Raw genomic sequence first — 72,089 nt, 5'->3', positions numbered from 1 at the left:
GTTTGTTTGCTTGTTTGTTTGTTTGTTTTCTATTTGTGTGTAAAAATGCTTTTTTTTTCATTTTATTTGTTCTGCATGCAGGAAACTGCTAGAGGAAGAGTTCGGATTGGCGTAAGGGTTGGACTGATTAAATTTATGCGTGATGAGAAACTTTCCAACATTTTATTAAAAGTAGTCTGCTTCGACTTTTATTGGCAAAAAGTGTTTGTTATTGTTTTTTCATTGGTTGACCAACTTTATCAGCGCTCGACATTATCCGGCAGACACGTCAGCTGTCGGTTGAACCCGAGACAAAATTTACTGAAATCTCGTGGGTTAAATGCTGAACTCTCTTATAGTTATGAAACCCAACACCATAATCATCTTAGAAAAATTGTGGATTTTACTTTTGTTTTCTTTGTTTATTTCATCCAGTTGTGAATCGCATTTTTCAGAATTAATGGTTTTACTTGGTTTTCATAGAATTCTTATCCAGCCAACCAGACGCAAAGAATAACATTAATGACTTATGTTTCTGGTAGCTAAATGATACTGATCTGGATTACGAGAGGATAATCTCACAACCATGATTGTAAATGCTGTATTGCGACAATAAACGTTTTCATTCACTCCAATCATCTGACACTGAAAACATCGAAAAACGATTTGTGTAGCAAAGTTTCGTGTGTAAAATTTTCTGTTGATTCTGTGATTGTACGATTTTGATGCTCAGAATTTCCGAATTATGCCTCTAGAAAGATGGATATATGTGTTGCATTATTGAATGTATATACATATATATATATATATATATATATATATATATATATAGTAGAAATGGTAATTAATAAAAACCTGAAGAAAGTGCTCAATACTGTTGTAGAGCAAATATATCTCCCTCCCTCCTCCATGTATCCCTATACCCTCAGCCACATCAGAGATAAACTTCCCAGATCCCCACAACCACCTAATGTCCTTAAACTCCAAAACTAAAACATTGCCGACATACCAAGCACCCCCTTCCCACCGCTGACCCTTGTTCCCTTCCTCTTCTTCCGCTTTTCTCCCGCACCCCTACCCTGACACCACTCACCCTTTCATTCCACCATAAACGAACATTTCTGTAAAAGTCTGAGGAAGCTACATGACGGCCAAAAACAAAAAAATAATGTAACTTAACAGAAAAATACGGTAATGAAAAATGAAACGCATATTTGCTCTACAACAGTATTGAGCACTTTCTTCAGTTTTTATGAATTACCATCTCCACTAAATATATGTTTTTAGTGAAATTATATACCTAGACAATTCTTTTGTCGTTGTTCTCAAAATCAACACAAATGAATGTTGGTAACATAAAAGTGAATTTAAAACTCACAAAAAAACAAAAAAGACAGATGTACCGTAATACACATTTACACATGGGACCTACACATTGTATGTAGTTTACGTCGCAAGGAATTTAGAACGAGTAATAACTCTTTTTTTTTGGGGGGGGGCAACGACGTTTATTTCCCCATTTGCCCGCAACGTGTAACTTCTCGTTATGCCTTTGTCGTCTCTCACCTGATCGTCTTCTCGAACGTACTCTCAAAGGTGATCTTGAACGTGGTCTCCTCATTTTTAGTCTTCTATTTCCTTACCGTCACTTCATTTCTCTCACGTCTCGGTATTTGCATAAAGAGGCCCCAGTTATGTTGCACAGTGAGAAAAACTGAATTTGATTGACAGGGAGAAATTGAACCAAGAAAGGACGAATACAAAATGTAAGATAATAAGATTAAAAAAGGAAAGAAGCTAAGAAATATAAAAATATAAACATGGAAAAATGTAAAAAACGATTTAAAACCCAAGGATTCAAACTGACTCATGCAAATGATGACGTATTTCATCGACATTTTAACTTTAATCAAATCAATCGGAATATCAATAATTTCGCTTTTCTTATAATTTTCGTTATCTTTGTTGTTTTGATTCTCTCATTTCCCAAGCCATGAGGCCACGCCCACTCTCATCAAAAGAAATCCCATAAAATTTGCCATTTGTTCTCCAAGACCCTTAATAACTATCTTAATCACGTGAATTAAATGCATCGTTAATCGTTCCCCGCCTTTTGTCCGCCCAAGAAACTGATTATCTCTTATAAAAGTGATTCAAAGAAATTTGTAGTAAAGAAACGGCCATTTTATCGGATCTGATTTCCCCGGAATTTTTCAGTTTCTGATAATGTATTGGTCGTCGTCATCTTGTTGTTTGTGTTGCTGTTGTCGTCGGAACTCCAGCTTTTAATTGCTTTTTCTCATTTGAATGTCAGCGTAAATAGCATCCAGTGCCTTTCTTAGATATCGTAGAGTCTACTGTGTCGGAATTAGACAATTAATTGGTAGTAAGTGGCATTTTGACGCCGATCACGCTAATCATATAGAGACATTTATTTCAACGAGTGCACGCATAGGCATACACTAACATTATATGCATTACACACACATGTAAATATATGAAAAAAAAACAAAGAGGGGAAATAAAGACAGGGACAAAGGAGGTGGACGGAGAGGTTAAGGCTATTGTTTTATATGTAGGCTGTTCATTTATATTTAATTATGAGACAAGTTCTGGTTTCCAAGTTTAATTTTCAATTTAAATAAATAAAAAGAAAAAAGAATCAAATACTTGCATTTTAAGTCGCGCGCAAGCGACTCTATCAGTCACTCCGTCCGTCGGTCGGTCGGTCGGTCTGTCGGTCTGTCCGTAACACTTTTGTGCTTGGCCTTTTTGGTTAAGATTAAAGGTCTGTTGTTCATAGATGCTGTTCTTAGCCATTTAAGCTTTCCTCGGCCTTTTGGCCAAGATCAGAGTGTAGTATCTGTTCGGCAGATACTGCAAGCAAAGACCATATGTGTGGGCAACCTCACATATAAGACCTTGGTCAATGTAGGAGCAACCCTTCATACCAATTGTCACTATCCAGCTCCCCTACTCCCCGGGGAGTTGGTCCCCATTTCCCCTTCACTCCTCACATTAAAAATCGGCCTTGTGCCTAATTTGCTCGGTGGGGGAGCAAATAAATACCATCTGTTCGGCAGATACTGCAAGCAAAGACCATATGTGGGGGCAACTCCACATATAAGACCTTGGTCAATGTAGGAGCAACCCTTCATACCAATTGTCACTATCCAGCTCCCCTACTCCCCGGGGAGTTGGTCCCCATTTCCCCTTCACTCCTCACATTAAAAATCGGCCTTGTGCCTAATTTGCTCGGTGGGGGAGCAAATAAATACCATCTGTTCGGCAGATACTGCAAGCAAAGACCATATGTGGGGGCAACTCCACATATAAGACCTTGGTCAATGTAGGAGCAACCCTTCATACCAATTGTCACTATCCAGCTCCCCTACTCCCCGGGGAGTTGGTCCCCATTTCCCCTTCACTCCTCACATTAAAAATCGGCCTTGTGCCTAATTTGCTCGGTGGGGGAGCAAATAAATACCATCTGTTCGGCAGATACTGCAAGCAAAGACCATATGTGGGGGCAACTCCACATATAAGACCTTGGTCAATGTAGGAGCAACCCTTCATACCAATTGTCACTATCCAGCTCCCCTACTCCCCGGGGAGTTGGTCCCCATTTCCCCTTCACTCCTCACATTAAAAATCGGCCTTGTGCCTAATTTGCTCGGTGGGGGAGCAAATAAATACCATCTGTTCGGCAGATACTGCAAGCAAAGACCATATGTGGGGGCAACTCCACATATAAGACCTTGGTCAATGTAGGAGCAACCCTTCATACCAATTGTCACTATCCAGCTCCCCTACTCCCCGGGGAGTTGGTCCCCATTTCCCCTTCACTCCTCACATTAAAAATCGGCCTTGTGCCTAATTTGCTCGGTGGGGGAGCAAATAAATACCATCTGTTCGGCAGATACTGCAAGCAAAGACCATATGTGGGGGCAACTCCACATATAAGACCTTGGTCAATGTAGGAGCAACCCTTCATACCAATTGTCACTATCCAGCTCCCCTACTCCCCGGGGAGTTGGTCCCCATTTCCCCTTCACTCCTCACATTAAAAATCGGCCTTGTGCCTAATTTGCTCGGTGGGGGAGCAAATAAATACCATCTGTTCGGCAGATACTGCAAGCAAAGACCATATGTGGGGGCAACTCCACATATAAGACCTTGGTCAATGTAGGAGCAACCCTTCATACCAATTGTCACTATCCAGCTCCCCTACTCCCCGGGGAGTTGGTCCCCATTTCCCCTTCACTCCTCACATTAAAAATCGGCCTTGTGCCTAATTTGCTCGGTGGGGGAGCAAATAAATACCATCTGTTCGGCAGATACTGCAAGCAAAGACCATATGTGGGGGCAACTCCACATATAAGACCTTGGTCAATGTAGGAGCAACCCTTCATACCAATTGTCACTATCCAGCTCCCCTACTCCCCGGGGAGTTGGTCCCCATTTCCCCTTCACTCCTCACATTAAAAATCGGCCTTGTGCCTAATTTGCTCGGTGGGGGAGCAAATAAATACCATCTGTTCGGCAGATACTGCAAGCAAAGACCATATGTGGGGGCAACTCCACATATAAGACCTTGGTCAATGTAGGAGCAACCCTTCATACCAATTGTCACTATCCAGCTCCCCTACTCCCCGGGGAGTTGGTCCCCATTTCCCCTTCACTCCTCACATTAAAAATCGGCCTTGTGCCTAATTTGCTCGGTGGGGGAGCAAATAAATACCATCTGTTCGGCAGATACTGCAAGCAAAGACCATATGTGGGGGCAACTCCACATATAAGACCTTGGTCAATGTAGGAGCAACCCTTCATACCAATTGTCACTATCCAGCTCCCCTACTCCCCGGGGAGTTGGTCCCCATTTCCCCTTCACTCCTCACATTAAAAATCGGCCTTGTGCCTAATTTGCTCGGTGGGGGAGCAAATAAATACCATCTGTTCGGCAGATACTGCAAGCAAAGACCATATGTGGGGGCAACTCCACATATAAGACCTTGGTCAATGTAGGAGCAACCCTTCATACCAATTGTCACTATCCAGCTCCCCTACTCCCCGGGGAGTTGGTCCCCATTTCCCCTTCACTCCTCACATTAAAAATCGGCCTTGTGCCTAATTTGCTCGGTGGGGGAGCAAATAAATACCATCTGTTCGGCAGATACTGCAAGCAAAGACCATATGTGGGGGCAACTCCACATATAAGACCTTGGTCAATGTAGGAGCAACCCTTCATACCAACCGTCACTATCCAGCTCCCCTACTCCCCGGGGAGTTGGTCCCCATTTCCCCTTCACTCCTCACATTAAAAATCGGCCTTGTGCCTAATTTGCTCGGTGGGGGAGCAAATAAATACCATCTGTTCGGCAGATACTGCAAGCAAAGACCATATGTGGGGGCAACTCCACATATAAGACCTTGGTCAATGTAGGAGCAACCCTTCATACCAATTGTCACTATCCAGCTCCCCTACTCCCCGGGGAGTTGGTCCCCATTTCCCCTTCACTCCTCACATTAAAAATCGGCCTTGTGCCTAATTTGCTCGGTGGGGGAGCAAATAAATACCATCTGTTCGGCAGATACTGCAAGCAAAGACCATATGTGGGGGCAACTCCACATATAAGACCTTGGTCAATGTAGGAGCAACCCTTCATACCAATTGTCACTATCCAGCTCCCCTACTCCCCGGGGAGTTGGTCCCCATTTCCCCTTCACTCCTCACATTAAAAATCGGCCTTGTGCCTAATTTGCTCGGTGGGGGAGCAAATAAATACCATCTGTTCGGCAGATACTGCAAGCAAAGACCATATGTGGGGGCAACTCCACATATAAGACCTTGGTCAATGTAGGAGCAACCCTTCATACCAACCGTCACTATCCAGCTCCCCTACTCCCCGGGGAGTTGGTCCCCATTTCCCCTTCACTCCTCACATTAAAAATCGGCCTTGTGCCTAATTTGCTCGGTGGGGGAGCAAATAAATACCATCTGTTCGGCAGATACTGCAAGCAAAGACCATATGTGGGGGCAACTCCACATATAAGACCTTGGTCAATGTAGGAGCAACCCTTCATACCAATTGTCACTATCCAGCTCCCCTACTCCCCGGGGAGTTGGTCCCCATTTCCCCTTCACTCCTCACATTAAAAATCGGCCTTGTGCCTAATTTGCTCGGTGGGGGAGCAAATAAATACCATCTGTTCGGCAGATACTGCAAGCAAAGACCATATGTGGGGGCAACTCCACATATAAGACCTTGGTCAATGTAGGAGCAACCCTTCATACCAATTGTCACTATCCAGCTCCCCTACTCCCCGGGGAGTTGGTCCCCATTTCCCCTTCACTCCTCACATTAAAAATCGGCCTTGTGCCTAATTTGCTCGGTGGGGGAGCAAATAAATACCATCTGTTCGGCAGATACTGCAAGCAAAGACCATATGTGGGGGCAACTCCACATATAAGACCTTGGTCAATGTAGGAGCAACCCTTCATACCAATTGTCACTATCCAGCTCCCCTACTCCCCGGGGAGTTGGTCCCCATTTCCCCTTCACTCCTCACATTAAAAATCGGCCTTGTGCCTAATTTGCTCGGTGGGGGAGCAAATAAATACCATCTGTTCGGCAGATACTGCAAGCAAAGACCATATGTGGGGGCAACTCCACATATAAGACCTTGGTCAATGTAGGAGCAACCCTTCATACCAATTGTCACTATCCAGCTCCCCTACTCCCCGGGGAGTTGGTCCCCATTTCCCCTTCACTCCTCACATTAAAAATCGGCCTTGTGCCTAATTTGCTCGGTGGGGGAGCAAATAAATACCATCTGTTCGGCAGATACTGCAAGCAAAGACCATATGTGGGGGCAACTCCACATATAAGACCTTGGTCAATGTAGGGGCAACCCTTCATACCAATTGTCACTATCCAGCTCCCCTACTCCCCGGGGAGTTGGTCCCCATTTCCCTTTCACTCCTCACATTAAAAATCGGCCTTGTGCCTAATTTGCTCGGTGGGGGAGCAAATAAATACCATCTGTTCGGCAGATACTGCAAGCAAAGACCATATGTGGGGGCAACTCCACATATAAGACCTTGGTCAATGTAGGGGCAACCCTTCATACCAATTGTCACTATCCAGCTCCCCTACTCCCCGGGGAGTTGGTCCCCATTTCCCCTTCACTCCTCACATTAAAAATCGGCCTTGTGCCTAATTTGCTCGGTGGGGGAGCAAATAAATACCATCTGTTCGGCAGATACTGCAAGCAAAGACCATATGTGGGGGCAACTCCACATATAAGACCTTGGTCAATGTAGGAGCAACCCTTCATACCAATTGTCACTATCCAGCTCCCCTACTCCCCGGGGAGTTGGTCCCCATTTCCCCTTCACTCCTCACATTAAAAATCGGCCTTGTGCCTAATTTGCTCGGTGGGGGAGCAAATAAATACCATCTGTTCGGCAGATACTGCAAGCAAAGACCATATGTGGGGGCAACTCCACATATAAGACCTTGGTCAATGTAGGAGCAACCCTTCATACCAATTGTCACTATCCAGCTCCCCTACTCCCCGGGGAGTTGGTCCCCATTTCCCCTTCACTCCTCACATTAAAAATCGGCCTTGTGCCTAATTTGCTCGGTGGGGGAGCAAATAAATACCATCTGTTCGGCAGATACTGCAAGCAAAGACCATATGTGGGGGCAACTCCACATATAAGACCTTGGTCAATGTAGGGGCAACCCTTCATACCAATTGTCACTATCCAGCTCCCCTACTCCCCGGGGAGTTGGTCCCCATTTCCCCTTCACTCCTCACATTAAAAATCGGCCTTGTGCCTAATTTGCTCGGTGGGGGAGCAAATAAATACCATCTGTTCGGCAGATACTGCAAGCAAAGACCATATGTGGGGGCAACTCCACATATAAGACCTTGGTCAATGTAGGAGCAACCCTTCATACCAATTGTCACTATCCAGCTCCCCTACTCCCCGGGGAGTTGGTCCCCATTTCCCCTTCACTCCTCACATTAAAAATCGGCCTTGTGCCTAATTTGCTCGGTGGGGGAGCAAATAAATACCATCTGTTCGGCAGATACTGCAAGCAAAGACCATATGTGGGGGCAACTCCACATATAAGACCTTGGTCAATGTAGGAGCAACCCTTCATACCAACCGTCACTATCCAGCTCCCCTACTCCCCGGGGAGTTGGTCCCCATTTCCCCTTCACTCCTCACATTAAAAATCGGCCTTGTGCCTAATTTGCTCGGTGGGGGAGCAAATAAATACCATCTGTTCGGCAGATACTGCAAGCAAAGACCATATGTGGGGGCAACTCCACATATAAGACCTTGGTCAATGTAGGAGCAACCCTTCATACCAATTGTCACTATCCAGCTCCCCTACTCCCCGGGGAGTTGGTCCCCATTTCCCCTTCACTCCTCACATTAAAAATCGGCCTTGTGCCTAATTTGCTCGGTGGGGGAGCAAATAAATACCATCTGTTCGGCAGATACTGCAAGCAAAGACCATATGTGGGGGCAACTCCACATATAAGACCTTGGTCAATGTAGGAGCAACCCTTCATACCAATTGTCACTATCCAGCTCCCCTACTCCCCGGGGAGTTGGTCCCCATTTCCCCTTCACTCCTCACATTAAAAATCGGCCTTGTGCCTAATTTGCTCGGTGGGGGAGCAAATAAATACCATCTGTTCGGCAGATACTGCAAGCAAAGACCATATGTGGGGGCAACTCCACATATAAGACCTTGGTCAATGTAGGGGCAACCCTTCATACCAATTGTCACTATCCAGCTCCCCTACTCCCCGGGGAGTTGGTCCCCATTTCCCCTTCACTCCTCACATTAAAAATCGGCCTTGTGCCTAATTTGCTCGGTGGGGGAGCAAATAAATACCATCTGTTCGGCAGATACTGCAAGCAAAGACCATATGTGGGGGCAACTCCACATATAAGACCTTGGTCAATGTAGGAGCAACCCTTCATACCAATTGTCACTATCCAGCTCCCCTACTCCCCGGGGAGTTGGTCCCCATTTCCCCTTCACTCCTCACATTAAAAATCGGCCTTGTGCCTAATTTGCTCGGTGGGGGAGCAAATAAATACCATCTGTTCGGCAGATACTGCAAGCAAAGACCATATGTGGGGGCAACTCCACATATAAGACCTTGGTCAATGTAGGAGCAACCCTTCATACCAATTGTCACTATCCAGCTCCCCTACTCCCCGGGGAGTTGGTCCCCATTTCCCCTTCACTCCTCACATTAAAAATCGGCCTTGTGCCTAATTTGCTCGGTGGGGGAGCAAATAAATACCATCTGTTCGGCAGATACTGCAAGCAAAGACCATATGTGGGGGCAACTCCACATATAAGACCTTGGTCAATGTAGGAGCAACCCTTCATACCAATTGTCACTATCCAGCTCCCCTACTCCCCGGGGAGTTGGTCCCCATTTCCCCTTCACTCCTCACATTAAAAATCGGCCTTGTGCCTAATTTGCTCGGTGGGGGAGCAAATAAATACCATCTGTTCGGCAGATACTGCAAGCAAAGACCATATGTGGGGGCAACTCCACATATAAGACCTTGGTCAATGTAGGAGCAACCCTTCATACCAATTGTCACTATCCAGCTCCCCTACTCCCCGGGGAGTTGGTCCCCATTTCCCCTTCACTCCTCACATTAAAAATCGGCCTTGTGCCTAATTTGCTCGGTGGGGGAGCAAATAAATACCATCTGTTCGGCAGATACTGCAAGCAAAGACCATATGTGGGGGCAACTCCACATATAAGACCTTGGTCAATGTAGGAGCAACCCTTCATACCAATTGTCACTATCCAGCTCCCCTACTCCCCGGGGAGTTGGTCCCCATTTCCCCTTCACTCCTCACATTAAAAATCGGCCTTGTGCCTAATTTGCTCGGTGGGGGAGCAAATAAATACCATCTGTTCGGCAGATACTGCAAGCAAAGACCATATGTGGGGGCAACTCCACATATAAGACCTTGGTCAATGTAGGAGCAACCCTTCATACCAATTGTCACTATCCAGCTCCCCTACTCCCCGGGGAGTTGGTCCCCATTTCCCCTTCACTCCTCACATTAAAAATCGGCCTTGTGCCTAATTTGCTCGGTGGGGGAGCAAATAAATACCATCTGTTCGGCAGATACTGCAAGCAAAGACCATATGTGGGGGCAACTCCACATATAAGACCTTGGTCAATGTAGGAGCAACCCTTCATACCAACCTGTCACTATCCAGCTCCCCTACTCCCCGGGGAGTTGGTCCCCATTTCCCCTTCACTCCTCACATTAAAAATCGGCCTTGTGCCTAATTTGCTCGGTGGGGGAGCAAATAAATACCATCTGTTCGGCAGATACTGCAAGCAAAGACCATATGTGGGGGCAACTCCACATATAAGACCTTGGTCAATGTAGGAGCAACCCTTCATACCAATTGTCACTATCCAGCTCCCCTACTCCCCGGGGAGTTGGTCCCCATTTCCCCTTCACTCCTCACATTAAAAATCGGCCTTGTGCCTAATTTGCTCGGTGGGGGAGCAAATAAATACCATCTGTTCGGCAGATACTGCAAGCAAAGACCATATGTGGGGGCAACTCCACATATAAGACCTTGGTCAATGTAGGAGCAACCCTTCATACCAACCTGTCACTATCCAGCTCCCCTACTCCCCGGGGAGTTGGTCCCCATTTCCCCTTCACTCCTCACATTAAAAATCGGCCTTGTGCCTAATTTGCTCGGTGGGGGAGCAAATAAATACCATCTGTTCGGCAGATACTGCAAGCAAAGACCATATGTGGGGGCAACTCCACATATAAGACCTTGGTCAATGTAGGAGCAACCCTTCATACCAATTGTCACTATCCAGCTCCCCTACTCCCCGGGGAGTTGGTCCCCATTTCCCCTTCACTCCTCACATTAAAAATCGGCCTTGTGCCTAATTTGCTCGGTGGGGGAGCAAATAAATACCATCTGTTCGGCAGATACTGCAAGCAAAGACCATATGTGGGGGCAACTCCACATATAAGACCTTGGTCAATGTAGGAGCAACCCTTCATACCAATTGTCACTATCCAGCTCCCCTACTCCCCGGGGAGTTGGTCCCCATTTCCCCTTCACTCCTCACATTAAAAATCGGCCTTGTGCCTAATTTGCTCGGTGGGGGAGCAAATAAATACCATCTGTTCGGCAGATACTGCAAGCAAAGACCATATGTGGGGGCAACTCCACATATAAGACCTTGGTCAATGTAGGAGCAACCCTTCATACCAATTGTCACTATCCAGCTCCCCTACTCCCCGGGGAGTTGGTCCCCATTTCCCCTTCACTCCTCACATTAAAAATCGGCCTTGTGCCTAATTTGCTCGGTGGGGGAGCAAATAAATACCATCTGTTCGGCAGATACTGCAAGCAAAGACCATATGTGGGGGCAACTCCACATATAAGACCTTGGTCAATGTAGGAGCAACCCTTCATACCAATTGTCACTATCCAGCTCCCCTACTCCCCGGGGAGTTGGTCCCCATTTCCCCTTCACTCCTCACATTAAAAATCGGCCTTGTGCCTAATTTGCTCGGTGGGGGAGCAAATAAATACCATCTGTTCGGCAGATACTGCAAGCAAAGACCATATGTGGGGGCAACTCCACATATAAGACCTTGGTCAATGTAGGAGCAACCCTTCATACCAACTGTCACTATCCAGCTCCCCTACTCCCCGGGGAGTTGGTCCCCATTTCCCCTTCACTCCTCACATTAAAAATCGGCCTTGTGCCTAATTTGCTCGGTGGGGGAGCAAATAAATACCATCTGTTCGGCAGATACTGCAAGCAAAGACCATATGTGGGGGCAACTCCACATATAAGACCTTGGTCAATGTAGGAGCAACCCTTCATACCAATTGTCACTATCCAGCTCCCCTACTCCCCGGGGAGTTGGTCCCCATTTCCCCTTCACTCCTCACATTAAAAATCGGCCTTGTGCCTAATTTGCTCGGTGGGGGAGCAAATAAATACCATCTGTTCGGCAGATACTGCAAGCAAAGACCATATGTGGGGGCAACTCCACATATAAGACCTTGGTCAATGTAGGAGCAACCCTTCATACCAATTGTCACTATCCAGCTCCCCTACTCCCCGGGGAGTTGGTCCCCATTTCCCCTTCACTCCTCACATTAAAAATCGGCCTTGTGCCTAATTTGCTCGGTGGGGGAGCAAATAAATACCATCTGTTCGGCAGATACTGCAAGCAAAGACCATATGTGGGGGCAACTCCACATATAAGACCTTGGTCAATGTAGGAGCAACCCTTCATACCAATTGTCACTATCCAGCTCCCCTACTCCCCGGGGAGTTGGTCCCCATTTCCCCTTCACTCCTCACATTAAAAATCGGCCTTGTGCCTAATTTGCTCGGTGGGGGAGCAAATAAATACCATCTGTTCGGCAGATACTGCAAGCAAAGACCATATGTGGGGGCAACTCCACATATAAGACCTTGGTCAATGTAGGAGCAACCCTTCATACCAATTGTCACTATCCAGCTCCCCTACTCCCCGGGGAGTTGGTCCCCATTTCCCCTTCACTCCTCACATTAAAAATCGGCCTTGTGCCTAATTTGCTCGGTGGGGGAGCAAATAAATACCATCTGTTCGGCAGATACTGCAAGCAAAGACCATATGTGGGGGCAACTCCACATATAAGACCTTGGTCAATGTAGGAGCAACCCTTCATACCAATTGTCACTATCCAGCTCCCCTACTCCCCGGGGAGTTGGTCCCCATTTCCCCTTCACTCCTCACATTAAAAATCGGCCTTGTGCCTAATTTGCTCGGTGGGGGAGCAAATAAATACCATCTGTTCGGCAGATACTGCAAGCAAAGACCATATGTGGGGGCAACTCCACATATAAGACCTTGGTCAATGTAGGAGCAACCCTTCATACCAATTGTCACTATCCAGCTCCCCTACTCCCCGGGGAGTTGGTCCCCATTTCCCCTTCACTCCTCACATTAAAAATCGGCCTTGTGCCTAATTTGCTCGGTGGGGGAGCAAATAAATACCATCTGTTCGGCAGATACTGCAAGCAAAGACCATATGTGGGGGCAACTCCACATATAAGACCTTGGTCAATGTAGGAGCAACCCTTCATACCAATTGTCACTATCCAGCTCCCCTACTCCCCGGGGAGTTGGTCCCCATTTCCCCTTCACTCCTCACATTAAAAATCGGCCTTGTGCCTAATTTGCTCGGTGGGGGAGCAAATAAATACCATCTGTTCGGCAGATACTGCAAGCAAAGACCATATGTGGGGGCAACTCCACATATAAGACCTTGGTCAATGTAGGAGCAACCCTTCATACCAATTGTCACTATCCAGCTCCCCTACTCCCCGGGGAGTTGGTCCCCATTTCCCCTTCACTCCTCACATTAAAAATCGGCCTTGTGCCTAATTTGCTCGGTGGGGGAGCAAATAAATACCATCTGTTCGGCAGATACTGCAAGCAAAGACCATATGTGGGGGCAACTCCACATATAAGACCTTGGTCAATGTAGGAGCAACCCTTCATACCAATTGTCACTATCCAGCTCCCCTACTCCCCGGGGAGTTGGTCCCCATTTCCCCTTCACTCCTCACATTAAAAATCGGCCTTGTGCCTAATTTGCTCGGTGGGGGAGCAAATAAATACCATCTGTTCGGCAGATACTGCAAGCAAAGACCATATGTGGGGGCAACTCCACATATAAGACCTTGGTCAATGTAGGAGCAACCCTTCATACCAATTGTCACTATCCAGCTCCCCTACTCCCCGGGGAGTTGGTCCCCATTTCCCCTTCACTCCTCACATTAAAAATCGGCCTTGTGCCTAATTTGCTCGGTGGGGGAGCAAATAAATACCATCTGTTCGGCAGATACTGCAAGCAAAGACCATATGTGGGGGCAACTCCACATATAAGACCTTGGTCAATGTAGGAGCAACCCTTCATACCAATTGTCACTATCCAGCTCCCCTACTCCCCGGGGAGTTGGTCCCCATTTCCCCTTCACTCCTCACATTAAAAATCGGCCTTGTGCCTAATTTGCTCGGTGGGGGAGCAAATAAATACCATCTGTTCGGCAGATACTGCAAGCAAAGACCATATGTGGGGGCAACTCCACATATAAGACCTTGGTCAATGTAGGAGCAACCCTTCATACCAATTGTCACTATCCAGCTCCCCTACTCCCCGGGGAGTTGGTCCCCATTTCCCCTTCACTCCTCACATTAAAAATCGGCCTTGTGCCTAATTTGCTCGGTGGGGGAGCAAATAAATACCATCTGTTCGGCAGATACTGCAAGCAAAGACCATATGTGGGGGCAACTCCACATATAAGACCTTGGTCAATGTAGGAGCAACCCTTCATACCAATTGTCACTATCCAGCTCCCCTACTCCCCGGGGAGTTGGTCCCCATTTCCCCTTCACTCCTCACATTAAAAATCGGCCTTGTGCCTAATTTGCTCGGTGGGGGAGCAAATAAATACCATCTGTTCGGCAGATACTGCAAGCAAAGACCATATGTGGGGGCAACTCCACATATAAGACCTTGGTCAATGTAGGAGCAACCCTTCATACCAATTGTCACTATCCAGCTCCCCTACTCCCCGGGGAGTTGGTCCCCATTTCCCCTTCACTCCTCACATTAAAAATCGGCCTTGTGCCTAATTTGCTCGGTGGGGGAGCAAATAAATACCATCTGTTCGGCAGATACTGCAAGCAAAGACCATATGTGGGGGCAACTCCACATATAAGACCTTGGTCAATGTAGGAGCAACCCTTCATACCAATTGTCACTATCCAGCTCCCCTACTCCCCGGGGAGTTGGTCCCCATTTCCCCTTCACTCCTCACATTAAAAATCGGCCTTGTGCCTAATTTGCTCGGTGGGGGAGCAAATAAATACCATCTGTTCGGCAGATACTGCAAGCAAAGACCATATGTGGGGGCAACTCCACATATAAGACCTTGGTCAATGTAGGAGCAACCCTTCATACCAACCGTCACTATCCAGCTCCCCTACTCCCCGGGGAGTTGGTCCCCATTTCCCCTTCACTCCTCACATTAAAAATCGGCCTTGTGCCTAATTTGCTCGGTGGGGGAGCAAATAAATACCATCTGTTCGGCAGATACTGCAAGCAAAGACCATATGTGGGGGCAACTCCACATATAAGACCTTGGTCAATGTAGGAGCAACCCTTCATACCAATTGTCACTATCCAGCTCCCCTACTCCCCGGGGAGTTGGTCCCCATTTCCCCTTCACTCCTCACATTAAAAATCGGCCTTGTGCCTAATTTGCTCGGTGGGGGAGCAAATAAATACCATCTGTTCGGCAGATACTGCAAGCAAAGACCATATGTGGGGGCAACTCCACATATAAGACCTTGGTCAATGTAGGAGCAACCCTTCATACCAATTGTCACTATCCAGCTCCCCTACTCCCCGGGGAGTTGGTCCCCATTTCCCCTTCACTCCTCACATTAAAAATCGGCCTTGTGCCTAATTTGCTCGGTGGGGGAGCAAATAAATACCATCTGTTCGGCAGATACTGCAAGCAAAGACCATATGTGGGGGCAACTCCACATATAAGACCTTGGTCAATGTAGGAGCAACCCTTCATACCAACCGTCACTATCCAGCTCCCCTACTCCCCGGGGAGTTGGTCCCCATTTCCCCTTCACTCCTCACATTAAAAATCGGCCTTGTGCCTAATTTGCTCGGTGGGGGAGCAAATAAATACCATCTGTTCGGCAGATACTGCAAGCAAAGACCATATGTGGGGGCAACTCCACATATAAGACCTTGGTCAATGTAGGAGCAACCCTTCATACCAATTGTCACTATCCAGCTCCCCTACTCCCCGGGGAGTTGGTCCCCATTTCCCCTTCACTCCTCACATTAAAAATCGGCCTTGTGCCTAATTTGCTCGGTGGGGGAGCAAATAAATACCATCTGTTCGGCAGATACTGCAAGCAAAGACCATATGTGGGGGCAACTCCACATATAAGACCTTGGTCAATGTAGGGGCAACCCTTCATACCAATTGTCACTATCCAGCTCCCCTACTCCCCGGGGAGTTGGTCCCCATTTCCCCTTCACTCCTCACATTAAAAATCGGCCTTGTGCCTAATTTGCTCGGTGGGGGAGCAAATAAATACCATCTGTTCGGCAGATACTGCAAGCAAAGACCATATGTGGGGGCAACTCCACATATAAGACCTTGGTCAATGTAGGGGCAACCCTTCATACCAACCGTCACTATCCAGCTCCCCTACTCCCCGGGGAGTTGGTCCCCATTTCCCCTTCACTCCTCACATTAAAAATCGGCCTTGTGCCTAATTTGCTCGGTGGGGGAGCAAATAAATACCATCTGTTCGGCAGATACTGCAAGCAAAGACCATATGTGGGGGCAACTCCACATATAAGACCTTGGTCAATGTAGGAGCAACCCTTCATACCAATTGTCACTATCCAGCTCCCCTACTCCCCGGGGAGTTGGTCCCCATTTCCCCTTCACTCCTCACATTAAAAATCGGCCTTGTGCCTAATTTACTCGGTGGGGGAGCAAATAAATACCATCTGTTCGGCAGATACTGCAAGCAAAGACCATATGTGGGGGCAACTCCACATATAAGACCTTGGTCAATGTAGGGGCAACCCTTCATACCAATTGTCACTATCCAGCTCCCCTACTCCCCGGGGAGTTGGTCCCCATTTCCCCTTCACTCCTCACATTAAAAATCGGCCTTGTGCCTAATTTGCTCGGTGGGGGAGCAAATAAATACCATCTGTTCGGCAGATACTGCAAGCAAAGACCATATGTGGGGGCAACTCCACATATAAGACCTTGGTCAATGTAGGAGCAACCCTTCATACCAATTGTCACTATCCAGCTCCCCTACTCCCCGGGGAGTTGGTCCCCATTTCCCCTTCACTCCTCACATTAAAAATCGGCCTTGTGCCTAATTTGCTCGGTGGGGGAGCAAATAAATACCATCTGTTCGGCAGATACTGCAAGCAAAGACCATATGTGGGGGCAACTCCACATATAAGACCTTGGTCAATGTAGGAGCAACCCTTCATACCAATTGTCACTATCCAGCTCCCCTACTCCCCGGGGAGTTGGTCCCCATTTCCCCTTCACTCCTCACATTAAAAATCGGCCTTGTGCCTAATTTGCTCGGTGGGGGAGCAAATAAATACCATCTGTTCGGCAGATACTGCAAGCAAAGACCATATGTGGGGGCAACTCCACATATAAGACCTTGGTCAATGTAGGAGCAACCCTTCATACCAATTGTCACTATCCAGCTCCCCTACTCCCCGGGGAGTTGGTCCCCATTTCCCCTTCACTCCTCACATTAAAAATCGGCCTTGTGCCTAATTTGCTCGGTGGGGGAGCAAATAAATACCATCTGTTCGGCAGATACTGCAAGCAAAGACCATATGTGGGGGCAACTCCACATATAAGACCTTGGTCAATGTAGGAGCAACCCTTCATACCAATTGTCACTATCCAGCTCCCCTACTCCCCGGGGAGTTGGTCCCCATTTCCCCTTCACTCCTCACATTAAAAATCGGCCTTGTGCCTAATTTGCTCGGTGGGGGAGCAAATAAATACCATCTGTTCGGCAGATACTGCAAGCAAAGACCATATGTGGGGGCAACTCCACATATAAGACCTTGGTCAATGTAGGGGCAACCCTTCATACCAATTGTCACTATCCAGCTCCCCTACTCCCCGGGGAGTTGGTCCCCATTTCCCCTTCACTCCTCACATTAAAAATCGGCCTTGTGCCTAATTTGCTCGGTGGGGGAGCAAATAAATACCATCTGTTCGGCAGATACTGCAAGCAAAGACCATATGTGGGGGCAACTCCACATATAAGACCTTGGTCAATGTAGGAGCAACCCTTCATACCAATTGTCACTATCCAGCTCCCCTACTCCCCGGGGAGTTGGTCCCCATTTCCCCTTCACTCCTCACATTAAAAATCGGCCTTGTGCCTAATTTGCTCGGTGGGGGAGCAAATAAATACCATCTGTTCGGCAGATACTGCAAGCAAAGACCATATGTGGGGGCAACTCCACATATAAGACCTTGGTCAATGTAGGAGCAACCCTTCATACCAACCGTCACTATCCAGCTCCCCTACTCCCCGGGGAGTTGGTCCCCATTTCCCCTTCACTCCTCACATTAAAAATCGGCCTTGTGCCTAATTTGCTCGGTGGGGGAGCAAATAAATACCATCTGTTCGGCAGATACTGCAAGCAAAGACCATATGTGGGGGCAACTCCACATATAAGACCTTGGTCAATGTAGGGGCAACCCTTCATACCAATTGTCACTATCCAGCTCCCCTACTCCCCGGGGAGTTGGTCCCCATTTCCCCTTCACTCCTCACATTAAAAATCGGCCTTGTGCCTAATTTGCTCGGTGGGGGAGCAAATAAATACCATCTGTTCGGCAGATACTGCAAGCAAAGACCATATGTGGGGGCAACTCCACATATAAGACCTTGGTCAATGTAGGAGCAACCCTTCATACCAATTGTCACTATCCAGCTCCCCTACTCCCCGGGGAGTTGGTCCCCATTTCCCCTTCACTCCTCACATTAAAAATCGGCCTTGTGCCTAATTTGCTCGGTGGGGGAGCAAATAAATACCATCTGTTCGGCAGATACTGCAAGCAAAGACCATATGTGGGGGCAACTCCACATATAAGACCTTGGTCAATGTAGGGGCAACCCTTCATACCAATTGTCACTATCCAGCTCCCCTACTCCCCGGGGAGTTGGTCCCCATTTCCCCTTCACTCCTCACATTAAAAATCGGCCTTGTGCCTAATTTGCTCGGTGGGGGAGCAAATAAATACCATCTGTTCGGCAGATACTGCAAGCAAAGACCATATGTGGGGGCAACTCCACATATAAGACCTTGGTCAATGTAGGGGCAACCCTTCATACCAATTGTCACTATCCAGCTCCCCTACTCCCCGGGGAGTTGGTCCCCATTTCCCCTTCACTCCTCACATTAAAAATCGGCCTTGTGCCTAATTTGCTCGGTGGGGGAGCAAATAAATACCATCTGTTCGGCAGATACTGCAAGCAAAGACCATATGTGGGGGCAACTCCACATATAAGACCTTGGTCAATGTAGGGGCAACCCTTCATACCAATTGTCACTATCCAGCTCCCCTACTCCCCGGGGAGTTGGTCCCCATTTCCCCTTCACTCCTCACATTAAAAATCGGCCTTGTGCCTAATTTGCTCGGTGGGGGAGCAAATAAATACCATCTGTTCGGCAGATACTGCAAGCAAAGACCATATGTGGGGGCAACTCCACATATAAGACCTTGGTCAATGTAGGAGCAACCCTTCATACCAATTGTCACTATCCAGCTCCCCTACTCCCCGGGGAGTTGGTCCCCATTTCCCCTTCACTCCTCACATTAAAAATCGGCCTTGTGCCTAATTTGCTCGGTGGGGGAGCAAATAAATACCATCTGTTCGGCAGATACTGCAAGCAAAGACCATATGTGGGGGCAACTCCACATATAAGACCTTGGTCAATGTAGGGGCAACCCTTCATACCAATTGTCACTATCCAGCTCCCCTACTCCCCGGGGAGTTGGTCCCCATTTCCCCTTCACTCCTCACATTAAAAATCGGCCTTGTGCCTAATTTGCTCGGTGGGGGAGCAAATAAATACCATCTGTTCGGCAGATACTGCAAGCAAAGACCATATGTGGGGGCAACTCCACATATAAGACCTTGGTCAATGTAGGAGCAACCCTTCATACCAATTGTCACTATCCAGCTCCCCTACTCCCCGGGGAGTTGGTCCCCATTTCCCCTTCACTCCTCACATTAAAAATCGGCCTTGTGCCTAATTTGCTCGGTGGGGGAGCAAATAAATACCATCTGTTCGGCAGATACTGCAAGCAAAGACCATATGTGGGGGCAACTCCACATATAAGACCTTGGTCAATGTAGGGGCAACCCTTCATACCAATTGTCACTATCCAGCTCCCCTACTCCCCGGGGAGTTGGTCCCCATTTCCCCTTCACTCCTCACTTTAAAAATCGGCCTTGTGCCTAATTTGCTCGGTGGGGGAGCAAATAAATACCATCTGTTCGGCAGATACTGCAAGCAAAGACTATATGTGTGGGCAGCCCCACATATAAGACCTTGGTCAATGTAGGGGCAACCCTTCATACCAATTGTCACTATCCACCTCCCCTACTTCCCGGGGAGCTGGTCCCCATTTCCCCTTCTCTCCCCACATTAAAAATCGGCCTTGTGCCTAATTTTCTCGGTGGGGGAGCAAATAAATACAGCTTTCCTTTGCCTTTTGGCCAAGATCAAAGTGTCGAATCTTTGTGATATAAAGTGGGGGATCACTTTTCTGTATTAATATAATGTAAAATGAGTCCCCACTTTACACCGTTAGTCTCAAAGTCATTCAAGTCATTCTTTAGATCATTCAAGTTGCTTTTGAAGGATTCCACCTATTTTTTAAGCATTCAAGTCATTCTTAAGGCCATTCAATTCATCGTTAAGTTCATTAAAGTCATTCTAAGTCATTTACTGTTTATTTATTTAAATCATTTCAGCCCATTTTTCGGTCATTTTAGTTTATCTTTTAGAATTTCATATCAATCCTACATACCCGCATTCATTGATTACACGAGAGCACGCGACTAATGGCTATCGGCCTTGTTTTTATTATATAATATATGTATATTATAACTATTTAAATTAATCACAAACGAAAATTTGGACACAATTACGTTCAAGCATTGCAACGTATCCAAAAGACGTTTGGCGACATTCGATCAACTGCACTCGAAGGCATATTTGGAATATAAAACACCCTGCACTATATATGATTACGTTCTACAGAGCTTCGTTGAATATTTTCAATCAAGAATGTCTTTGCAATTCCAGTAGTGCTGCAAACGCCAAGAATCAAAACAATACTTGCTTTCACTTTCCAATATATTATTTTAAAAAAAGTGACAGATAACATAGGTAGGAAAGGGAGAAGTTTAAATTACAAAACCAAGGACAGAGAAGAAGATAAAGAGAGAGAGAGATAGAGAGAGAGAGAGAGAAGAGAAAAAGAAACGTGAGAGAAAGAGAGAAATCCTCTGCCTCTGTTTTTTTTTGTAATTTAACCATCTCGCTTTTCTGTCACTTTTTATGATGAGAAGAAGATAAAGAGAGAGAGAGAGGGAGAGAAAAGAAAAAGAAACGTGAGAGAAAGAGAACTGCACGCCTGTGGAACTCTGTTCCGTCTGCCTGCTTCCCTCCGGACTACAACTTGGATGTCTTCAAGTCTAATGTTAACAAATTCCTAATGAACCGCCCCCTTAAGTAAACACTTCATAAAATCTCCTCACTAACGTAATGTACTTGCAATAACCCTTATCCCTGAGTGGCTTCCGGGCCTTGATAAGTGGTGATCACTGTGTAAAAAAAAAAAAAAAAAAAAAGAGAGAAATCTGTTTTTTTGTAATTTAACCATCTCGCTTTTCTGTCACTTTTTTATGATTTTACACTTGGCTACTGCTGATTTGAATTTGCACTTTTATCTCTTTTCTTTATAACAAATATTGAAATCTGCAAAGTCTTATGAATCTATCGAAACATTAATTCGATACTAGTAGTGGAAAAATATATAACCAAGCAGATTAAAACGGTCATATAGTTGCCACATCTGCGCTAGGACATCTGCCACTGGGCTATCACTCTTGTTTTCAAAAAGGATTCCCTAACATTATAGGTCCTGCGTCATCAATCAACTACAACCTATATACAATCGTTAAAATGTTGTATGTTTAGCATATTTTACAAGTATTTCAATAGAATGTGCTCCGACGAACTCAACACTTTTTCCGTAAATACACCGACTAACTCGACAAGCAGTAAAATACAACATCTATACTGTAGACGTTCGTAAATGCCGGAAAGCCTTATACGCAAATAGTTTCTTCCGTGGAACTGCTAAACTTTGGAATTCCTTCCCGGTTCCCTGCTTTCCTGACTGTACTCACTTGCAGAATTTGAAGTGTAATGTAAACAGTCATTTTGCCACTCAAAACCATTATATATAACATCCCTGTGGTTTTGATCTCAAATTGTAGCCTCTGATGTCCAAATAGCATTGCGCCTTGTTCTGAGTAAAATAGAAAGTAGACCAGACGTTGTCCGGGATTGACTGTATATCAACAGAAGTTCCATACTTCCAATAGATTTATTGTCATCGAATTCCTGGAAATTGCTCATTTTTCAATCAAATCCATTGATTTACGGCTGCAGTCGGGAAATTATGGCAGTATACCAGGAGGAAAGTTCACATGCTTTCCCGCAATGACAGTCTACGATACATTGTAGTCTACATTGCACTGTAGAGAACCTATTGTTCAATTTATTAAACTATTTTATATGATAGATTATATTAAAGTTTAAGATGCAAAAAGCCAATCACCAATGTTCAATTGTGCTATAAACAGAAACATTCAATTCAAACGCGTCTCTTTCTTAAAATCTACTATTGCTTTTATACGCCGAGCCCTTCTGCTTATGCGGTGATAAAATTTCTAAAATGCACTTGTGATGTTAGGATGTACAAGTTTATTAATTTTGGTCAAAATCGAACTGTTCTTTCTTTAATCGGATTTTTTTTAATTATCGATTATCGATACTTACCGGAAGCATTTCGATACAAACCATATTGAAGAATATTGCCGGAATATATAAAGTACATTTGTGTGAAATCACACAAAAAATGGCCCAATCGTTTCGGAGTACATAGCAAAAGAATCCACACACACGCACGCCGGAACATAAGGATGAAGTGCCTTCTTCAATAATATAATTCTCACCTGTCTGTTTAAATGTATGTATGTATGTATGTTTGAATTTCTGCCTAAAACCTTCGATAAAGGCGACAGCTTTTCACGAGATTGGTATCATTTTGAAGCTCGATCCTTCGGATGACAAATATCTAAAAATTGGCCAAAAACATAAATTCCTTCAGTTTCAACTGGAAACTTTTCCATAGAGAAAGGTCGCTTTTTTGGCCGATATTTTCGAAAGCTTCCCCTCTTTTCGATTATCTAGCCTTAATTTAAACCTATGTCACTTCCGGTTTGGCGATGAGTATAACAGCCAAGACGTCAGTTTTTTTTTTTTTTTACGTTTTTTTTTCTCTTTCGCGATACGGGTTCGAGCCTGCCTGTATACTACCATTTTTTTTTGTTTTTTTTTGTTTTGTTGTTTTTTTTTGTTTTGCTCAACACACACCTCGAAACACCCGAGCAACGCCGGGCACCCAGGCTTGTTTAATATATAAGTAGAAATATAGTCATCTCCTTTTATACATATTAATGATACGTAGTAGTGTCATCCATCTCATCATTTCGTGCATATACAGTAGCATGGAACATGGATTCCAAACCGAAGCAGGACTTAGCCTAGGCGAGTGGAACCGGTTTCCTCCGGGTGAGGAAGTTTTATAGGAATATACAATTCATAAGCAGTACACATTCGCTTGTATATCAAAATCAGGAGACATGGCGACGTTATATTTTTGCATTTCTACTGGAAGGTATCGATGATGATTGCAACGTCTTATCAAATGAGTGCCGCTCACTCAGACACTGAAAGTTCATGAGCCCGAAAATGACATATAGTCCTGCCGGCGAATTCACATGCTCAAGTAGACATGACACTAAAGACGGTCATTGGTATACATACATATATATACACGCACGCACACATACATATGTACACATATCACACACATATATACATGCATACATACACAATACACATTACGCACACATACATATGCATACACACACATGCAAACATACACAAGACGGTCATTGGTATACATACATATAAATATATGATGATTGCAACGTCTTGTCAGACGAGTGCCACTCCCTCAGACATTTAAAATCCATGAGCCCAAATGTCTGAGGGAGTATCTATACAAATATGATGTTACAGAGTCTTAGCTTTGTACGACAGCTAAGTCTCTCTCTCGGTTCAAAATGTTGAGATCCAGCAACAAGCAAGAGCAAGATAGCCAGCAACAAATTAAACTGCAGACCAGCTTAATGCGGATACGGGTCTTCCGCTTTATGCTTTTTTAAATCAGAGATTTGCTTCTCCTAGAAAGGTTGCCTTCACCACGGCTTACGGGAGCCCTCTCTACCCCAATACACATATACACACACACATACACACACACACACACACACACGGTGCTAGTTGGCCATTGACCCAGAAAAAGAGTACATTCGCCCTTATATATACATGCATACATACATACATGTCTATAAGCATACGCTCATATATACCCATATACATACACAATGCATAATACACAAACATACATATACATACCCACATGCATGCATACACATATACATACATATACATCCACATATACACACACACATATACAAATACATACACACATATACTTACACATACACATACATATACGTACACATATGCACATATATATAAATACACTTACCTACATTACTCCTTTTCACTGATGCTGCAATTCGCATAAGCGCTCTACTTAAATGTGTACTTTCAGCTTCAAATAATACGTTAGTATGAACATATGCACGATTAACCTTCTTCAAAAAGATTAACTACCCTAAACGGTTTAGTATATGCAGTCCACGATTGGCTAATTTGCATACAGTCGGTTAGAATTCGCATTAATTCGTGTAACTGTTAAAGATACAATAAGCTGTTGAACCCTACGAAGCGCACAAACACGTGATCACTTTTAAGGCAAGAAATTCTTGGAATCACTAAAATTATCTCTGTAAAAATTGTAGAGAAAATATGAGGTAGTTAGTCCTCATTTTTTGTTAGATATTTTACTATAATGCTTTAATCTAGAGATTATACTTTTAAAAGATATCTCCAAAGTGTTTTAAATTTTATATGTCATACTTAATAAATAAAGGTTTTTAGAACTTAAATTGTGAGACAAAACAAAAAACAATCGATTACTAACACCTGTTTAACCCTTTAATAAATTGCCCACTATTTTCTGGTGTCGTCACAACTGAAAACAAGCATGTCAGTCTCTAAATGGAAGTATGCCCTTAAAAGAAGAAATAGTTTTTGGACTAGATAGTTTTGTTCTAATAAAAATAAAATAAACGAAGAAAAAATGAAAAATAAGGCTGAGAAGTGAGCATTTTGGAGAAGCTCTATTTCTGAAACTTCATAACGAAAATGGAACTCATTTACTCAACTGGTTCAGTTGCTCCAGTCTGACATTTGATCACAGCGAAAAGGATGGTGTAATGTGCTTCCAATCCGGGTTAGAGTAGATACTGGAGTAACAAAACTTAAAATGTGATAAAGTTAATAACAAATGCATCCAGAAAAAAATGCTTTGTTCGATACTTGATGAGTGTTTGACAACGGCTTTCCCGACCGTTTCTATAACGTTTAGTAAAGGTCGGTTTAGTTTTGTTGAAATTCTGTAAAAGTATCGTGTTATTAAACACTTTTCTAAGTTACGAATTCGGGTTTTTGGCACAACTTGAGTAGGTTATTTGCAGGCCAGTCGAGGATACAGTTTAGAGGAGTTTTGACTATCTTTATGTAGTTTAAGTCGGGTTAGTTTTATTTGAATTGTGCTACACATTCCTCCATGTTCAAAAATCATAACTAAAGAACGAGATGTTTATCCCGGTTACATCCTTAACCTGCAAAAGTGTAATTCCCTGGCATAGAGGGAACCAGAACGGATAAACTTTCCGGTCTTCCATAGAAACAGAATGGGTACACTTTTTGGTCATTGAGAGAACCAGCACTGATAGATTTGAAACTCATACGAACACAAGAATGGATGCACTATACGGTAATATTTAGAATTAAAATTAATGCACTTCAGGTGCATGCAGAGGAACACAACTGCTGCACTTTCCGTGCACACAATGGTTAAAATAGATCCACTTTCTGATAATACAGAAAACTAAAATTTATGCGCTTTTATTTCTAAACATAGTAACAACTGCTACACTCCCCGGTCATACAGATGACCAGAATGAATATATTTACTGGTAATATAGAGAACATAAATTGGTGCACTTACTGGTATACAGAAAAACACAACCGATGCAGTTTTGGGTCATACAGAGGACCAAAACAGATGCAGTTTTCGATCATACCCAAGACCAGAACGAATTACTTTCCAGTTATACAGAGAACCAGCATAGATACACTTTCCGGTAATATCTAGGACCAGAACATAGGGGAACCTGGGGCAAAATGAGATAGCGGGGTAAAACGAGACACCACAGATAACTGAAACAGAGAGAGAGAGAGCTCTTTCGTGAGGAGTCTGATCAAGAGATCACGTGGTAATGCCTTGCTGCCAACGTCCACCATTGTTTTATTCAGCTCCGTACATCAAAAAGGGGTATTATTCAAAATGTATCTATTTTGATCTGTGACGAACCGTACTCTTAGAGTGCAGTAAGCTGGGTAGCCTGTCAAGAGGACAGTAGGAAATGCGCACACTACGGCTGTGCAGGTTTAGATAAATGCAGCAAGACCCCAATCTTCATTTGTGAGCTCTGTGAAGATAGACTTGTTCAGACCAAGATCCATGCTTGGGGCAAAACGGGACAATAGAGTTCTTTTGAAAATAATTTCTTATATTTTTTGTTGTGGCATTGTTTTCCAATACTTTGAATGTTCAGTACACAGAATATGGTTTATATGTCAATGCTAGCTTTGACTCGACAGTTCTTTTTCTCTTAAGTATCTCGTTTTGCCCCAGGTTCTCCTAGCTACATTTTCTGATCAGGCCCAAAGCTAGAAGCAATACATTTTCCTTATTAACAAAGGACCAGCTTGGATACTTTTTTCCGGTCAGACCCAAGAATATAACTGATGCTATTTATTGATTATGCTGAGGACCAGAACAGGTAAACAATCTTGCTCAAAGCTAAAATCAAGCTGAATGTTTCAATGAAAGATGGCGTTTCATGAATCTGTTCGTAAGTGTAATTTAATCATGTCTTCTTTTTTACGGTTATAATGTAGTAGCTGATTAATGGAAAAGTCTTTTCAAATTTCAATAGTTGACAAGCAATCAGCGCTCGATAAATGCTAGGAGCCATAGACTCTAAGCGCATATACAATCCTAATTGGAAGAACAAGGTAAAAGACGTCCTGTCGGTCGTTGGGAATGTGGTAAATAGGTAAAACCTAAAGAATAATAAAATGAGCTTCGAAATGTGCATAAAATTTCCGTGTTTTTTGTTGGTGGGTGGGGGTCAGAGGAGGAGGAGGAGGAGAAAGGAGAATGATTTCTTTCTTTTCAATATAAATAGTATTTATTTATTCTACGCGTTGCTTGATTTTTGCATTAAAAATAATAAGAGTTTGGTATGAATTCTTCCAGCAAATTTAGGAACCTGGGAATTTACAAAGTAAATAGATTTAGAAAGGAGAAATGGAAAAATAAATATGATTTAAGGATGGAAATAAGCCTCCCTCCAAATAGAAAAAAAAAACGAAAAAGGGAAAAAGAAGACAATGTATATTGAAAAATAGATGGTGCATAACTCACCTATTTTTATTATGTAAATATTGAACGTCAGCTAATATGTGTGAATGTCCACCGACACTATGTACCGGACATTATCGATTAATATTGTTATTTTGGTAAAAAGTGACATTTATCAGTAATCGAGTTTTAGTATCTATCTTACACCGATTTCAGATGATTGTACAATTGTATTACCTTTTAATACTCAATGTACTATACTGTAATGCTCAATTCAGATATGTGGCAGTGCTGTATCTGTTTCGTTATCGTGTAAAAATGTATTACTTCTTTCTTTCTGTTATGGTGACTTACTGATTCACTTATAATAAACTTTTTTAATCATTAAAAATATTCAGTCTAATATTTTCGTGGCAAATTAAATCTAACTTCTAACAAGTCATTCGTTGTATTCATGTTCTTGAATAATATAATCTCTTTCACTTTAACTTATAGATTACTATCGTCATATCTGAGCAAGAGCTGCTTAAAGAACCTTACGCTGCTTTGGGAGAGTTCAAAATAAACTTTGTAACCGAGAGGAGGGTAGCCTTTTCTCATCCCTGCAACCACTTCCCCACAGAAGACACGATGTCTGTTTATGCTCTGTTATTATTTTCATGGAAAGTGATCGTCTGAGCTCTGATGTATCATCTTTGTCAAAACTTTCACGAAAACATTCGTTTAGCTGAAATCACTGCCAATAATTTATGCCTTATTATCTGTGTCTGAACCTAAACTTAGATTCCATAAAAAAGTTATTTTGTTAGAATTGCATGCCTGTGGAACTCTATTCCATTTGTCTGCTTGCCGCTTGACTGCAATAAAGTCGTCTTCAAATCTAACATAAACAAATTCTTGATCAACTGTCTCGTTAAGTAATCTAATTTTCAAAATTCTACTACTAACGATTACTATAATATTGTCCCATTGACTACAATACACTCGTTAAGCCTTATCCTCGAGTGACCTCCGGTCATTGATAAGTGGTGACGTTCTTCGAGTATTTCATTATGATGCTTTCCAAGGGCCACATCACTTTTGGTAAATGCTAATATAGTGTATGTTCTGTTGTCATACGAAACAGATATGGTCAAGAATTGTAAATGTCAACTGAATTAAAGGAATAAGTTATAAAATTTTTAAGTATTTACTTCAACAGTGCTCAATACGTCATTAGAGCTAGGTAGTAAGTTATAAACCATATATAGCAATTAAGCTACACAGAATATTTCGCGTTTCATCCACGCTAGCCTGCTGAATCCTAGCGTGGATATAACGCAGAATATTCTATGTAGCTTAATTGCCATATATATATTTTATAACTTACTATATATATATATATATATATATATATATATATATATATATATATATATATATATATATACATATATATAGGACTTGTGTTCTTTCTGATATTCGAAACCGAAATCAAAACTTACGAAAAATTCTTGGTAAAGTTATTTATTAGAAGAAATGGAAAGTCATAACAATTAACTGACAGTCACTGGGAAGAAAAAGATGCAATCGTAACACACGAAATAACTCACATGTTATCGTATTAATATATAGATGATTGTGAGTATGAAAAACGTCTAATAATGTTTCGAAAAATATATTTGAATGGTTCTGCCATTGTAAAGTCAACGAATCTCTTCTTATGACTTACCTTCTCATATTGTTGAGCAGGTTAGTTTAGTGAATGTTCTGTTATAATTAAACATTCCTTCCAGGCTTTACCTCCTACTCTGACGGATAGGAGTTAACTTATGCGGGAGAAAACTTATATTATAAAAAATAATAATCCATTCAGGTGAAATAAAAAATACGAGGCATTGATTTTAGAACGCACCTAGTATTTAAGAATATATTTATTTGTTTTTAAGACTATTTTTTTTATTCAATTTTCATCCTAAACAAGGCACAGTGCCACTTTGAAGTAGAGGGCTACTATCGGGGACATAAGTTGAAGGGATATTATGAAGGGAGATGAGTTGCAAGATGTCTGTTCACATTAACCTTGAACTTCTGCATGTCAGTACAGTTGGGAAAGCAGAATCCCGGTAATGAGTTCCAAAGTCTAGCCGTTCTGGGGAAGAAACTGTTGTAGTAGAATTTTTTCTTGCACCAAGGATCTCTACTGTAAAGGGGTGGAATTTAGCTGCTTGTCTGGTTTGTCGGGGGTATTCACGTCGAGGTGGTCCAAGTGCTTGTAGTTCGTCAGAATATTCGCAATTAAAGTACTTGTAAAACAAGCAGAGGGGTGCAACATGTCATCGATGGGACAGAGGGTGAAGTTTAGATGACAGTTCAGTTGGCGACTCTCTTTTGAATCCTGTCAAGGAGGGAGACACAAGTAGCAGATTCAACAGCCCAAATGTGACAACAGTACTATTTATTTATTTATTTATTTATTTATTAAGACTATATATATTAAAATATTTAAGACTATATTTATTTTTCTCCTCTTAAGGAGGTTACGCAACATCTCATGTAATGTTTTGAAAGGTTTGGTTGGTTGTTTTTGTTTTACGGCATATCAACCCTTTTCAGGTTATTTAATGCCGAATCCAGTTATTGTGAAGAAAACATTTTGGTTCGAGTGGACCTGGGAGCAACGTCAATTTAAGGGTGGATCCACACTCCCCCAAGCCCCCAAGCTGGGGCCTCACCATCGGATATAGTTTAAGGTCATATCCAGGACTCGATGTTTTGAAAGACCAGGTGAAATGTAATTTATTCAACATGATTACATAAGAACTTCGGTATTCAGTATGTTCATCTCCGGAGATCAGCAAACGTTAAAGCCTTCTCAGAGCGTTGACCCTGGTCAGTACTAGATGGTTGACCAGTTGTAATGTTTATGAAAGCCAAGAATGTAGAATGATTGTGAGTAGGAAAAAAGTTTCAGATAGTTTCGGAAAATTTATTTTGTCCCTGTACAAACAGCGAATCTCTTATAGTCACAGGAAAAAATAACAACCAAAAATACTCACTGCAATTCAATAAAGATGACTAACAGTACTTGTCATTTCGTCCACAGTCAATAAGATTGTATTTAATACACGTCTCGCGATATGTCTTTTTCTGCTTTAACAAATAGCTAACGTTATAAGCTATTATCAAACTGAATGCCACGTACGTATAGTGACTATCTCTACTTATATTATATATAAACCGTACTTTGTGTGTATGCCTGCGTGAAAATTCGTTCCCTATAGACTCCGATACTGCGCCAATTTTTGTTCAAATTTCAGACAAATGTGCCTAAGGATGTTCTTAGATAGATTTTGTATCGAAAGTCGAAACATTTTATTGAAGAAATTTTATCACCTAGCAGAAGGGACCAGCGTATAAAAACAATAGTATATTCTTTGATAAGATAATGGCACATATCTAAATATGGTTTTATTGTTTTCTGATTCAAACATAACTAGAGGTCCTCGTTAAAGCCGGTCCGACCTGTTTCCGACTAAGGAATATAATTAAGCACACTTATAGCGAACAGTATACCATATATGTTTTCTAAACAATAAGACATCTTGCTCATTTTATTTATACCTCTCGATATATCTTTCTTTGTTATTGTTATATTAAATATATACGTATTATTAAACAAGTTCAAAAGACGCCTGAATGTTTAAGCCGTTCTATTTCTTATGTTTAAAAGTTTTAAAAGTTTTAATTAAATAAAAAAATGTTTGTATTTTTTTATTATTCAAATCTATCTAGTAATCTACGCTAAAGCAAGTCGGATCTGTTTCCAACTGAGGTAAATCATATGTATAACTACCCTTATAAATTGTTTTATGGTGTCACGTTGACAAAACGGTTCTCGCGAGATCACCGAAGTTAAGCAACGTTGAGCCTGGCGTGTACAAAATGGGTGACCATTTTGGAATTCTAGGCGCTGTATGTGATCTCCGCTCATTTCGGCATTGTTTTCAGTCGTCATGTACCTCAGCTTGCCACTTGTATGCAACAATGTTTACTCAGGAGAAGCGTGGTTAGGGACTGCGCAACTCTTGCCACACAAATTTCACGCGCATGCACCCTTACAGTGGGTATCCATAGTCTGTCAAGACTGAAGGAAGCCACCACGGTGTCACAATACACTTAGGTTAATAAATGAGAATAACTGGCAGTGTATGAAATACGCCGTCTTGGGAGATTTAAATCAAAAACTGTTACAAACCTGTGAATATGTAATATTGTAATTGCTGTTAAAATATACCTAGATGTTGTATGGAGAGATTCACAAATGAAAATAGAAATTGACAAAAAAGAAAAAAGTTATTTATTTCGTTCAGTTCCACACACAAGTCGCCGACATGCATTTACAACACAAAACAATAATATTCTTTTTTGCTTTCCCTATTCCTTGTCACATAGCAGTTTTTTGTTTTTAGCTACAATCTGCTATTGTTTAGCAGTAATTTTCTCTTGAATCCACAGGTCGACTGGCTCGCTTTCGAAGTGGTAGAAGACGAAGACTCATTGGCTTATCAATCGAACTTTCCAGATCGGCACGAATCATTTCCATTTTCGTTTTTTTTTTCTTCCTTTTTTTTCTGATTTTAATGCACACACACGCGATATATATATATATATATATATATATATATATATATATATATATATATATATATATATATATACACACATATATATATATACATACATATATATATATATATATATATATATATATATATATATATATATATATATATATATATATATATATATATATATAAAGTTTGGAATCTGTCTACCGCGATTAGAATAGCTTCTTTATTCCGCAGAAAGAATACTTAAATACGTTAATTCTCGTTGGGGAACTTTGGCCACCTCCATTCTGTTTGTTTTTTTCTTCCTCTTCATTTTAATTCATTTTACTTGCTTAATTGAATTAAAATGTTTATTATATTCGTCTTGTGACCCTTTAAATATATATGTAAAGATCCCTCAGTGCTCTTTATTTTCTCTATTAATATTATTTTAATTGCTATTGATTTTTTTTTATGATACGATTGCCGAAAGTGCTCTTACTGCTGATGATTTATATATATGTATATAACATAGCGCTATTAATAAGTAAACTTTTATTAAAAGAACATTATTTAACTGTGGACACAGGTTAACTTTCTCACACCATTCAAACACCCCCTGTAATAATTAACACATAATCTCAATCAATAAATTACATAAAAAACACTCATTTCATTTCTGTTATAAACCTATATTTGAATTTCAACAGAGATTTTGCCAATAAGAATATTAACTGCGTGTCATAGTTTTAAAATTACATTAACGACTATATGACGTCACTAAAATGTCCTTCTCTTTAACAGCGCCAGCCCCCCCCCTCCTTTTTGAATTTCCAACGTCTATTTCCGTTTCTCTGAAATAGAACTGCGTCACACTGTGCACGTGACACATTTTCAAATATTATGTACTGGTATTTTTTGTTTCTTAATCTCATTCATCCAGAGGAAGTCTCGAAATAAAGACGAAACGTTGATGAACACATAATACGGTGTGTTCCTTTTTATTTTCTCTATATATGTGTGTTTGTGTGTGTGTGTGTGTATGTGTGTATGTATATCCATTTCATTTTATGACGTCACGCTTATGCCACCGCCTAAATGCAGACGCGTCATTAACTCGGCACGTGTCGTCAATATCCGTACGGGTCCTTGGTTTGTCATTAAATGAAGGAGCTGGAGACTACAGTACAAATATAACCAATCTGATAAACAATTCTTGGCCGTTAGTTGTGATCTGCGCAGATCAAATACTGGTCGGCGATAGCAGATTGAATTCAGGCTCAGAGGATCATAGACAATATTTAAGTCACAATTTTAGAGCAACCGAATACCAAACGAAATTGAAAAGTTCCATAATTTAAAATGTCAGCCAATCAATCAACTGAATGTTATTCTGATTATCGTGTTTGATATTCAAGTCCATAATAAAGCACTCGTACGGATAGGATCACAACATTAAATTGGCAATGACAAAGACTGATTTTCATGGATAAAATTTTTTTTTTTTTAAATCGGAAGATTACTGCAACTTACAAAATACGTTAAGAAATAAACATTGCAGAAACGTTGATTTGAATATTACATTTAACTTATATATACATACATATACATATATAGATACATACATATATATATATATGATGATTGCAACGTCTTGTCAGACGAGTGCTACTCCCTCAGACATTTAAAATCCATGAGCCCAAATGTCTGAGGGAGTATCTATACAAAGATGATGTTACAGAGTCTTAGCTTTGTACGACAGCTAAGTCTCTCTCTCGGTTCAAATGTTGAGATCCAGCAACAAGCAAGAGCAAGATAGCCAGCAACAAATAAAACTGCAGACCAGCTTGATGCGGGCACTGGTCTTCCGCTTTATGGTTTTTTTTAAATCAGAGATTTGCTTCTCCTAGAAAGGTTGCCTTCACCACGGCTTACGGGAGCCCTCTCCACACCAATACACATATACACACACACAAATATACACGGTGCTAGTTGGCCGTTGACCCAGAAAAAGAGTTCATTCGCCCTTTGGAAGGTCTTGTTTTTAATCCTTCAGGGAGACTAGCCGCCCTCCTCACCAAACAAGTCTGGTGGGGGAACCAGTTTAGTCGCCGGTGACCCGACCATGAAGCAGGTAGTACTAGGTTACATGGTACCAGTAGCATATGACAAGACCTGACATATATATATATATATATATACTTACATATATATATACATACATATATATATATACTTACATATATATATACATACATATATATAAGGAAACAAATGTTGCGAATTTACTAATTTCATTTATTTATATTTACATATATATATATATATATATATATATATATATATATATTTAAATATATATATATATATATATTTAAATATACATATATATACACACACATATATATATACTTACATATATACATACAGTGATGATCATATTTATTGGCACGGTAAAATAAAAGTTAAATTTTGTCTAATAAATTCTAAAAAAGGGATTAAATTAAAGAAAATAACAAAGTATATTATGTATTTTTAACTGGCCTTTCCGATGCAGCAATCGGATTTTAGAAAGAATAAATAACAAAGGAACAACAAACATAATTGCAAAAAATCCTTGTTCAAAATTATTGGCACGGCTTTGTTTTTCTTTTAGTATCAGTATAATATCAATCAATTTCCGGTTTACGTGCTTTCTGAACTTTTTTATAGCCATATTATGCTTGTTTAACGCTAATTCAGTGTATAATTTTTTTCAGATAATTTTTAGATAGCGATTTATTTAAACTATTATAAGTGACTAAATTATAATTTTCAATCGCCATGGTTAAAACTAAGGAACACAGCGAAGACGTTAGGAAGCTTGTTGTAGCATGCCATACCAATGGGGAGGGCTATGATAAGATTTCAAAGAAGCTAAACCTTCCCAAATCCACTGTTAGAGCCATAATAAACAAGTTCAAATCGCAAGGCCACGTTATGAGTTTAGAGGGTAGAGGGAGAAAAAGGATTCTTTCCCCAAGAGATGAACGGAAAATTGTTCGACAAGTAAAACAAAACCCAAGGATCTCTGTTGGGGAGATTGTTGATGAACAGAGCACCTCTGGAGTGAATGTATCTCGACATACAGTTGGTAGAGTTTTGAAGAGAGCTGGGTTAAAAGCATGTCGTCCGAGAAAGACTCCCTTATTGAAGCCTATGCACCTGAAAGCAAGGCTAGCCTTTGCAAAACGTCATATTGATAAAGATGTTGCATTCTGGAAACGTGTTCTATGGACTGACGAAACGAAAATAGAGTTATTTGGCCATAATAAAGTGTCTTATATTTACAGAAAATCTGGCGAAGCTTTCCTACCTAAGAACACCATACCCACAGTGAAGCACGGTGGAGGCAGTTTGATGTTTTGGGGATCCTTTGCTGCCTCTGGACCAGGGCGACTTGTTAAGGTCACAGGTAGCATAAAAAAGGAAGATTATGTTAAAATATTGGATGAAAACCTGAAAGACTCTGCTAAAGAGCTCTCACTTGGTCGTCGTTGGTGGTTCATGCAAGATAATGACCCAAAGCATTCGGCTAAACTGACTAAGAAATGGCTTGAGGACAATCATATTAATGTTTTGGAGTGGCCATCACAAAGCCCAGACCTTAATCCAATTGAAAATTTATGGAGAACATTAAAATTGAGGGTAATGCAAAGGAAGCCTAAGAATCTTATTCAATTGGAGGATTATTGTCAGGAAGAGTGGGCTAAAATTACTACTGAAGAGTGCAACAACTTGGTTGTAAACTATGAAAAGCGACTGAGGAAGGTAATCAAGGCCAAAGGCTATACAATGGATTATTAAATAAATCGTGCCAATAATTTTGAACAAGGGTCTTTTGCAATTATGTTTGTTGTTCCTTTGTTATTTATTTTTTCTAAAATCCGATTGCTGCATCGGAAAGGCCAGTTAAAAATACATAATATACTTTGTTATTTTCTTTAATTTAATCCCTTTTTTTAGAATTTATTAGACAAAATTTAACTTTTATTTTACCGTGCCAATAAATATGATCATCACTGTATATATATATATATATACTTACATATATATACATACATATATATATACTTACATATATATACATACATATATACATACATATATATACATGCATATATATACATACATATATATACATACATGTATATATACATACATATATATACTTACATATATACACTTGTGCCCGATATTATTCATACCCCTCATTGAAAATTGAGTTTATTAGGTGTAACTTTGTAAGAATTTATTGTTTACGTCCATATTGATACATATTCTTAATAAACCTCTTCTGATCATTTTCGTCATTTTAAAATCTCGGGATACTTGTAATAAAGGAAATATACAGCTATTTATAAAATCTGCAATGTTCGAAAATAATCATACCCCCTTATTTTTTCAGTATCAATCGAGTTTCTGACTGTTTGTTTCCTGTTTGATTCTTATTTTGAATGCTTTTATACAACCTTTGATTAATTTCATTTCGTTTTTTGCATTTTTCAGAAATTAAAATGATATCAACTAGAAAACCAATAAAAGAATAAAAATTATTAGAATGGGGAAGAAAAAAGAGCTTAGTAATGATCTTAGGACTAAAATTGTGAATTCACATAAGGATGGTTTAGGTTACAAGTCAATTTCCAAGAAATTTGAGGTCCCTACAGCAACAGTACAGAGCATCATCAAAAAATTCCAGAGCCACCACACAACAAACAACTTGATTGGTAGAGGAAGGAAAAGGAAACTGTCTGCTAGAGCCACCAGGAATATTGTAAGAAGTGTTAATGCAAATCCAACCACCACTACTAAGGACATTTTAGAAAATCTGGAGTCTTCTGGCATAAAAATATCAAGGCAAACATTGCAAAGGACTCTGCATGAAAATGGTCTGAAAGGAAGAAGATCAAGAAGGACTCCATTGCACACCGGAAAACACCTTGCAGCACGTCTAAAGTTTGCTAGGACCCATGTGAATTCTCCAGAGTCCGTTTTCTCAAGTATTTTGTGGACTGACGAAACAAAAATTGAATTGTTTGGCCATATGGATGCTTCTTACGTTTGGAGGAAGAAAGGAGAAGCTTACAACCCAAAGAACACCATACCCACGGTGAAACATGGTGGTGGTAGCCTAATGTTTTGGGACTCCTTTTCGGCTAGTGGTCCAGGTAGTTTGGTCAAGATAGATAGAACCATGAAGAAGGAGCAATATTTGGAGATACTCCAGAAAAACATTAGACAGGATGCGGAGAAGCTCCATTTAGGACCAAACTGGGTCCTTTAACAGTATAATGATCCAAAACATACTGCCAAAATAGTCAAGAAATGGTTTGAGGATAATCAAATTAATGTTTTGGAATGGCCTAGCCAGAGTCTCGACCTGAACCCTATCGAAAACCTCTGGCACATATTGAAAACTGAGGTTAAAAAGCGGAAACCTAGAAATTTGAGGGATTTGGAGAACTACTGCATTCAAGAATGGTCAAAAATCAGTGTTGATGCTTGTAAAAACCTTGTTGATAAATATCCAAAACGGCTACAGGCAGTTATTAAGAATAAAGGGCATGCTATTGACTATTAGTAAGAGAGGTATGAATAATTTTGAACTAGTGCCATTATTGTTTTTCTTTGTATAATGTTTCAAACTTGCATAATTTATTTATTTGTTGAGTTTAAATTAAATGCTTATGCTTGATTTATTGTTTGAAATCCCTTTAATATTGTCTACCTTCTGGTTTGAGCAATATTCTTATAGAAATCTCAAAGATCCGAGGGGTATGAATAATATCGGGCACAAGTGTATATATATTTAATATATATATATATATATATATATATATATATATATATATATATATAAGAAATTTATTACTGTGAGTCCACAATGGGTTTACATATTGTTTCAACTAGAGGAAGATCCTCAAAGAGAGGAAATATCCAACTAGCATCCTCAGAATTTATATATATATATATATATATATATATATATATATATATATATATATGAATTCTGACGATGCTAGTTGGATATTTCCTCTCTTTGAGGATCTTCCTCTAGTTGAAACAATATGTAAACTCATTCTGGACTCACAGTAATAAATTTCTTATATACTGCTCTGGCTACACATTGAGCACTCTAGTCCGGTTTTTTCACCACTGGTAAATATATATATATATATATATATATATATATATATATATATATATATATATATATATATATATATATATATATATATATAAGGAAACAAATGTTGCGAATTTACTAAGCTACTAAGAGTGTACTGGCATTGGTCTCATTCACTCGCGGTCCAGGATACGACCTTAAACTATATCCTATTGTGAAGGTCAAGCTTGCGGAATTTTGGGTATGTGGAGTAACCCCTTAATTACCATCGCTCCCAGGTCCACTCTGACCCGGAGTGGTAGTACCTGTTAGGCTCCCAACTATGGGTTAAATAGAAACCGACTTGGAAAAACATATATATTCTATAAAAAAATGTCAAAATCACTGGATTCGGCATTAAATAATCTGAAAAGGGTTGATATGCCGTAAAACAAAAACAACCAACCAACATTCATTTGCAAAGATGTGGAAATTTTTACGACCAACCGTAAACATAAACTGGACAGTAGAAACATGTAAACGGAGAAGAAAAGTAGACTGAATGTTTGTGTGTGTAAGGTTGAATAAAATACACTAAATCTGAAATTGATCGGTGCATTCTGAACAAAAGGACACCATGTAGTCACAAGCACTATCTGCTTCTCTTCGCGTCCAACCTGGTTCTCTTTTTAAGTTTGCATCTTCATATTGATCGTGTGTCTCCCCTTGTGCTTAATGCGAGGTGCCTTCAATAAATTTCTAGAATTTTTCGTATGGGCTCTGTTATTGATATTATACGCATGAAACTCTGTTACCTTCGAAATAATTCCCTCCGGCTGCAATGCGCTTGTTGTACCGTCCCAAGAACTTCTGGAAGGATCCATGGTAGTCATCATGTGTTAAGTCATAATAACCCCCGTCACGACCTGTTTCATCTCCTTACTTCTCAAATAACTGCAGCCTCTAGGGTTTTCTTGGAACTTAGAGAATAACCAAAAATCACAGGGAGTAAGGTATTGACTACAGGGAGGGTGAGGAACTTGGTGCCCATGACGGAATCTTATTTTCTGATATTTCGGGGCACGTTTGGAACAAATTTCGTGCAAATCTGCTGCATCTTCAGTTCCTCACAACTAATTGGGTGTACAGTTCTCATACCGATATCAAACTCTGCATTGATTGTCTCTATAGACACACGACGGTTCTTACCAAGAAATTATTTATTTAGCTAATCAACTCTGGTGTTCTTACTTCTTTACTCTTTCCACACCTCTCATCATCCGCCAACATCTCTCTGCCGTTCTTTGACTCTCTTATGACACTCAAAATCTGATGCTTGATTCATGAAAAATGGTCCAAAAGCAGTCTGAAGCATTTTATGCATATCTGTGGCATTTTTTACCAAGTTTAAACATAATTCCATTGCATATCGTTGTTCTAATGTGTCTTCACGTTGAGATTGCATTTTTGAAATTCACCAGCTGTGAATATCAGATGTAGTTAGGGTGTATTTCAATTCTTTCCGTAGCTGTATATTTGAACCTGAAATCACAAAAATTGGTCAGTCATCTCAGAAGATTAAACCAATAGCGTACTGAATTTTCAAGATTTTACAACAATTTTAAACGTCTGTAAAATGTCTGGAAACTTATTTGAGGCATTTTTCTACTAATAGAATATAATCTGTATATTTTCAGGACAAAATAAGACAACAGAGTGTAATAGTGAGTTGGGGAGAATAGATTAGTACTATTTCTGAGTGTTTGTTTTTCTTGACAAAGACTTAACATACGCGTCTCTTCAATATTATTATTTCATGTATAGTTAGTAGGAAATATAATAGATGGATTCTTGTCTATCTTGAAAAGTAACGTAGCCTGATTCTGCCATTAAATGACGATTCAGGTGCCGAGTCAGCATTTTAAATGATGACATGGGAGTGGCGTTACGGAATGGAATGCATATATAGGTATAAAGCTTGGAGGGAAAGTGAGGAAAGACATAAAGAAAATGAAACTATTGGGAAGTTGCGCTCGACAAGCAAGCGAATTTCCTCCTCTTACCTTTTCGAACGCGAGCCTGTTGGTGTGATAGTTATGCCTGGTGCAGTCTATTGAGAGCTAGATATGTCCGGTGCTGTGCTTTGAGAGCCAGCTGTGTCTGGTGCTATCTATTGAGAGCAAGCTATGTCTGGTGCCATGTATTGATAGTCGATCGACGTGACGGTCAGTTTCAGATAACAACAACGTTACAAAAGGCCGTACGATGAATTTGATAGTATAATCCCCTATCGGCACCTGCTATATTTTTATGTTCAATCAGAAGTTTAATGACATCGTAAGTAGACACTTCTGCTTAAAACAGCAATGAAAGAAAAGAGGAAATATAGATTTTTTTTCAGAAATTTTCAGGCAAGGATTTGTGATTGTAGTTATTTGAATTCGTCAAAATATTTTACCTTTCTTGATTTTTTTATTTAAATCATTTCGGCTTATGTAACCTCCAACTGTTTAGATGTATTTACTTAGAAATGTGGAATCCTTCTAGTAAAATGTATGAAACTTTTTTATAAAGGAGTCACCAATTATCAAAGCCTAAAGCCCATTCGAGGATAAAAATGCATGGTAGTCGCCGAGACAGCAAAGAGAGGAGTGGAAGTTGAGTAGAATTTAATTATTTAAGTGAACAGCTCAACAAGAATTTGTATATATTGAACTTGAATATGACTATATTGTAGTAAGCTAGGAAGCAGACTAGCGCAACAGAGTTCTATGAAATAAACTTTCTTCGTGGACCTCGTGTGTAGATTTAGAAATTGATAGAGAGTGGAAGAAATTGTTCATAATGGTTGTAGTTAGACGAGTGCTCTTAGGAATGTTATGCAGGTGAGAACATAGATTGAAGCTCAGATGAGCACCTGCAATGAAAGTAACAATAAGGCGGTGGCAGACTCGCAACGTCTCTGATATGGAAAAGATAGTAAGGACGAGAAAAGGGTGTCTTCTACTAGGGTCTGAAGGCGTTTTTTCTATCTGTCAAGACAGGATAGGCTTCTTTGAGTGGCACCTTCCTGGATGTGGCAACATTAGCCCATGTTAAATCTTGAACATATAGAGGATTGCATCGGGAGTGAGATACCTTTTAAAGCAGTAAAATGATGCAAGTATTTTTTGGCGACATTGTCAACAGATTTGATGTAAGTCTTCTATTTCAGGTCCGAAGAGAATGGCAGACCCAGTCCTTAGCCTAATAATTGGCTAATAAATTTTAAGTGGCTGTCTTCTGAAGGTCGTAGGCTAAATCCGTACTGCAGATAGTAATTACGAAAAGTTATGAATGACAGAATGAGAAGAATCTCCTTCAAATTAGAAACAAAAAGGAAATTATTAAAGAGAAATTAAATAAAGAAAAAATAAGGAATAAATAACTTAATAAATAAAAACAAGAAAAGGTGAGGCTATGAAAAATAAAAACGCGAATGAAGGAAAAGGGAAAGGTAAAAAATGAAAGAAAATATGAAAGAAAGAAATGAAGAAAAATAGCAAAGAAAGAAATGAATACAGTCTAAAAGAAAAGAATTAAAAGAAAACTAAGAAAGATAGAAATATAAATAAGTAAATAAAAATCTGTGGCGTTGTACTTGAACCGTGTTCCTTAGAGTTCTAACTTCTCTAGAATCCCAACGCCGTCCGTCACAGTCGACAAAAAAAGACACAAACAGAAATATATTCAGCATTCCTTACCGTTACTCTTCCGTATCGACACCACTTAAAAGTCTCACGTTGTCGCATGTCGATCTTGCTTGCTGGCTTTATGCGTTTCTCCTTTCTCCGACAGCATGCCGGCTACAACCGGCCCATTCTCGTTCTCGTCTTAACACGTCCAGTTTCTCCGGAGCGCACTTTTCTTCTCCATCGAGTGGCGCATTTTCCCCCTTTTGTTCCTTTGTCATCTCGCGTACACTTACCAATTTGCATATGCGGTTTTTTTCGATTAATACTACTGCTAATCTCTTCGCAATCAGCCATCCTTCGCTTCGGCTGATATGCTTCCACGTGCTTTTATGTATTATGTAACAAATGCAGACATGAATATAGGATTGTAGTGGAGTTATGAAGAATGGAAATCAATGGAAGATAAGAAATAAATAAAATTAAATTAAACAGTATTAACATAAAATAGTAAATAATAGGTCATGCCCTTTTCTCTTCCCTACAAACTATTTCCCATAAAAGAGACGTTGCGAGCCTATCTTCTGCTCCATCGCTATTTTCATAGCAAGTGCTCGACTGAAATCCAATCTATGGTCACCGTTGCAAAACTTTCACAAAACCACTTTAGCTGCAATCACTATATGCGATTTCCCCCACTCTCTATCTGTGCCTAAATCTAAACACAGATTCTATTAACAGAGCTTATTTCTCAGAACTGCCTGCCCGTGGAACACTGTTTCGCTGTTTTGCTTCCCGGTTGAACGCAACATGATACTCTTCAAATCCAATGTAAACAAGTTCATGTTAAGCCGCCCTATAAATTATCAACTTCTATCCAATTTACACCAGTGACATCAATGGAAAAAATGATATTGCTGAACTATTAAAATCTGGAAAGTCTGCAGGAGACATTGCGAAGACGTTAAATATGAACCTTATGCTGGTGTGGAGAGCTCTAAAACGTGTAAAACCAACTGATGAGATCAATATGTTTAGTCTATCTTGGAGGGTAAAGTCTCAGACTCCCACCATGGCAATGTGAAGAATCTGAAGATGAAATTAAGTAAGGAATGGGCCAAAATCTCACAAAAACATAATTCATGGCTTGTGTAAAGCATTCACTAAACGTTTGCAACAGATTATTGATGCCCGGGGCGATTACATTAAATACAGTTTTGATATTTTGAATCTAGTAATACTATTGTATATATTTACTCTGAGTTGTATTGTTTAATTTATTCGATAAATATAGGATAAAAGCTCTGTAATGTTAATTATTGAACCCCCTGCGTAATGTAAAGAAATTAAATATAAACAAATAAAAAGAAACCATAATGGAAACAATAATAAGTGAAACTCAAAACTGAAATAGTACAAAAGGAGGGAAAGCAGATAGCAGAACCTAAATGAATACGGTTTAAATGATAAAAATAGAAATAAAATGAAAATAGAAAACAGTAAAGCAAATTAAGACTATAAAAAAATGAATGAAAATAAAGACAAAAAATAGTCAAGCTAAAAAAATATAAAAAGAAAAACAGAAACTTGAAAAATACATGAAAGAGACAAAGGAAAAGGAAAAAGACAAAGAAATATTTACAGAAATAAAAAAATAGAATTTAAAAAGTGAGAAGAAAATGAGAAATAAGTTAAGAAAAAATAGACACTGAAGGAGTAAAGAAACATATACGAGCACTGATAAAATACGGTAAAATCTCAAAAATAAATAATACAATCAAAGTAGAACATAGAAAAATAGACAAAATCTGAAAAGGGAAAATAACGAATATGAAGACGAAAAAAATAAAACTAAAAAAAAACTAAATAGAAAACTAAACAAAACCGGAAACTAGAAAAAAATGTAGAAATGAAAATTGTTGAACAATTTACATTGAAAGAAAGAGAAGAAAATGTTTGAGAAATATTTTTTCCAATTGAGAAACGAATAAAATAAATAGATAAAAAGTAAGTAAAAAAATTTTCAGAAGTTTTATTTTTTTATTCAAATGACAGGAACTACAATGAAACAATAAAATAAACATAACGCCTCCCTTTTCGAAAAAAAAAAGTTTTCAAATGAAATTAAACTTGCAAATGCCACCAAGATGTCTCTCATAAAAGCCGGAGGTTAGACACTCTTCCAAAGTTTTTTTCTTTTTTATTAAGGTTATAAAACAAAATGCCAATTGTTAAAACAGAACTAAGGAATTATTTCGCACCAATTCGAGAATATTTATTGCATGGGACCACACATCTGAATAAGAGGTTCGGAATGTTTTCCTGCCTTTATTTTATTTATTCTGACGCACTTACATTCGAAATAGCATTGTTTGGTGCACAAAAATAGATATCTAACTATGCTCCAACCAATAAAATCAAATTAAAAAGCAGTTTATGTATTGATCATTTCCGTCTTTATGGTGAGAACATGTCTCTGAGCAGTTAAGTTGATGATTGAAACATATCTGAAAATATGTAGTCAAATATGTCTGATAAATAAATAATTTTAATGCATCCAAAAACAAGCTTCTGTCTTTTCACCACCAACAATCTGTTTCACATTTTGCTTAAATTATCTCTCAGGTAAAAATCAATGGTTCTTATTCCGAGAAATAAACAAGCTTCTGGAATAAATCTTCACTCCTAACCTTTAATGTAAAACTACAGCAAATCTATTGTCAAAATTGTTGGAAAGAGTGTTGCATCATTCTACAGCTCCAGAAGCTTTTTCATCCCAGATGCAATCCTCTACTTGCATGAGAATAATATATATATATATATATATATATATATATATATATATATATATATTTTGTGTACAGAAAGTTGTTAGTTGAGACAGGTCATTGGTACCGTCGGTTTCAAGCCCGATAATAAGGCCCGTTTAAGGTATCCTTATCAAGCTCTCTTCAGCCAATATTCGTCTATCTTATAACCGGAAGTGTGAAGTATATATACCTCGCGAATCCACGTTCAAATCTCGTTTTGTTTAATCCCCCCCCCCTTTTTTTTTTTTTTTTTTTTTTTTTATCTATATATATATATATATATATATATCGGGTAATGTAATACCTAATTTTCAACTTTGAATTATTTAAATTTAAGATCTAATTTCGAAAAAATGTTTTTTTTATATGAATCGATTTTAATTTGAACCCCATTTAATTTTAAAATCTCTTTCCTTATGTATAAAAACTTTAAAATCTGTATTGGTATCGGTAAAAAACTTAAAAATTCGTTTAATTATATCGAACATTTAAAAATTTCCAAAAATACGTTTAAAGTTTTAAAAAATATATTTTTAATTATATCGAATCACGTTTAAAAATTTCGAAATACGTTTAAAAATTATTTTTTAAAAACCCAAATCTTTCAAGGTTTGGGGAAGTGAGTATTTATCTATCCTAAGTGATTTCCCTAGTTTATTAACATTATTATATTTTTCTATAGTTTTAAATTCGAAATAGATTATAAATTACATTTATAAAATATAATTTTTTTTTTTTTTTTTTTTTTTTTTTTATTTATATATATATATATATATATATATATATATATATATATATATATATATGACATTAATTAAAAATCTATAATATAATTGCGATTAAAATCCAAGTTTACCGACTAATTATTTATGTATTTACAATTTTTTTTCCTTATATATATATATATATAAAAACAACATCTAAGTGTTGTTCTTTTCATTGATCCAATTTATTAGGAGCCCCTTCCTTCTATGTATGCAACTTTTCAAAGCTTCACTCCTCACATTTAAACATTTTATTTTTGGGTCATGAATGGACCGGAGGATGTAGTATTTCTCTGCGTTACAGAGTGAGCATTGACTTAATTCCGGGACGTATGCTGGTCTATGCTCTATTTTTCTCCATTTTATGGAAAAGGGTGTATTTTTTTCTTTAAGCTCCCACACGCGGGTAGCTAATGCTGTATTCATCCTTGTTTTAGCTCTAAAGGAGCTCATATGTGCATAATATCTTTGTTTAAATTGGCCTTTTGTCATACCTATATATATTTCCGGTATATTTGTGGATTGTTCCGTTACTGTGGCCTCATAGACAAGGGATTCAGCTTTACAATTACCCTCCAATGGACAGCTATTTTTGGTCCTGCAAGAACAGCCTGCGTTATCTATCTTTTTTGGTTCTTTGGATATTATCGACTTTATTGATGGAGCTGTCGAGTAACTAACTTTCACCGTGTTTCTATTAAAAAGTTTATGTAGTCTATGTGTTCTTGGAAAATGTTTGTCTAGAAGGCTAAGAAAACAATGCCCTACTCTAGTTTTAGTGTTCAATGAAAACGGAGGTAAGAACCAGATTATTTTCCGTTTCCTCTTTCGTTTTATATTTTCTTTATTCTGGGTTTGTTGAAATTTTATGTTTTCATTGAACCCACTTTGATGCAGTGCGTCATTATAATATGGTGCTGCTTTCTCGAACACTTCAGCGTTCGAAGAAAGCCGTGAAATCCTTTGGCTAATGTTCGCTACCATATTTTTAAACACTGTGGGTGGGTGGCATGAACCCTTATTTATATACATGAGTTTTTCATTTAGTTTGTGAAAGGGTTTGTGTATTTTCTTCTCGAGATCTAGAGTGGCATCTAAAAAATCTACTCTATCTAAATTTGTCTGTATTATTATTTTAAAGCCTAGTTCCTTAAAAAATTCAGTTAGGTCTTTTCTAAGCCTGTCTAGTGCACATCCATTGTAGTCACGCGATAGGCAAAGTCCATCATCTCTATATAATCCAAAAAAGTGATCTGGGAATTTATATTTCATGGTCTCCAGTAGAAAAAGTCCAACCAGATCGCAGATATCCGCACTGTCATACGCCCCCATCGCGACGTCAAAGGGGTCTTCGGGGTTTGATTTTTTGACCCACGTTTTATCGTCAAAAAATAAAAGGGTCTGTCGAGCTTGCATGATTGTTTCCTTATCGAGCTCACTTATCTTTCTATATTTTGATGCGAAGATCAACGATTTTTCTAGGATTTCCTTAGTGATTGAAGGATAAAAATCGACGATATCCAGTTGTGTAAACTTACATTTGTGTGGTTCAGTTATGTTTTTAAACCAGTCCAGTACCGCGCTAGTGTCTGCCCACAAATTAAGATTTGATTTTCTTTTTATCTCTTTTACTATTTCTCTAAGTATAGACTTGCTAGCTAGACCGATTTCGCTTTTAGCCGGGTTTATTAACCTGCAGGTTGGCCTATTATTAAAATTTTCCTTGTGGTCTTTTAAAGTTATAAACACATTTTTCTTTGCTAACCTATTTACTCTGTATTCTATACCTAATTTTGTGGCAACTTCTGTAGCCTCTTGGTTAATAGATTTATAAGTATCTTTCCTTGCTACCTGGTATTTTTCTGTAATTGAGTTTAGTACAAGTTGTTTTTTCTGTTCCTTTTCCATTTTATATAAATTTTTCGTTTTATCTGAGAAAACAATCGTCTCATTTTCTCTTTTTATTTTTTTGATATCAGCTGTCATTGTTTTTTGAAATTGATTTGATCTATGTTTAAATTCAAGCTTAGCGATAATGTCTAGTAAATCTTTTTCAAAATTTTCTAATTCTTCCACTTTACTCGGGTATTTTATAGATTTTAATCCAAAATTGTTTTTCACATTCTCTTGAATGTTTGTTTCGTTTATAACCTTCCATCTCATCCTCTGAATTACATCTTCAATTTTCGATAGTAGGATTCTTGTATACAGCTGGTTACTTGGTGTTGGTATATTTTTAGTGGAGTAATTTAAGGTATATTGTTCCATCTCCGGTTGTTTTTAAAGAAGGTGGTCTTTACTTCCTGTTTTGTGGTGTTCTTTCCCGATAGTGCTCAACCACTAGGCTATTGGTATTTACCGTAAATTCCTGGTGGGGGCGAATATGATTAGTTTTTTTGGAAAAAGAATTCCAGCAGAGTGCTCAATTAAAAGGAAAATCCAAATTTTAAGAGCGTACTTATATTTTGTGTACAGAAAGTTGTTAGTTGAGACAGGTCATTGGTACCGTCGGTTTCAAGCCCGATAATAAGGCCCGTTTAAGGTATCCTTATCAAGCTCTCTTCAGCCAATATTCGTCTATCTTATAACCGGAAGTGTGAAGTATATATACCTCGCGAATCCACGTTCAAATCTCGTTTTGTTTAATCCCCCCCCCCTTTTTTTTTTTTTTTTTTTTTTTTTTTATCTATATATATATATATATATATATATCGGGTAATGTAATACCTAATTTTCAACTTTGAATTATTTAAATTTAAGATCTAATTTCGAAAAAATGTTTTTTTTATATGAATCGATTTTAATTTGAACCCCATTTAATTTTAAAATCTCTTTCCTTATGTATAAAAACTTTAAAATCTGTATTGGTATCGGTAAAAAACTTAAAAATTCGTTTAATTATATCGAACATTTAAAAATTTCCAAAAATACGTTTAAAGTTTTAAAAAATATATTTTTAATTATATCGAATCACGTTTAAAAATTTCGAAATACGTTTAAAAATTATTTTTTAAAAACCCAAATCTTTCAAGGTTTGGGGAAGTGAGTATTTATCTATCCTAAGTGATTTCCCTAGTTTATTAACATTATTATATTTTTCTATAGTTTTAAATTCGAAATAGATTATAAATTACATTTATAAAATATAATTTTTTTTTTTTTTTTTTTTTTTTTTTTTTTATTTATATATATATATATATATATATATATATATATATATATATATATGACATTAATTAAAAATCTATAATATAATTGCGATTAAAATCCAAGTTTACCGACTAATTATTTATGTATTTACAATTTTTTTTCCTTATATATATATATATATAAAAACAACATCTAAGTGTTGTTCTTTTCATTGATCCAATTTATTAGGAGCCCCTTCCTTCTATGTATGCAACTTTTCAAAGCTTCACTCCTCACATTTAAACATTTTATTTTTGGGTCATGAATGGACCGGAGGATGTAGTATTTCTCTGCGTTACAGAGTGAGCATTGACTTAATTCCGGGACGTATGCTGGTCTATGCTCTATTTTTCTCCATTTTATGGAAAAGGGTGTATTTTTTTCTTTAAGCTCCCACACGCGGGTAGCTAATGCTGTATTCATCCTTGTTTTAGCTCTAAAGGAGCTCATATGTGCATAATATCTTTGTTTAAATTGGCCTTTTGTCATACCTATATATATTTCCGGTATATTTGTGGATTGTTCCGTTACTGTGGCCTCATAGACAAGGGATTCAGCTTTACAATTACCCTCCAATGGACAGCTATTTTTGGTCCTGCAAGAACAGCCTGCGTTATCTATCTTTTTTGGTTCTTTGGATATTATCGACTTTATTGATGGAGCTGTCGAGTAACTAACTTTCACCGTGTTTCTATTAAAAAGTTTATGTAGTCTATGTGTTCTTGGAAAATGTTTGTCTAGAAGGCTAAGAAAACAATGCCCTACTCTAGTTTTAGTGTTCAATGAAAACGGAGGTAAGAACCAGATTATTTTCCGTTTCCTCTTTCGTTTTATATTTTCTTTATTCTGGGTTTGTTGAAATTTTATGTTTTCATTGAACCCACTTTGATGCAGTGCGTCATTATAATATGGTGCTGCTTTCTCGAACACTTCAGCGTTCGAAGAAAGCCGTGAAATCCTTTGGCTAATGTTCGCTACCATATTTTTAAACACTGTGGGTGGGTGGCATGAACCCTTATTTATATACATGAGTTTTTCATTTAGTTTGTGAAAGGGTTTGTGTATTTTCTTCTCGAGATCTAGAGTGGCATCTAAAAAATCTACTCTATCTAAATTTGTCTGTATTATTATTTTAAAGCCTAGTTCCTTAAAAAATTCAGTTAGGTCTTTTCTAAGCCTGTCTAGTGCACATCCATTGTAGTCACGCGATAGGCAAAGTCCATCATCTCTATATAATCCAAAAAAGTGATCTGGGAATTTATATTTCATGGTCTCCAGTAGAAAAAGTCCAACCAGATCGCAGATATCCGCACTGTCATACGCCCCCATCGCGACGTCAAAGGGGTCTTCGGGGTTTGATTTTTTGACCCACGTTTTATCGTCAAAAAATAAAAGGGTCTGTCGAGCTTGCATGATTGTTTCCTTATCGAGCTCACTTATCTTTCTATATTTTGATGCGAAGATCAACGATTTTTCTAGGATTTCCTTAGTGATTGAAGGATAAAAATCGACGATATCCAGTTGTGTAAACTTACATTTGTGTGGTTCAGTTATGTTTTTAAACCAGTCCAGTACCGCGCTAGTGTCTGCCCACAAATTAAGATTTGATTTTCTTTTTATCTCTTTTACTATTTCTCTAAGTATAGACTTGCTAGCTAGACCGATTTCGCTTTTAGCCGGGTTTATTAACCTGCAGGTTGGCCTATTATTAAAATTTTCCTTGTGGTCTTTTAAAGTTATAAACACATTTTTCTTTGCTAACCTATTTACTCTGTATTCTATACCTAATTTTGTGGCAACTTCTGTAGCCTCTTGGTTAATAGATTTATAAGTATCTTTCCTTGCTACCTGGTATTTTTCTGTAATTGAGTTTAGTACAAGTTGTTTTTTCTGTTCCTTTTCCATTTTATATAAATTTTTCGTTTTATCTGAGAAAACAATCGTCTCATTTTCTCTTTTTATTTTTTTGATATCAGCTGTCATTGTTTTTTGAAATTGATTTGATCTATGTTTAAATTCAAGCTTAGCGATAATGTCTAGTAAATCTTTTTCAAAATTTTCTAATTCTTCCACTTTACTCGGGTATTTTATAGATTTTAATCCAAAATTGTTTTTCACATTCTCTTGAATGTTTGTTTCGTTTATAACCTTCCATCTCATCCTCTGAATTACATCTTCAATTTTCGATAGTAGGATTCTTGTATACAGCTGGTTACTTGGTGTTGGTATATTTTTAGTGGAGTAATTTAAGGTATATTGTTCCATCTCCGGTTGTTTTTAAAGAAGGTGGTCTTTACTTCCTGTTTTGTGGTGTTCTTTCCCGATAGTGCTCAACCACTAGGCTATTGGTATTTACCGTAAATTCCTGGTGGGGGCGAATATGATTAGTTTTTTTGGAAAAAGAATTCCAGCAGAGTGCTCAATTAAAAGGAAAATCCAAATTTTAAGAGCGTACTTATATTTTGTGTACAGAAAGTTGTTAGTTGAGACAGGTCATTGGTACCGTCGGTTTCAAGCCCGATAATAAGGCCCGTTTAAGGTATCCTTATCAAGCTCTCTTCAGCCAATATTCGTCTATCTTATAACCGGAAGTGTGAAGTATATATACCTCGCGAATCCACGTTCAAATCTCGTTTTGTTTAATCCCCCCCCCTTTTTTTTTTTTTTTTTTTTTTTTTATCTATATATATATATATATATATATCGGGTAATGTAATACCTAATTTTCAACTTTGAATTATTTAAATTTAAGATCTAATTTCGAAAAAATGTTTTTTTTATATGAATCGATTTTAATTTGAACCCCATTTAATTTTAAAATCTCTTTCCTTATGTATAAAAACTTTAAAATCTGTATTGGTATCGGTAAAAAACTTAAAAATTCGTTTAATTATATCGAACATTTAAAAATTTCCAAAAATACGTTTAAAGTTTTAAAAAATATATTTTTAATTATATCGAATCACGTTTAAAAATTTCGAAATACGTTTAAAAATTATTTTTTAAAAACCCAAATCTTTCAAGGTTTGGGGAAGTGAGTATTTATCTATCCTAAGTGATTTCCCTAGTTTATTAACATTATTATATTTTTCTATAGTTTTAAATTCGAAATAGATTATAAATTACATTTATAAAATATAATTTTTTTTTTTTTTTTTTTTTTTTTATTTATATATATATATATATATATATATATATATATATATATATGACATTAATTAAAAATCTATAATATAATTGCGATTAAAATCCAAGTTTACCGACTAATTATTTATGTATTTACAATTTTTTTTCCTTATATATATATATATATAAAAACAACATCTAAGTGTTGTTCTTTTCATTGATCCAATTTATTAGGAGCCCCTTCCTTCTATGTATGCAACTTTTCAAAGCTTCACTCCTCACATTTAAACATTTTATTTTTGGGTCATGAATGGACCGGAGGATGTAGTATTTCTCTGCGTTACAGAGTGAGCATTGACTTAATTCCGGGACGTATGCTGGTCTATGCTCTATTTTTCTCCATTTTATGGAAAAGGGTGTATTTTTTTCTTTAAGCTCCCACACGCGGGTAGCTAATGCTGTATTCATCCTTGTTTTAGCTCTAAAGGAGCTCATATGTGCATAATATCTTTGTTTAAATTGGCCTTTTGTCATACCTATATATATTTCCGGTATATTTGTGGATTGTTCCGTTACTGTGGCCTCATAGACAAGGGATTCAGCTTTACAATTACCCTCCAATGGACAGCTATTTTTGGTCCTGCAAGAACAGCCTGCGTTATCTATCTTTTTTGGTTCTTTGGATATTATCGACTTTATTGATGGAGCTGTCGAGTAACTAACTTTCACCGTGTTTCGTTATAACTGAACCACACAAATGTAAGTTTACACAACTGGATATCGTCGATTTTTATCCTTCAATCACTAAGGAAATCCTAGAAAAATCGTTGATCTTCGCATCAAAATATAGAAAGATAAGTGAGCTCGATAAGGAAACAATCATGCAAGCTCGACAGACCCTTTTATTTTTTGACGATAAAACGTGGGTCAAAAAATCAAACCCCGAAGACCCCTTTGACGTCGCGATGGGGGCGTATGACAGTGCGGATATCTGCGATCTGGTTGGACTTTTTCTACTGGAGACCATGAAATATAAATTCCCAGATCACTTTTTTGGATTATATAGAGATGATGGACTTTGCCTATCGCGTGACTACAATGGATGTGCACTAGACAGGCTTAGAAAAGACCTAACTGAATTTTTTAAGGAACTAGGCTTTAAAATAATAATACAGACAAATTTAGATAGAGTAGATTTTTTAGATGCCACTCTAGATCTCGAGAAGAAAATACACAAACCCTTTCACAAACTAAATGAAAAACTCATGTATATAAATAAGGGTTCATGCCACCCACCCACAGTGTTTAAAAATATGGTAGCGAACATTAGCCAAAGGATTTCACGGCTTTCTTCGAACGCTGAAGTGTTCGAGAAAGCAGCACCATATTATAATGACGCACTGCATCAAAGTGGGTTCAATGAAAACATAAAATTTCAACAAACCCAGAATAAAGAAAATATAAAACGAAAGAGGAAACGGAAAATAATCTGGTTCTTACCTCCGTTTTCATTGAACACTAAAACTAGAGTAGGGCATTGTTTTCTTAGCCTTCTAGACAAACATTTTCCAAGAACACATAGACTACATAAACTTTTTAATAGAAACACGGTGAAAGTTAGTTACTCGACAGCTCCATCAATAAAGTCGATAATATCCAAAGAACCAAAAAAGATAGATAACGCAGGCTGTTCTTGCAGGACCAAAAATAGCTGTCCATTGGAGGGTAATTGTAAAGCTGAATCCCTTGTCTATGAGGCCACAGTAACGGAACAATCCACAAATATACCGGAAATATATATAGGTATGACAAAAGGCCAATTTAAACAAAGATATTATGCACATATGAGCTCCTTTAGAGCTAAAACAAGGATGAATACAGCATTAGCTACCCGCGTGTGGGAGCTTAAAGAAAAAAATACACCCTTTTCCATAAAATGGAGAAAAATAGAGCATAGACCAGCATACGTCCCGGAATTAAGTCAATGCTCACTCTGTAACGCAGAGAAATACTACATCCTCCGGTCCATTCATGACCCAAAAATAAAATGTTTAAATGTGAGGAGTGAAGCTTTGAAAAGTTGCATACATAGAAGGAAGGGGCTCCTAATAAATTGGATCAATGAAAAGAACAACACTTAGATGTTGTTTTTATATATATATATATATAAGGAAAAAAAATTGTAAATACATAAATAATTAGTCGGTAAACTTGGATTTTAATCGCAATTATATTATAGATTTTTAATTAATGTCATATATATATATATATATATATATATATATATATATAAATAAAAAAAAAAAAAAAAAAAAAAAAAAAAAAATTATATTTTATAAATGTAATTTATAATCTATTTCGAATTTAAAACTATAGAAAAATATAATAATGTTAATAAACTAGGGAAATCACTTAGGATAGATAAATACTCACTTCCCCAAACCTTGAAAGATTTGGGTTTTTAAAAAATAATTTTTAAACGTATTTCGAAATTTTTAAACGTGATTCGATATAATTAAAAATATATTTTTTAAAACTTTAAACGTATTTTTGGAAATTTTTAAATGTTCGATATAATTAAACGAATTTTTAAGTTTTTTACCGATACCAATACAGATTTTAAAGTTTTTATACATAAGGAAAGAGATTTTAAAATTAAATGGGGTTCAAATTAAAATCGATTCATATAAAAAAAACATTTTTTCGAAATTAGATCTTAAATTTAAATAATTCAAAGTTGAAAATTAGGTATTACATTACCCGATATATATATATATATATATAGATAAAAAAAAAAAAAAATAAAAAATAAAAAAATAAAAAATAAAAAAAAAAAAAGGGGGGGGGTTAAACAAAACGAGATTTGAACGTGGATTCGCGAGGTATATATACTTCACACTTCCGGTTATAAGATAGACGAATATTGGCTGAAGAGAGCTTGATAAGGATACCTTAAACGGGCCTTATTATCGGGCTTGAAACCGACGGTACCAATGACCTGTCTCAACTAACAACTTTCTGTACACAAAATATAAGTACGCTCTTAAAATTTGGATTTTCCTTTTAATTGAGCACTCTGCTGGAATTCTTTTTCCAAAAAAACTAATCATATATATATATATATATATTATATTAATTTAAATTCATTATTGGGATAAGTATTATTGATATAAATTTATTTATTGTAGACTATTATTCTCATCTTTATTAGTTGTTGTTTCAGCCAACTATTCCTCTGGTCTTCCTCAGGTGGAAACAACGATAGGATAGAAACTCCGAATCTCCTAACTGCATTCTCTTTTCATATTGAATGCAGCAGCAAGTTCTGAGAACATGTTTATCAGAAACAACAGTTGGAAAGAAGTCATACACCATCCACTACGACTATGCAATTACTACAGCTACGTACAAGATTTTTTTTTTTTTTTACATTTTCACCCCAAACAAGGCACATTGCCACTTTGGTGTAGGAGGCTACTACCAGGGGCAACAACTACTGGGGCACTATGTAGGGATTTGGGCAGCAAGATGTCGGTTCACGTTGCACTTGAACTTCTGCATGTCAGTACAGTTAGGGAAGCAGGAACCTGGAAAGGAATTCCAGAGTCTAGCGGTTCTGGGGAAGAACCTACTAGAGTAGAAAGATCTTTTACATCTAGGGATCTCTACTGTGTGGGGTGGGATTTAGTTACCTGTCGGGTTTGTCGAGGGTGTCTACGTCGTGGGGGCACTAGTGTCTGCAGTTCGTCAGAGCATTCACCATTAAAGTACTTGTAGAACAAGCAGAGGGATGCAACGTTTCGTCGATGTGACAGAGGCTGAAGCTTAGATGCCAGTTCAGGGCCTATCAGATTGGCGACTCTTTTTTTAACCTTGTCAAGGAGCGAGAGACTAATAGCAGATGCACCAGCCCATATGTAACAACAATACTCCATACATGGGCGAATGGTGGTCTTATAGAGGTACAGGATACTTTCAGGTGTCAGTAGTTGTCTAGCACGGTAGAGAGAGCCTACCTTTTTCGCAGCGGCCCTGGCAGTGTTTTCAATATAATTGTTCCAGCTCATGTTTCCTGTGAACGTTAGGCCAAGCAGTTTGAAAGATGTACTCTCAGACAGGGAGTCACTGGCCATTGCAATTGGTAGCAGAGAATGTTTCTTGTAATTATTGAAGGAAACCAGTTTAGTCTTGGCAGCATGAATGTGACCATCCATTTATGTCCCCATTCCACTACAGATTGGAGGTCATCCTCTAGTGTTTTTGCCATTTCTTTATATATGTGTTCATTTGTTTTCCTGTCCTGCCTGTTATAGAGTGTAGTGTCATCAGCATATATACCTATCTCAGAGGCAGTTTTGTCGGGGAGGTCATTAATAAATATCAGGAACAATAGAGGTCCAAAAATAGACCCCTTAGCCACTCCCGCACTTATATCACACTGTTTACATGTTCGACCGTCGAGGAAAACCTGGATTTTTCTCTTGTCTAAGAAGGATTCAATTATGCTAAGTATTCTACCAGTGATACCGTATGATTTAATTTTCCTGAGGAGGCCCTTGTGCCATACCCTGTCAAAAGCCTAAGATATATATTGAGCTACCGTTCTGCCCTCCCCCGCTTTGTCCAGTGAATGGTATATACGTTCAGAGATTACAGTGAGGATGTCTGCTGTGGAACGGGCTTGTCTAAATCCATATTGTTTGTCACTCAGAAGTTTAGCATCTGTAAGGTGCCAGACTAGATCATGGTTAATTATGGTCTCAAATATTTTGGCGAAAAGTGAGAGGAGGCTAATGGGGCGATAATTTGATGGGTCAGTTCTTTCGCCAGAATTTTTGAGAATTGGTACCACAGAAGCAGTTTTCCAACAGCCCGGAAAGCATGATTCATTAAGGCATTTGTTGTAGAGTTTGGAGAGAACTGGAGCTACTTCGGCTGAGCACTTTTTTAATAGCACAGCTGGGATGAGATCAGGTCCACATGCTTTTGAAGTGTCAAGATTTTTTATGATAGCATGTACCTGAGCAGGGGTGATTTTTAGATCGTCTAGCGTGGCGTCTGTCCGCAAAGGAAACTGCCATCACAAGCTCACCACGTTTTCGGCCAAGTAAGCCTCTGGCCGGCTTTGGGTAGGATTGAAACCGCTATCTTCAGACAATTCTCACCTGGAACCGTAGAGATTCAACGTCTCTATCAACTCCGCCACCGGCCCCGAAGGGCGATCAAGGTTTGATTTTTGGTCCTATAAATCCAGGTTTATTTATTATCTGATCTTCCATGGACGAGTCCGTATCGAATGATATATATATATTATTTTAATTGGAATTCATTATTGAGATGAGTATCATTTATATTTATTTATTGCGGACTATTATTCATCAGTGCGGCTAGACAGGCAACTGCCTCAAGCTAGGATCGAAACCCGACCGCCCAAATGAAAGTTAAGGCTTTCAGTATTAAGCTATATGGCTGCTGCCCTGGGGATAATGAATAAACGATTTTTTTACATCGTCCAAATGCCTCCGTTCGATTTGTTTTCACAAAGAGCGTTGCTAAATATGCTAATGGCAGTTCGTATATATATATATATATATATATATATATATATATATATATATATATATATATATATATATATCGCACAAATTACCAATATACGGCATAATCACGTTGACACACCAGTTCCGGTCAGATCGCTGAAAGCAAGCAACGATAATCCTTGCTTGTACCTAATGAGTGACATTTTGGGACTTCTATATCCTTTATGTGATCTCTGCCTATCTCAGCATTGCTTCCAATCGACTTGAATACACCTCGACTCAAGCTGTGCCGATTCAGGAGAGGTGTGGTTGGTGATTGCGCAACTCTTGCCACACAATTACACGCGCAGCTGCCTCTTTATGGGATATCCTTTGTCTTTCGTAACTGAACGGAGACGTCAATATATATATATATATATATATATATATATATATATATATATATATATATATATATATACCGATCTGAGAAATAAAAGCAGTCGGCTTGCCTTGTGCGAATTCACCATTTACGGTCGTTTGAACTCTATTGACCGTATTTATGTTGGCATTTATTGTATTTATTTAACATTCATAGTGGTTAGTTTTTCTGCATTATTGATCGGTTTATGTTGGCAGAAAATAACGTCCAGGAAAATGAAGTCAAAGTTAGATTTTTTTACATAAGAGTCACCACTAATCAAGGCCTGGTGGCCACACGTGGATAAGGGTTATAGAGCCTACAGTGGTCAATGAGATAATATTGTAATCGTAAGTAATGGGAATTTGATGTATTGGATTACGTAAGGGGGCGGTTCATAAAGAATTTGTTTATGTTGGACTTGAAGACAACCAAGTTGTAGTCAGCTGAGAAGCAGGCAGTTGGAAAAGAGTTCCACATGCGTGAAGTTCTAAGAAAGAAGCTTTGTTCATGGAATGTATGTTTTCATTTAGGCACAGATAAAGAGTGGGGAAAATTATTGACAGTGGTATTTGCTACACGGGTATTTTTCGTGGAAGATTGGCGAGTGGAGACCGGAGATTGGAGCTCAGGCGAGCATTTTCGATAGCAACCATGAGGTGTTTTTCTCAGCCACTGAGAAAGCTAACATGCTTGCCCTTCAGTTGCCTCAAACTGTACTTGGACACAGCAAGCCATTCCCTCCCTGATTTTCATCTTTAGACAGAAACCGCGCTAGATGATCTGAAGATCTCGCCTTCCCAAGTACATATTATAAAAAACCTAGACACCTCAAAAGCATGTGAACCTGACCTAATCCCGGCTTTGCTATTAGAAAAACGCACCGCCGAGGTTGCTCCTGTTCTCTCTAAACTCTTTAACAAATTCCTTAACGAATGGTGGATGCTCTGACGAACTACAAGCCCTTTTCTCCCACGACGAAAATACCCCCGACAAACCCGACAAGCAGCAAAGTCCCACCCCTAAACAGTTGAGATCCCTAGATGCAAGAAAGCCTTTCACTCTAATAGCTTCTTCCCCAGAACTGCAAGCATTTGGAATTCTCTTCCGATTTCCTGCTTCCCCAACTTTACTGACATCTTGCTGCTAAACTCCTTACATAGTACCCCTGCAATGTAGGTCCCTGATAGTAGCCCCCTACATCAAAGTGGACATATGCCTTGTTTGGGGTGAAAATGTAATTATTTTTCTTTAAATAATGATAAAACAAAGACAACCTCGCAACGTCTATTCTGTGGGAAAGAGGTTGCAGTGAAGAGAAAAGGGCATCTCCCTCTAGGCTACCAAGTCTATTTCTTGACTCTATCCAGGCAGGATAAGCTGTTTCTAGCAGCTCCTGTCCATATGTGACAACAGTACTCTATCCTTGACGCTTGGTTTGAATCGCATGACCAGTAGCAACCGTCAGTTTCTTTTTGTGTCTATGTGTGTTTGGGTGTCTGCGTATGTATAGCGTGCTGATATTTTATACATGTTTGTTATTGTTAGAATCTATCTGTTTCTAAAACAATAGAGTTCCGCGCCTCAAATTAGTCTGTTGGCGAATTCCAGCATTTGCTGTGACTGAACAATATTATCCTGGATGGACAGGCCGTGTTTCAGACGCCAGATATGTTGGTGATCTGGTTGCGAACGCACTGTTGCAGCCCTTCGCTGTATTGGCTCTTTGTTCTCCGTTTTCCAAATATATTTGGAAAAACTTTAAGAAAAACCACGTCACGTGTAAATAAATATAGAATAGAAATACATATATAGAAAGCAGATAACATTGGTTTGGAATCGGCGTTAAGACGTGACTGGGTCACATCATCTGAGAGCAGTTTAGCGTGGTCTCCTGGGTCAAAACAGATGCAGTGTTTGATGCAAGTTGATCAAGCATCGCATTTTATGAAGATGGAAGTGGAAAATTCCATCAGTCTGACATACACACGTTTCTTTTTAGGAGTTATTACCTTCCTCTTTCTCTCTCTCTCTCTCTCTCTCTCTTTCTCTTATTCCCCTCTTTCTCCCTCTCGTTCTCTCTTTCTTTCTCTCTCTCTTATCCCCCTCTTTCTCTCTATCGTTCTCTCTCCTCCTCTTTCTACAATGTACGTATCTCTTTGAACTTCTCATTATTTACTTCTATCTCTCTATCTGGCTCAGTTTCTTTACCTCTTTATTTTTAGCTATTTTCCCCTCCGCCTCTTTTTGACTCTATCAACACATCTCTCTCTCTCTCTTTCTCTCTCTCTCTCTCTTTTTCTCTCTCTCTCTTTCTCTCTCTCTCTTTGCGCTTTACTACATCACTATTTACCTCTACACTTTTCCCTATTTTCTTTCTTTCCTTTTCTAACAACCTATCTATCTACGTTCCGCTTTATCTCGGTATCCCTTTCTCATTTATATACATTCTCTTTCTTTCGTCATCTCCCTTTATATTTATATAAAAATTTGATACCTTACTTTGTAAAATGTATAAAAGTGCACATTGAAGATAAATAAATTTCAGATTGAATCTTGTACCTTTATTTTTAAAGCCTATAGTAAAAACATTTTGTTTAACAATTTTCATGCCTTGAATGAAATGCTTTTCTAACTTGTATCGTATCTTTTTAAGATTATATTTTATTTTATTTATTAATTTGGATTCTAAAAAAATAAATGTGGTTTTGCATGTATTTATAAAACCTCTCCTATTCTCTATTTCAGATTGTATTTCTCCTCACACCACAACTCGTTTTGCAACCCCCTCTTTGTATTATTACAGGTCTGAATATTCTCTCTATTCTAGCTTGTATTTCTCCTCACACCACAACTCTTTTTTGCAACTCCCTCTTTGTCATAAATGTCTGAATAATAAGAAAATCTGAGTTTTTTAACAAAAACTTTAAAATAACTTTTTTAGATTAAATTTTTGTAAACTTCTTTCAGAATAGAAAATCTTAACAATTTAATAAGGACAATTTCATATAGATTTCATTAAAAATATTCAGTAGAGAACGAGAAAAATAGAGATGAAAATTTCAAAAGGACTGTATAACTGGTTACGCTCAATAGTAGTCCTCGCCAGCGAAAGTCTTTGTTATTGTTATTCTATTGTTATTATTATTTAAAACATTTTGTGTCCTGCTCTTTCGCGCGAGGACTAATAATTTCCACTTTTATTCTGAAAATATTGGTTCAATCAGGCTGAAATTTTGTCTGTACATTTGTTAGGAGAAGTTGCAGAGAACTAAGTGCTATGGTAACTGTTTGATGCATTGTAAGTGTTAATATTGATTGATAGGGATTAGTCAACGCATAGCAGATTTACTCTCACTTTTCTTCCTTTCGTCCGGCTGAAATTCTTTTGGGGGGGGCTTTATTATTTTAAAAGTATTATAGTATCCATTCGATGCATTAATTGGGAATGTTTTATTGGGAAAATAGGCATAAATTTAACCATATTCAGCCAAGATTTTGATAGAAAACACTTATTCTAAGTCAACGGGCTATAACTTTTTATCTGTTTTAATCGGGTAAAAAGTCTAGCTTTTTTCTATTATTTATTTATCGACAAATTATAATTGTTTCTATTATTTTACGTTATGAAAACAAACAAATAATATACTATGAAAAATATTTTCTCAAACAAATTTATTTATCAACTTGCTGCGTTGTAAATTATGCTTAAATATATGTTAATTCATGCAGAGTCCGGGTTCATTATTACAGAGCTAATTATCTATTGAATATCATATTGTACCTAGCATATAGTAGTGATTTCAAAAGTTAAAAAAAAAATTAGTGTCATCTATTGGAATCGAAACCAAAAGAATCAGTGTTCCAGTTGCGTCCCCTACCGATATACTTACAGAGAGATACATAGGAAAGACTTCATATTAAACGACTTGAAGAAATGAATTGTATTTGGGCATGCGCAGAAAGAAATAAGAATATGCTGGCAAGTTGAAATGAACATTTTTGCATTTCATCTTGTCGATATATTTTATGTCATCCATCCATCCAAACAAAGATTTTACTCATTATAAACCGTGTTTTGTGAATTATTACTATTTCCTGTTAATTTCAGTGTTATGTGATCAGTAGTTTAAGGGTTTATCGGTTAAATCTACACAATATGAACACTCTAAGACTCTCTCTAACACGAACAACAAATATATAAGCCGCCATCTTAATAAGAAAATACATAACATACATAATTTGACGTCGTGTACCAGTCCACTCATGCAAGGGTGGGTTTGAAAAAGGAAACTCCGGTTACCACGGATAATCACAACGTTTGAGGATCCATTATATAAATACCACGAAAATAAATACTAGATGATGTGAAAAAAATAATTAAGAAAAGAAAAGAAGAAAAGAAAGGCGCACACACATACACACAATGGAAAAAAAGTATACAAAAAAATAAAAAGGCCGATATGCCGCAAAAGAAAACAGTTGTAATGAATGGAAAAAGATATATAATGAGTCGATTCAAAACAAACCATGCATAATTCATTCATAAAAAAGTATTTAAAATTTATTTTTATAAACATACACGCACACACACAAATGTTGAGCAAAAGGACAGTTGTTTTGACGTGTGCTTTCAAAACCAAACCATAAATAGTATTAATTGTTTTAATATATTTTGAAAATATGCAGTGCACACACAAAACACACATAGAGAAAGAGGTTATGGTGTCATTCATAAAATTTGGGTCTATGTCTATCCACGGATTGTTGACAAAATATCAATCAAATTTCGAAGATATCGTGCACTAAAGACTGGGTTGTTCGGAAACAAAAATACGTATATCGTCAAAAAAAAAAGATGCAAAAAGCATTTCCTGTTAATGTGTTTTAATTGTTTTGTTTTTGAAAAAAAGAGACAAATTGTTTTGTTATTAACGGACTTTGTGTTACAACAAAGATTTTTTTTCTTTTCTTGAGAAAAGTTACAGCTGTTTTTTGAAAATCATAGTTTAAAAGTATAATGCAACATTTTTTTAAAATTGTTTTATATATTGTAAAATGTCTTGAATGTATGTAAATGTTATTGTATTTTGCAAAAGGAATTCAAAGTCATGATTAAACATATACCTTAGAATTGAAATGATCTAGGAAAAAATAAGATAAAATGATTGGTCTAGAAATAATTAGAATTTTATAGGGGTCAAAAATAACAATTGCGGAAACGCGTATTTTTGAGAAGATTTTACAGATGTGATAACCCAAAAGAGAGATGTTCTTTTTTAATAATTTGCTTTTTGTATTTTTTAAAGTCCATAAATATTTTTCGCAAGAAGAGTAACTTGCCGGGGAAGCATTAGAGATGCTCTGTTCGGAGAATAAGATTGACCCTGTGGTAATTAAGTGCTTGAAAAAAAAGCTGGTCGCATGTGACGATTCCAAGTAGGAGGTAAGACTTGGCTTAATTAATTATAGACAGGCGTGAAGAGGATACGAGAATGCTTAAGGGTACCGAAGACCTATCAGATAAAATGTACTAGAATTTAAAAATGGATACACTTTTTGAAAATAAGGAAGGAAGGGATGTTATCGAACAGCCGCCTATTCTTGTAAGTAAGTAAATATGAGATAGGATAGCCGAGGATTCGAACTTGCGAAGCTAGATTTTGATTGAGAATTCCGATCATAAGTTAAAATAAATAAGAGGAATGTTATTGAAAATGAAATGTAGAATTACCATTGTTTGGTTCACATAAAATATGTGTTTATTGAAATAAGAATGTAATGAAATGAAATCAAAATAAGGAATCTAGATCAGAACACAAGAAAATATTAAACAGTAGGTTAAAGAAATCGGGTTGAAACATGTGAGTAACAATGCCTGCTTTAACACGGAGGTGTGTCAGGCCATGTGTCTGATATGCACGTGTTGGTCATGCAATGACGTCGAGAGTTTTGAATTTAGTTAGATAAGTCAGTCAGTCAGAGGGGACAAGTGAGAACAGCGAGTCAGAGACAGAACTGACATTGTCCCTTGGAAGCGAAGGTTAAAAGAAGAAAAAATCATGTAAAGACTTGAATTCCGTGATGCGAAATGGAATAAAAAAACATCTTTTTGTATCTGTGTCTTCGTGTTATGTATTCAACAGAAAAGGTATTGTCAATCTATATATAATAAGAACTTTGTGAAAATCATCATCTCAAAAATAGGTAAAGAAGGATATTGTCAATTTTATAGAAACACTCCCATTCACAGAACTGTCAAAAGTATAAATGTCAAACTATATCCCGGTCTATCTATCTATATATCTAAATATCTTACTCTTATTGTGTATTACATGTTCTCGGCTCTCTTGTATTAACATGTACCCTGCCTCTTTATATATAAGACTTGTCCCTATCTGCACACCACAATTTGAACACTTAATAACACCTATTACATAATACATTAACTGTTATATTTATCTAGTAAATGCACACTGAAAAATTCATTAACAAACAATTAGATTGACAAATAATTAAAGCCAGAAAAGCAATAATTAAAAGAGACATTGGAGAACCAATCACTTAACTTAAGAGATTTCAAACGTGAACAAATTCAAAACATAAGGAATAATTTTGCACGGATCAGACGAACAAATTATAATAACCAATATAAGTTTTCAATATAATAAGCTTTTTTAAGGGAGTCACTGGAGGATTGGATTAATGAGTCTAATGTGGTTAGCGAAACAACTCAGTTATCGTTTTTAGTGAGAATCGAGCAGAATTAATCTATTTAATTTTTCGGGATTGCAACTTATATATATATATATATATATATATATATATATATATATATATATATATATATATATATATATATATATATATTAAATTGTAATTCAATGAATTTCAAAAAAACTCTCAATTATTTCGATGGACCTAAAACAAATTTAAACAAGCACTTGCCTGAATTTGGATATATACACAGCTATGCGGATTACCAAGTATATGGCTTGGAAATTATTACCAAACGGATGTAAAGAACGTATAACATGGATTTTACCAAGCAAGTTGGATCAACAAAAACATTCATATCCTTTTTCTACAAATCCTCCTGCTACAGGACTTCTGACAAATGTATTATCTTCACTTTGACTTTCCATGTCTCACTGACTTTAGCAAATAGGGTGTATACCTTTATAACTATTTGCTAATATTTTCTCTCCTCTGATGAGATGGTAGATATCGAAACCCTATAGGTTAAGGAGAATAATTTTCTAAAACATTCTTTGTCTTGCTTAGAATAATAAAAATTCTTTGATATGAAACTCAACCACTTCATTTCATTTCAATGAGAGTTTTTTTAAATTCATTGAATTACAATTTAATTTATTTGCTCTATCTTGCATATCGAGCAATTCTTGTTTAGATGGGATAACTTATAGAATATTACTGCCAGTAATATTTTGTAAACCAACAATCTCACGTTTACATAACCACTGATTGTTAAATAAAAACTATTCCGAAGTATATATATATATATATATATATATATATATATATATATATATATATATATATATATATATATATACTAACAGAGAGAACCGACGTTGCCTGGAATTGAATGATGATCAACGAATATTTCACATTCCTATATTTCTATTGTTATCGAAATCAGAGAAATTGCCCGGGAGGAAGTTTCTGCTTCCATGCAATAACTTCGTCCAACATATATGTTATTCTACACTGCATTCTAGAGAACCTACTCTTTCTTTTATAACATTTTTTATATAACTTCTGCCCAGTTAACGAAAAGAAAACATTAAGAAATTTAACTGCGGTGTTTAAACCTATTATCCACGTCTTGTAAAAAAAAAACACACGTAAATTTTCAAGTCTTATAAAGTTCTTTGCAGTTGATGAAAATAAAATTAAGAAATTTACGTGCGGGGTTTGACCTACAGACTACGTCATGCAAAAAAGAAAATAACACTATTAACTTACACTTGCTCACAGTAGAATTTTCACGGCCTGTTGTTCTATCATTGTTGCTTAGCGAATACATGAAATAAGAATATCTTAATTAACAATACTAAAATTCGTTACCCTAACAATTGCACACGGCGATTAAAATTACTGGAAGCCATACTTATCAAAAACCTACAGCCCTTTTTTAACCGAGTCTGATTTAATACCGGGACAAATATACTTACAGTATTTAGTAACTAGCAAGAAACTATATAAACTATAAAATAAGAAAATTGCAATTAAAAAATAAAAATAAATCGCCCCTAACCATCCTGCACCCACCTATAACCAATAAACAAACTATAAATACATCAAGTCTCAAAGAAAAAGAAAAAGAAAACAATAACAACAACAACAAACGATTTAATGATAATCTGATGTACCGAGAGAAAGCGCTGTGGGTGAAAATAGCTAAAAAAAATTTTGGGTGCTATTTTATACAATATGTCAGCTAAAATAAAAATGACCGCTCGGCGAATGGAAAAGATATCCAGAAAAATCAGAGAAAAGAATAAGTCTGTCGTGTTCAATCAGACGTGCTTGAATAATGAGTTGCTGCCAAAATATACATGTGTGTATATATATATACAAATATATGTGTTTGTGTGTGTGCATGTATGTATAAAAGTGGCATTACTTGTGTATGTGCTGAACGGTTTATAGCAAACTCCTGTCTCAATTCTTATTTCCCAGACTGGAAACTTGATATAAGTTGGATTTGAACCTGTGGATAAAACGTGATTTGGTTTTTAGCCAAAAAAATAATTGCGACAAGGTCGAAATCAAAAAGACAGACCTTGGCAGGCGTAAGTTTACTTATACGCATGCGCAAACGAACATTTATACGTTTACAGCGCTATTTGTACATGTTTAATTACACACACATGCATACATACATATATATATATGTTTAAACACACACACACATACAGATATATATATATGTGTGTGCGTGTGTGTGTGTATGTGTGTGTGCGCGCGCGTATTTTTTACGTGTAATTATTTTCCTTGGCCGGTGTAACGTAAATATTTCCCTGTAAAAATTATTCTTCATTTTATCTATAAGAGAGAAAAATCTACATTTAAGATTGGATTTTTGTTTTTTATTTTGAGTATTGATCAAATTAATTTCTTTACAAAACACATCTAAGAACATTACCAGGCATATAAATTACTTTTCTGTCCAATTTGCAAAAGATAGTCTCAGCCGTCTCGGAACCTATGAAGAACTCTCTCTCTCTCTCTCTCTTTCTCTCTCTCTCTCTCTCTCTCTATATATATATATATATATGTACGCTTAAACACACACACACACACACACACACACACACACACATATATATATATATATATATATATATATATATATATATATATATATATATATATATATATATATATATATATAATCAGATCGTAACGAATATGGCTGGATAGCTATGTTTTAGTTTCGATTCTAGTTGATGGCTTCCAAGTAATATTGTGTAAACTTTTAAAATTATTAATATAAATTGATTACAATAGAGGACCTAATAATATATATATATATATATATATATATATATATATATATATATATATATATATAGAGAGAGAGAGAGAGAGAGAGTTCTTCATAGGTTCCGAGACGTAAATACGATATTTTCATTTGTGCATATTTAATATATATGTACGCTTAAACACACACACACACACACACACACACACACACACACATATATATATATATATTTATATATATATATATATATATATATATATATATATATATATATATAATCAGATCGTAACGAATATGGCTGGATAGCTATGTTTTAGTTTCGATTCTAGTTGATGGCTTCCAAGTAATATTGTGTAAACTTTTAAAATTATTAATATAAATTGGTTACAATAGAGGAACTAATAGAGATCGGCACTATATTTATAAATATTAAATAAGCACAAATGAAAATATCGTATTTACGCTATTTTATGCCTGCGTAACGCCGGGCGGTCTGCTAGTATCACTATGCAGTTTAATATTTAAATATAGAGCTTTGCTACATATATATATATATATATATATATATATATATATATATATATATATATATATATATATATATATATATATATATATATTCATATTAGAATTTGATCCATGAGCGCGAGTTTAAAAAGAGCAAATGTTTTTGTCTTCAAGAGAAATGGTTTACTGGTCATAAGAGCAGCTCCGTTTTAAATCTGGAGTTTTCGGGTTAAGGTTTGTTTGGTTGAGATCTTTAATCACTGTCTGAAAGCCGAGACTTTCACAGCAAGAGAAAAATCGAAAAGAGGTCATCAATTACGTAGTAAATGGATTATGACCATTTAAATATGAATTCGAATGTAATCTCCAATATTTCTTGGAAAAGTTGCAATATCTATTATTAATACGATGATTACAAACGGTCGAATTAAGGGCAAAACGTGACCTATTGAAACAGAGTTCATTTGTTTGTTTCTTCTGTGTGTGAGTATATATTTCACTTCATGTGTTTAGCTTCATATATTTTATTGAATATATTTACATCAGATATGCATATCAGACATTTTATTTCATATATTCTAAATAATATGCTTTACATCACATGTTTTAAAGAATATAATTCCATATATAATAAAACGACTGCAGAAATTCCCTTTTGACCTCTCATAGGTTTGCAACAACAGATGCCGCATACAAATTCAATTTATTTAGGCTAATAGCCACTATCTTATAAAGCGTTCGAACATCATTTTAGACACATTCTATCGTGATATTTAAAAACCTATTACATTGCATCCTGCGAGCAACACTATTATCATCGCAACATATTTATAGGAAAGAGTCCATATTTTTCTTTCTAAATATTTAGTATTACTACTGCTACTAGTTGTCACCGGGACAAATGCTACACGTTACACAAATTCTGTGATTTCACCGGCCGTAACTGTCTAATACATAACAACTTCATAATGTTTCCAATTTCCGATTCAAAGATAAAAAAGACTCCTTGGCAAGCTCCGTCCATTCTGCTTGGCTGAGCTCTGAAGATTCTCATATTTTGGAATCCACTTCTTCGCTTTATAAACGGATGATTACTCAAATTAAAATATGGCGTAAAAAAGAGACACATTACTTTTCCCGGCGTCATATTAATTATATGCTTAGTTCATTACAGCCGTATGTGTGTTGGGATGTACGATACAAACCACTCTAATAGTTGCTGTGTGAGTTGTTGGAATGCTGTTCCTTATTATTCTGTGTGAAAAGGGTTTTGTTTATTACATTTTCACCCCAAACTAGGCACATTGCCACTTTGGTGTAGGGGGCTACTGGAGCACTATGTAGGGATTTGGGCAGTAAGATGTCGGTTCACGTTGCACTTGAACTTCTGCGTGTCGGTACAGTTAGGGAAGCAGGAACCTGGAAGGGAATTCCAGAGTCTAGCGGTTCTGGGGAAGAAACTACTAGAGTAGAAAGATCTTTTACATCTAGGGATCTCTACTGTGTGGGGTTGGGATTTAGCTGCCTGTCGGGTTTGTCGAGGGTGTCTACGTCGTGGGGGCACAAGTGTCTGCAGTTCGTCAGAGCATTCACCATTAAAGTACTTCTAGAACAAGCAGAGGGATGTAACGTTTCGTCGATGGGACAGAGGCTGAAGCTTAGATGCCAGTTCAGGGCCTATCAGATTGGCAACTCTTTTTTTAACCTTGTCTAGGAGCGAGAGACTAATAGATGCACCAGCCCAAATGTGACAACAATACTCCATACATGGGCGAATGGTGGCCTTATAGAGGTACAGGATACTTTCAGGTTATTCTTCGTCTCCTCTCTCGCTCTCTCCATCCATCTTTTCTTCTGCGCCACTGGCCTTTATTACTGATCATGCATGCGTGTTTTTGTGTGCGTGTCTTCTGTTGAACATGCGTCTGAAACAAAAACGTATTTTGATCTTTAAATTATTGAAAAACAAAAAACAATTGTAAATAAACAATACAAAACCCATTTTTTTTTTCTCAAGAAAAATAAATGTATGGACGTAAATGTCGTAAATTTACAGTAGATTTTTACTTTTATATTTATTGTAATTTTATTCTTTCCAGTTAGTTTTTTTGGGAAATTCGTCTGTGATTGTTACTTTGCTCGGCTTTATCCACTGACTGCCGGTCGAGCCCATACCATAATTGACGGAAAATCACTATGATCCGAGTCAAATTCTATCAAAGTATTCAAAAAATATATTCGGGGTGTTTATTGTACAGGTTGGCTGATAAAAATGATGCTTCTTCGTTATTGTACCGAAATCCGACAACCGAAAAATTGATTTTAAATTAAACAAAACAACAATAACTACTTATATTTTTGTCAATTTCAACAATAAGCAATGTTATCTACCTAATTGCTGTGTCACAATTACTTAAGTCTTCCATCATCCAATAAATATGTCTGTTTTGTTTTCTGATATGTGCCGTAAACGTATGGGAAATTGCTAAAATTTCTAATTTATTCGAAAACTATTTTATTTAATAATTAACTTATATTTTATCGTTTTTCGCGAGATTTGGATATTTTCATTACTGCGACATGGCAATTAATTACTACTGGTTTCACTTGAACTTCGCTACATTAACAAAATGCACCAAAATCTTTACGATTATTCTTATTAGTTATATTTGAAAGCAATATTTTTTTTCTAGAAAAATATGTGAAAATAAGGATATTTATTTGATCAAAAATAAACAGTTTGCTAAATATCTTCCTTTTTTACAAAATAATCCTAGAACATTTTAAAATTATTTTCTTTATTCTTTCTTCATTTTGAATTTTTACTTACTTTGTTGGTTTATTCTTTAAACAGTTTTCTTTTCAATTTTCCATCGATTTATTTTTAATAAAACGCTATACTTTCATACAAAAAGAAAATCGGCTAATTTTTTTTAATTTACAAGATTTCCTACTGCGTGCTCACATAGATGGCCATAGTAAAATTAAACCCTAATGTTTTTCCCGTCCATAAACCTAAGGAAGAACGAACAGCTAATTTGAATTGCACGACTTCAACGGATATACAATTTAATTTAAGATATTGCACATCACAATTCACTAGGCGTTTGCAATAACCATTAATAAGTCTCCAAATATTTTGTCTCCGTAAGTATTGAGAACATAACATTCTGTTTTGTAAGCTGAGTCACAGCAACGCGTGGCCGGGTATAGCTATTTTATATAAGATAAGACGTTTTATATCATATATTCATAATATATTTTATAGAATATATTTTAAATCAGATAATGTATATAATTTATTTCACATTCTATATTTTACATCAGACATCTATATAAGATTCTTAACACATGCCACATGATATCTCTTGCATTTTATATTTGAAATCAGTGATTCTACAGCAGATATTCGACTCTTCATGTATTATATATTATCTGTATCTTTATGTATGTATATATGCGTCTCTTTATATCTCATATATATATATATATATATATATATATATATATATATATATATATAGAGAGAGAGAGAGAGAGAGAGAGAGAGAGAAAGCCTTTGAGACTTTACAGGACCGGTCGCCACAGTCGATTGAAAATTTCTTGGGGCGACTAAAAGTCGTAAATCACTCGCCCGGCAGTCGATAACATTACTTTAAATAAAGAAACGGGAGAAACTCATTTATTTTACGACCCTCAAATATGCGGTGACTTAGAATGACCTATGTTTTTTTTTTTTTTTTTTTTTTTTTTTTTTTTTTTTTACAAAGGCATCACCACATTATCAAGGCCCAGAGGCCACTCAAGGATAAGGGTTAAAGAGTGTACAGTAGAAATTGGTCAATATAGTAATCATTAGTAATGAAAATTTGGTAAATTTAATAACTTATATGGAACGGCTCATCAAGAACTTATTTACTTTAGACTTGAACACAACCATATTGTAGTCAGCCGGAAAGCAGGAAAACGGAAGACAATTCCACAGGCGTGCAGTTCTAAGAAAGAAGCTTTGTTCATGGAATCTACGTTTAGGTTTAGCCACAGATAAAGAGTGGGGGAAATTATTGATAGTGTTTACAGCTAGACGAGTGTTTCTTGTGAAAGTTTGGCGAGGGGGGACCAAAGATTGAAGCTCAGTTGAACACTTTCCATGAAAATAACGATGCATCAGAGACAAACTCGCAACATCTCTTCTGTGAG

Source organism: Euprymna scolopes, chromosome 29 (assembly GCF_053919585.1).
Source record: "Euprymna scolopes isolate OS-2025 chromosome 29, ASM5391958v1, whole genome shotgun sequence".
Taxonomy (NCBI): Eukaryota; Metazoa; Mollusca; class Cephalopoda; order Sepiida; family Sepiolidae; genus Euprymna; species Euprymna scolopes.
This window is presented reverse-complemented; position numbering follows the sequence as displayed.